Below are 72,089 nucleotides of genomic sequence, written 5' to 3' on the forward strand. Positions count from 1 at the left end.
ATCATACACAACCAGAGGAGTAACTAGGATCTTTGGCACCCAGTGCAAAATGAAAAAATGGCACCCCCCCTCCCTGCACGCGTAAAAGAATGGGCGTGGCCACTGGAAAATGGGGGCATGTCAACATGATACGCCACAGTTTCTCGTCACTCTGGGAACGTTCCTTTCCATTCCATATGCACATTACCTATATGGTGTTCACTATTCATTTAAGATATCATGGTCTGGAAGATGACTGTTTGCGTAGGAATATTACAAAGGTCATCATCACACAACAGAGGTCCAACCAGACTCATGCTCCCTGTATCTCTCAGCCACACCATCATCCTCCCCCTGCATTTCTCAGCCACACCAAATTCATCTTGGATTATTTTTTCCAGAATTTTTTTGCCTTAACTATCATTATTCCATATGTTTGCATGTGCCCCTCTATGTCTGTACGTTCTGACTTGTTCTTACCCCCCCACCCCAAATCTGTATGTTTTGCACTAAGCCCCTGATCCTCCTGTCCATAAGTTCTGTACCCCCATCTGTATGTTCTCTATTGTGCTGTCCCCTTCTCCTCATCTGTATGTACAGTAATGTACTCACTCCCCATCCTTGTCTGTATGTCCATTATTATTCTCCCCCATCTGAATAAACCAGTAAAATTCTCCAGGGGTGTATCTAGGGGTTCGAGCTCCCCTGGTAAAATAAGGGACTGGCGCCCCCCCATTAAATAGTCCCAACTCTTCCCCTCTCTACTCATTCCTCCTCCCACTTCAATTCCTGGCTTCTCCCATTTTCAGGCAGTGACTTTACATCATAGCATTGTGTATCTATTCCTGTCTCCATTTACCATTTATCTTTTTGCTTCTATCCTTTTTTTCCCTGTCATTTAAAATGTTTCTTCTCTTCTCCCTTGTCATTATGCTCAATCCTAAGCACTTTGTCCACCTTCCCCAGCAGCTTGTACTCTCACCTCCTCCCTTGTCTCCTGCGCTATTACCTATGTTGCTGGGTCACGCTCATCTCCACCTCTGGTGGTACTTTCTTACGGTACACCTCCCACCTGTGCCACGGCCCCTTTACTGGCCACCGGAATCAAACTCCCCAGCCAGGACTCTGGGGTCTGCGGTTCTTGACAGCTCCCTTCTGAGCGTGCTGATGCCGCCGAGTATTGCAAAACATTTGTTGACACCTCCATGCGTCAGTGGTATATTATGCATCAGTTGTATATTATACAGTTTATAATACTTAATTCCTTTTAAATAATTATACACCTGGCCCTAGCCACCACAGGATTACTTTATTCTAAGTCCCCCTCCACTCCCAGAACTGCTGCTGCTACTCCTCCCCCTTTCCTGTCTTTCTGGTACCTCCTATCAAAATCCTGATTCTTCCATCCATTCCACTGTTTTCCCCTATTGTGCTCAACTGGTCCCCTTCTAGAACATTTGCAGGCGGCGGCTACTTCCATCCCTCCTGCTATAGCCCATTCACTTAGGAGCCGCTACCAAATTCATATCAGTGCCGGGATTCGGTAGGAAGAGCTAGCCTGTGATACGGGTGTGCTGACAGTACCTGCTCTGCCTCTGGCTACGAGGGCTCCACTTGTGGCTGGCTGGCTGCTGACACAGCTCATGCTCACCTTCCTGCCCAGAGCAGTGCAGCTTCAGTATTCAGTAAAGAAAGACACATTCTGACACACTGTGGTGGCTGTATGGACAACGATCACCCTGATCGCCCCCTCCCCTGGATTCGCCCTCATCACTCCCCCCCTTGGCCGGTATAGGTCCCCCCTTCTCTATAGCAAAGCTTGTAATGTGCCTCCCCCTTTCCCCATAGCATAGTATGCAATGCCCGCCATAGAATAGAATGCAATGTGCCTCCCACTCCCCATAGTATAGAATGTAATGGGCCTTCCCCTCCCTAGTCTAGAATGTAATGTGCCTCCCCCTCCCCAGAGTATAAAATATGCCTCCTCCATAGTATAGAATCTTTTGTGCCTCCCTCCCATAGTATAGAGCACAATGTGCCTCCTCCTCCTCCCCATAGTATAAAATATCATTTCCCCTCCCACAAGTATGTACTGTGGCTTACCTGGCCTCTGCTTGTCCTGTTCCTTGGGCAGCAGCCTTTCTTCCTCACACATTCCAGCAACATTGTGCAGCAGCAGGTCTCACTCTCCTCCACTGCATTCAGTCAAGGCTCATGATAGGCATCACATGTTGCCGGGGTCATAGGGTGGCGCTGGGCACCGGCAGGCATCACGTTTATGACTTTGCTTGGTCATGGCTGCCGCAGATCACTGGCAATCAATATAGGTTGTCCGGCCACAACTGCAGTGTTCTGGACACCCCTTCAAGTTGCCAGGACCAATGGTGGCAAGGCAATGGCGGGCGGGCGGCCATGCAGGCGGACCTGCTTCTGGCTATAGCAGGGTGCTTGGAATGGCCAGGAACAAAAGTAGGGGTAATAAGGGTAGAAAGAGTAGGAGATAAATAGCCCTATTTATCATTCTTTTTTCATAAAAAAAAAATGCAAAAAAGACTGTTTTCACACCTCCCTTCACATTATTTTAGTTTCACTTAAATGTACTAAATGGCTTTTGGATCAGTTTTTTTAAAAAAACCACTCCAAGGCCTTCAATTCACTTATTTGTAGTAAGCAAATTGCATTTCCCATACTTGTAATGGCAAATGTGATCTGCTCAGATTTGCTAAAAATGAATTGTAAAAAAATTCCAGGGAAAGCCCAGTTAATAATAGTGCAATTTTCAGTTGGCATTATGCAGTCTTTTCCTGTTTCCCCGACTCCTGCTCTGCTCTCACAGGCAGAGCAGAGGCGGGAGATGGCCCTTGTGATCAGCTTTGTGTGTCTAAATAGACCACAAGCTGATCACTTTAAAATAAATTAGCTAAAAAAAAACCACTTACCTGCATCCAGGGACCTGTAATCTGTGCTCCGGTGAGGTCCTCTGACCAGCTGGTCTCCGGGCTCCTGCACTGTGAGCCCAGTCAACTGCTCTATGCCGGCACATCAGTTTACAGCATAGAGCAGCTGACCGTGGTCACAGTGCAGGAGCCCAGAGACCAGCTGACCAGAGCCCAGAAGACCTCACCGGAGCACCGATAATGGGGTGTGTAAGTTTAAGCTGAGTGGGTGGATCGTGGGGGAGAGGCATAGCCAACCAGATCTCACCGACACAGTTTTTTTGCGAAAAATACCCTAAAATGTATGCGGAGAGCAGGGCCGCAACTAGGGGGGGGCTGGAGGTGCACGTGCACCGGGTGAGCCACTGTACCTGGTGCCAGTGACCTCCAGCCCGGCGCTGCAGAGAGGCTCCAAGCCGGACGTCCGCTGGTAATATTTATAACCTGCGGGCGCCCGGCTCCTTCTCTGCAGCGACGTGGTGTAGCCGGAGGCTGGAGTTCTCTCCCGAACTCCAGCTTCCGGCTCTCCCCACGGGCACTATGGGGGAGACGTCATGACATCTCCCCCATAGTTCCAAGGAGCAGCCGGCGGACCGGACGCGACGCTGGATGCAGGAGCGGGGTTCAAGGTAAGTATTTTTTTTTGTTAATAAGCTGCACTACAGGGGCATTATTATGGGGGCAGGGGCATTACCACAGGGGCATTACTATGGGGGCATAGGCAATAAGGGGCATTACAAATGGGGCATGAGCACTACAGGGGCATTACTATTGGGGCATGGGCACTACAGGGGCATTACCACAGGGGTATTACTGTGGGAGCATGAGCACTACAGGGGCATTACTGTAAGGGCACTACAGGGATATTACTATGGGGCATGGGCAATACAGGGGCATTACTATGAGAGCATGGGCATTACAGGGGCATTACTATGAAAGCATGGGCACTACAGGGGCATCAATATGGGAGCATGGGCACTACAGGGGCATTACTGTATGGTGGGCACTACAGGGGCATTACTATGGGGGTATTAACATATGGGCATTACTATGGGGGCATTACAATATGGGCACTACTGCAGGGGGAATTACATGGGGGGCGCCAAATTACTGTCTTGCCCCTGGTGACAAAAATCCTAGTTTCGGCCCTGCGGAGAGGATTCGCAGGGACAGAGCTTTCTCACAAGCTCTATCCAGGCGAGAGAGAGAGAGGACGAGAGAGAGGGAGAGAGAGAGAGAGAGAGAGAGAGAGAGAGAGAGAGAGAGAGATAGTTTTCCATATAGGTTGAACTACACTGAGTTAAGCTGGGTACACACTGTCAGATACATTGGCCGATCAATTGGTCGGCCAATGTATCTGCTGCCCGTCGGGCAGTGTGTACCCGCGATATGTCGGTGAACGTCGGCGTTCGCCGATATATCGCTTTGGCTGTGCTGCACAGCCGGTGGACAGATATGTCTGCAGACATATCTGTCCATCGGTAGGCGTGTACGGGCGGTCGGCAGATCGCCCCATACACGCACAGTGGCAGCCACGAGGAGGGGGGCGGGAAATGCCCTGCCTGCTGGGACACGCCCCCGACATGCCCCCTGGCCGCCAGGACCTGCTGGCAGACACAGATGATGGTTGTTCAGTGTGTGTACGAACAACTATCATCTGCAGATATATCTGTATAGTGTGTACCCACCATTAAGGTTCAGAATCATGCAATGGGTGCAGGAATGTTGCAGTGTGATTTTTTGGGGGGAATCAGCTCACATTATGTAAATAAATGTTGTCGTTTTAGTAACAGATCAGTCAGGTTACTCATCTCTTAAAGGCACAGGTCACCATTATATAATGTATTATTCACTTCTACACGCTCAGAGAACTGAGTGTGCCTCTATAAGTCTCAGCTTGTAAAAGACATGCTGTTGTACATTACCCCTCGCTAACATGTGTCTCTTCCAGCCCTTCCTGCCTCCCTTCCTCTGGGATGTTGTGAAATGCCTTGAGCTAGGTTCCCACCCATAAGCATTTCCTATTTCAGCAATGGTGAAATCCAGTGTATGTGCACAAACCTAAAACACTTATCAGCGGGTAACACAACACATGATGTAAAGCCACCTTTAATATCTGCGTGACTTAATAAATTGCTGGAAACTGTACCCAGGAAAATAGTCACCCATCAATGCAGTCTTGTCTTTGCTTTGTGTATACCGTTTTTTTTTTTAACACAAAAATATGTAGTAAAATGTACTAATACAAGTTTTATTTGCCAATAAAAGACTTCTGGAAGTAATATAGAATTTTCATCACAGAATTCCAATTTGCCACGTTTGAGATTTTTAACAAAACAATGAACTATCTTTATTTACCAGGAAAACACTGCCCTCATGTGGACAGTCTGTGGAAGAGCCATTAACTAAGGACGACTACTAATCACTGTTCTACTCTTTGGGCCTGATTCAGAGCCGGACGCAATTAGCGCTCGCTCGTCCAGAAAATAGGGGTGGCTATTCAAATGAACCGTTCGCTCTTTGCGAACAAAACTTGCGGTCGTTTTTTGAAAAAGTACGCCCCCTGGCCGCTCACATCCTACGTCATGTCCGCTATTTATTAGATTAATCGAGTACATCGACCAGGGTATGAACTGCTCGCTATTCTTGTGGCTGATTTTTGCTACCACAATTTTGCGAGCAGTTCTGGCTATAAAATAACCCAGTGACGTGGTCAATGACGCTGCTGTTTTAATTATGCACACCCTTAAAACGCCTGTTTTGACCTTTAAGCACGCCTGCGTTCGGATCTCCACTCCCCGTTTTCAAGCACCTTCCCCCGTTACCACCCACATACGCCTCCTCCTGTCACTCAAATTATCAGGCATTCGCTATTTTGCGAGCACATGAATTTCGACCGCACTGACTGGTTTGCGCATGCGTATAACGATCCGTACGCATGCGCAGTTGGGCAAACATCGCTCGGAGCGAATGATCGGCCGCTTACGAGCGGCTCTGAATCAGGCCCTTTATTCACATGTATAGGCCAAGGGCAAGACCAAGAATGGCTTTGTTATGTTTCATTTACTGTCTGTGCCAAACTCCTATCTATCCAGTTAAAACTGTAGATTATTAGACAATGACGCATGACCAGGGGGGTAAACAGCTGTTACTGTAACTTAGAGAATATTAAATGAAGGTGAATTAAGGCAACACAAAGTAGAAATGCAGCCCTGCCTAAGGTAATTATAGAATTATGTATGGTGTTATAGTAATGTATTATACAATTTACACTTTTCATATTTATTCCAAATTGCAAAAAAGGTAACAATCTCAATAGCGCTTCAAATTGTTCAACAATGGATGGAAATATCATTTGTTCTTTGAACCAATGAAACCATCCATATATGTAAAGGTAAAGGTAGGGTTAGGGTTAGGCACCACCGGGGGGACGTTAGGGTTAGGCACTAAGGGGGGTGGGTTAGGTTTAGGTACTTACCGGGGTGTTAGGGTGCGGGGTAGGAAGGGTTAGTGTTAGGATGCAAGAAAGGAGGGTTAGGGGGTGAATAGGGCAGGGGAACAGTACTTACCATTCCCGTAGGGATTGTCAGCATCAGCATCGGGACAGTGTATTGACAGCCGGCATCCCGACTGTCGGGATATCATACCCAACCCAATCTAACATTAGAAAGTAATCAATGAAAAATAAATATATAAGTGGTGAGGGAAAGGTTTTACGAGCATAAAATATATACTGTATGTGGTGAGGTGAGGGGGTTATGGGCTTAAAATATATAGGGGTTGAAGCACGGGGTGATGTCCATAAAATATATAACTGGTGAGGGGAGGGGGTGGAGTCCATAAAATATATAACTGGTGAGGGGAGGGGGTGATGCCATAAAATATATAACTGGTGAGGGGAGGGGGTGATGTCCATAAAATATATAACTGGTGAGGGGAGGGGGTGATGTCCATAAAATATATAACTGGTGAGGGGAGGGGGTGATGTCCATAAAATATATAACTGGTGAGGGGAGGGGGTGATGTCCATAAAATATATAACTGGTGAGGGGAGGGGGTGATGGGCATAAAATATATAACTGGTGAGGGGAGGGGGTGATGGGCATAAAATATATAAGGGGTGAGGGGAGGGGTTGATGGGCATAAAATATATAAGGGGTGAGGGGAGGGGGTTATGAGTATAAAATATATAACTGGTGAGGGGAGAGGGTGATGGGCATAAAATATATAACTGGTGAGGGGAAGGGGTGATGGGCATAAAATATATAACTGGTGAGGGGAGGGGGTGATGGGCATAAAATATATAAGGGGTGAGGGGAGGGGTTGATGGGCATAAAATATATAAGGGGTGAGGGGAGGGGGTTATGAGTATAAAATATATAACTGGTGAGGGGAGGGGGTGATGGGCATAAAATATATAACTGGTGAGGGGAAGGGGTGATGGGCATAAAATATATAACTGGTGAGGGGAGGGGGTGATGGGCATAAAATATATAACTGGTGAGGGGAGGGGGTGATGAGCATAAAATATATAAGGGGTGAGGGGAGGGGGTGATGGGCATAAAATACATAAGGGGTGAGGGGAGGGGGTTATGAGTATAAAATATATAACTGGTGAGGGGAGGGGGTGATGGGCATAAAATATATAACTGGTGAGGGGACGGGGTGATGGGCATAAAATATATAACTGGTGAGGGGAAGGGGTGATGGGCATAAAATATATAACTGGTGAGGGGAGGGGGTGATGGGCATAAAATATATAACTGGTGAGGGGAGGGGGTGATGAGCATAAAATATATAAGGGGTGAGGGGAGGGGTTGATGGGCATAAAATATATAAGGGGTGAGGGGAGGGGGTTATGAGTATAAAATATATAACTGGTGAGGGGAGGGGGTGATGGGCATAAAATATATAACTGGTGAGGGGAAGGGGTGATGGGCATAAAATATATAACTGGTGAGGGGAGGGGGTGATGGGCATAAAATATATAAGGGGTGAGGGGAGGGGTTGATGGGCATAAAATATATAAGGGGTGAGGGGAGGGGGTTATGAGTATAAAATATATAACTGGTGAGGGGAGGGGGTGATGGGCATAAAATATATAACTGGTGAGGGGAAGGGGTGATGGGCATAAAATATATAACTGGTGAGGGGAGGGGGTGATGGGCATAAAATATATAACTGGTGAGGGGAGGGGGTGATGAGCATAAAATATATAAGGGGTGAGGGGAGGGGGTGATGGGCATAAAATACATAAGGGGTGAGGGGAGGGGGTGATGGGCATAAAATATATAACTGGTGAGGGGAGGAGGTGATGGGCATAAAATATATAAGGTGTGAAGTGAGGGGGTGATGGGCATAAAATATATAAGGGGTGAGGGGAGTGGGTGATGGGCATCAGAACCGTAACTAGACTTTTTGGTGCCCTGTGCCAGAAAGAGCATTGGCGCCCCCCTCATTTTTCAAAGGGACATAATGCACCCAAAAAGGGCCATGGCTTCATGGGGAAGGGCCAGGGAATAGAAAGGAGAGGCCAGGAGATGCTGGGGATGAAATAAGAGGAAGCTACAAGCAAGAATGATAATAAACAGAAATTTGACAGGCCCAAACATCGCCCCCTGACCTGTGGTGCCCTGTGCGATGGCACCGGCCGCACTACCCTAGCTACGGCCCTGATGGGCATAAAATATATAAGGGGTGAGGGGAGGGAGTTATGAGTATAAAATATATAAGTGTTAAGGGGAAGGGTTTAAGAGTATAAAATATATGTGGGTATAAAATATATAAGTGGTGAGGGGAGGGGTTTACGAGTATAAAATATATAAGGGGTGAAGGGAGCAGGAGATGGGCATAAAATATATAGCAAGGTGCCCAGCTGGTCCAGCCGCAAGTGAGGGAGGTGGTTCCCTGCAGATACCGACTGACAAAGTGTCGGTATTCTAACTCTGTCCGCCAAGATCCCGAACGGCGGCATATCGTGCCCATCCCCTGTAGAATATAAGAGGAAGGAGGGCATACATTGTAGAATATGGGGTGGGAGAACGTGGGTATACATATTATAACATATGGGAGGAGAAGGTGGGTATACAGTACTGTGCATATTAAAACAAATGGGAGAGAAGACTGTGACACAAACGTAGCATTTAGCATGCAGATACACCCACAGTCGCATACAGAATATATAGTAGGAATGCTGCATTTAAGAATCAGACACATTTGAAGGTAAAAAGACGCACGAAAAGACGCTCTGCGCTGCTGAGTCACGCCATGGCGCAACTAGAAGGGCTGTTTAATGTGCAAGTAAGTAAGCTGTACGTGGAGACATCTGAACGTCTGTGAACGAGGTCTGTAAGTGTGATTCTGCATGTGTGAGAGTCTGCTGTGCGGTGTGAGTGGTGGATCCAGAGCCGGTTTAAGAGGGAAGCAGATACAATGGAGGAAGGTGCCTCAACTGTGTGCGGCAACTAAATTGCTCTGGAGGGCATGGACATGAGCACTATGATGCAGTAACAACATACTGTACTTGGCAACTCTCCCTGATTGCACCTTATTATGAAGCAGTTATATAAAAAAACAGAAATATATACATTCAAATGGGATCATTAGAATCTTTTCCCTGCATTAGTTATAACTTAAGGCACATTGATCCCTATGGCTAAATGCATAGATCTCACTAACGGCTCTGGGGCTCGTTTATATTTGGATGTAAGTCAGTTTATGACACACCTCTCAGATGTAGCAGTACACATCTAATTTACAGCGGCACTCATAGGTGCTACTTCCACAATCTCCCTGAAATGCTTTTTCAAAAGCAACCAGACATGATGTAACCACGCCCCCTGTGGTGCCTATTTTTACCCTTTGCTCCCCCTCACTTCAAAACATGGCTACGCCATTGCTTAAATCACCCTCCCTGTCATTAACCTTCCCCTTCAAAGCACAGAGCAGCAGAGTGGGTCATGGGGTGGACTGACCATCAACCCACCTGCTGAGTGCAGAGATAACAGAATAGTGCTTCAGGTCCCCTTTTTGCACTCAGATTTAACATTACAGCTGGGCGCATACACTCCAGAATGCCATTCACATTGCACTCTGTGGTGCAAATTTGGACGTGATGTCTCCGGTCACATATCGCAACATCACTGCCGGTGGGGAGGAGAAGGAGAGGATCCATTCTGCACATGTGGGCACCATAATAAACTGATGCTCCATTTCTCTGAGTGTTTTATGACTAAAATATAAAACCATAATGCTAAAAAAAAGTTGTCCAGAGTTGTTGCTATATATATTCGCTACCTAAATGTAGACAACACTGATGTTATGTATATAAAAGCCACAAAGTGAAGGGGTGCGGTCTATTTATTTGAATGGGTAGCAGACGCAATCTCTTCATTTTAAAGATGGAACATGTGGCTTGAGTGTTTCCTTTGTGCAGTCTGTATATTGTAATTAGTGGGACTGTAGAAAATGTAGCCACAAATAGCTCCATACGGACGGAAAAACATAAATACACACAGAAAAACATACATACACACAGAAAAACATACATACACACAGAAAGACATACATACACACAGAAAAACATACATACACAAATGTACATACACACAGAAAAACATACACACACACACACACACACAGAAAAACATACATACAGAAACATACATACACACAGAAAAATATACATACACACACACAGAAAAACATACATACACACAGAAAAAACATACATACACACACAAAACAAAAAGAAATGTTCCCATGCGCTCCAAATGGGAATAACTTGCAAAATGTTCTCAATATTTCATGAATAAACAAATCCAAAGCAATGAAGCACTTATAATGCCACTGTGCCAACAATCCACTGGTATGCATAGATGGCAAAAATATCCAAATGTGAAAAAATGCAAATCCGAATCCTCAAACAATAATCAGTCACCGTAGGTCTTTTTACTCCAGTAATCCTCGTGTATATTCCTTAATGGTGGTTTCTCTTAAATGTGGTAGCATGCAAGATAAAAAAGAGAATTGCCACCATAGCATAAAATCTTTTTAAATTTTATTAGAATATACAAAGTAGACAAATGGAAGCGTACCTTTTGTGACCTTTTGAGAAAGGTACACGTTCAATACATATAGGGGTGCTTTTGTGCTCCCCCTATAGAGCGTTACCTTCCTGGTCAGCGTGCGCTTCCCAATGTGTGATCACCAACGCGTTTCAACCGGGTCTTTGTCAAGGTGTACTTTAGACTGGAGTGACTGAATATTTATAAGATAAGTAAGCCCGCCTTATGTGTTAAAGTACACCTTGACAAAGACCCATACTGCGGTTGAAACGCGTTGGTCACAAAAGGTACGCTTCCATTTGTCACATTTGGATATTTTTGCCATCTATGCATACCAGTGGATTGTTGGCACAGTGACATTATAAGTGCTTCATTGCTTTGGATTTGTTTATTCATGAAATATTGAGAACATTTTGCAAAAGTTATTCCCATTTGGAGCGCATGGGAACATTTATTTTTGTTTTGCCATTGTTGGGGTGATTTGTGATAATCACCAGAGTTCCATTGCTGCACCATTTAATTTGGATCGCATTTGTGTGAATCCCTCTTTTCTTGCATACATACACACACACACACAGAAAAACATACATACACGCACATACATACACACAGAAAAACATACAAACACACACACAGAAAAACATACATATACACACACATATATACACACAGAAAAACATACATACACACAGAAAAACATACATACACACACACAGAAAAACATACATATACACACACATATATACACACAGAAAAACATACATACACACCCACAGAAAAACATACATACACAAACATACATACACACAGAAAAACATACATACACAAACATACATACACACAGAAAAACATACATACATACACAAACATACATACACACAGAAAAACATACACACACACAGAAAAACATACATACACAAACATACATACACACAGAAAAAACATACATTACATAAACACAGAAAAACATACATACACACAGAAGGACTTCGCTGTGTGTATGTATGTTTAGATTATTGTGATACCGGCTATCACAATAATCTAAGCACACTTTTTTTTGTGCATAGGATTTGTGCCAAATCTAAAAGCAACAATGTGCTTACGTTGTTCAATTGCTCCACAATACATTATGAGTGAGGTTATGTTTTAACTTATTTAACTTAGGGGGCTATATATTAAACAGTCATAACCCCTTTTTCTGGCTTCTTTGCTGGAGAATGGGGTTATCACCAGCAGCTGCTCCTACCCTCTAGGATGAGGCAGGCTGCCACCGGTTTTACTGTAAAAATGACAAGAAAAATGTAAATAAAATATTATAAATATCTTCTTTGTATTATTCTAATAATTTTTATAGTCAAAACTCTGGAGTGAACCGTGTATGGTAGGAGAGGCACTGCCTCCCCTGTCTACCTTATCTGCACATTCCTGAGCAAGACTCACCAAATTTCCAGCACTATATACTGCTGCACCTATATATAATGCCCACATGTACCCTCGGGTCCATATATGTATCTGTAAATATGGCTCTGATACTAGCCAGTGCCTCCCCAACCATTTACCTCACCGCAAGTAACTCGCTGCCGCTGCCCAAAGATAGGAGGAGACAGTCCCGTGAGCCCAGCCGGCTGGGTCCCGGTGCCTGCGCAATGGATCTGGCACTTGCGTGCAAGAGGCAGTGGCACCTCACATGCGTAAAACATCTGCATCTAGAGACTGCAATGGTTGCAGCCCCTAGAAGTCAGCTAGGGCTGCACGAAAGGCAGAGGAATGGTTTCCCACTGGAAACTGCTAATCACAGCCCAGACTGGTAGGCCCTGTGGGAGAACACACCTTCCTCTGAGACTGCCTGTCCTGTGTGTGACTGGCAGGTAGCACTTCCAATGGGAAGCCACTGCCAGTCACAGTGTAGCCAGTGCAGTCACGGGCTGCAACTAGCTCACTGAGGTAGCTGATTTAACTGGAAAAAGCTGCAGCTCTGCAGCCTCTAGGTAAATCTGACACTGGTTATGAGTTACCGCAGATAAGTCACTGATTTCTGTTGTGTTCCCTGTATTTGAGCAGATTACTGCATCCCAATAGATGGCTATGTAAACTGTGGTGTCTTCACAAACTTTGCTTCTCGCTGCTAGGTAATGCCATATTCTGATGGCAAATAGGAACATTTGTGTAAGTTTGGATGTACTAAGCATTGGAGACAGAAAAAGTGGAGAAAGATAAAGGGGTCGATTCAGAGCCGGACGCTAAGCCGCAGACGCATGCCATGGGCAATTGTCGCCCGTCTGCATCGCAGTGCGCATGCGCGAACCAGTCATTGCGATCGGGAATCGTGCGCTCTTAGCACAAAGACCGAGCGCTACTTTGAGTGACGTAGTGCCGTTTGTGGGTGGTAACAGGGGAAGGTGCTTGTGAACAGGGGAGTGGTGCTGTCAACACAGGCGTGTCTGGGCATCTAAACAGAGTTTTATGGGTGTGCATAATTAGCATGGAGGCGTCAATGTAGACGTCACTCAGTTGTATTTCAGCCTGCAGTGATCGCAGTGCTTGCGGTGGGGTAGGGTCTACCTCAAGCACTGCGTGCAGCTCTGATGGTTCTCGATGGTTCTGATTAATCATACGCTTCCTGGAGATGACGTGTGCTAAGTAAGAAAAGTGGGCGTCTTTATACCGGCGTGCGCTCACTCTGCCGTCGATCTCTAATACAATAGATGTCAGAAACAAAATACCCAAGTAGGACAAAGTAGCTCCTTCCAAGAGTATTCGTGTACTGACTCCTAGTACCGCTCTTCTATAGAGGGGCGTTTCTAGAGAGGAGGGGGCCCGTGTTCAGTCTCCGACACGGGCCCCCTCCTCTCTAGAGTGCGCCCAGAGTCTATAGAGTATATGCATGTCACCGGAAAAATGGCCACAGCGGCCATTTTCCAGTCATTTTTACAGCGCCGGACCCGGGACTCCTGAGAGGTAAGTGATACTATGGGTGCAGGGTGTGCGGTGCGGGGCCCGTATGCCCCACACACCCTGCACCCATTATAGATACGCCCCTGCTTCTATACACTCCTGTGTCTGGATCATCAGAGATACTCTCTAGTGCAAGCCCTAGCTGGCATCATCAGTGTTCTCACATTTCAAGTTTCCTTCATTGTAGTAAAGTGTATGAACTCACAGTATTCTTTACATTCATTATCCTGCATATTCATTCCCGCTATCCTCCCGGTCTCCTCGTCACTCCCAGGTACCTGACCAGGGGACCGCGACCTGCTCACTTGGTGCGGCGAAACCCAAATCCCAATAGGAGGGTCACTGGTGAAGACCAGCAAGTGGGTTAGACTCTGCGCCTCTGGACAGGTCGAGCCAAAACCTGAGTTTGACCAATAAAGAGGACATTATTATTTGATACTCCATCAGTTGCCTCCTAGTCATCCTAACCCCCTGGCTCCCAGTCCTCCAAGTGAGGAATTCCTTGTAGCGGACCATAACAGGGGGAGCAGAAGGGACACACAGAGAGGCATTGAATGAAGTGGGAAGACACACAGAGGCATACATTAAAGGGGGGAGGGAAGACACACAGAGAGACATAGAATGAAGGGGGGGGGAAACACACAGAGTGACATAGAATAAAGAATGAGACGACGCAGGGGGGAGATGATGTTGCGTTGCCGAGAGACGACGCAGGGGGAGGTGATGGCGTGCTGAGAAACGATGCAGGGGGAAATGATGGCATGCTGAGAGCTGATGCAGGGGGAAGTGATGATGTGCTGAGAGATGATACAGGGGGAGATGGTGTAGATGAGAGACGCAGCGACAGGGGGAAAGACTGGTGTGCTGAGAGACGACATGGGGGGAGATGATGCTACATGTAAAAGCATCCAGTATTTACCTGACTGCTTGCAGAAAACAAAATAATGCATTTGCACACCTTGTATTGCAACATAGTTTGTTCCAGATACAAACTTACTTGCTTTATTTCTTGGCTCCAAACTCACAATCAACCCCACTCTGGGCACTTCGAATACACCCAGTTGTTACATAAATTTGGATACTGAATACAGGGCCTGATCCAGACCCGGTCACAAGGCTTCGTTTGCACGCAGCGAAAATATGCGAAAATATGCGAAAATATGCTCATGACCGCCTACACAAAGTAACCGCAGCACAATAAGTAGACACCCAACACTACATAATGCCGCCTACTTCCCTTCACTCATGTACTCGCAAGACAGCCAAAACATCGGTAACATCGGGAACCATCGGACCCACACGCACAAGTTGTGGTTGATCTGACCCTATCGCAGACATTGCTAATGTTTGTGTGTGTAACTAGATGGTAGGATACATATGCCGTCGCTGGGGGCTAATTATGCACGCCCCTGAAACTGCGTCTAGACACCCTGGCATGCCTGCATTTCTCAGAACACCCCCCGTCACCACCCTCAAACGGTCACTTCCTGTCAATCACTGTATGAAGCCTCTGCGTGCTCGCTGTGGTCGATTCCTGATTGCAGCGGCCGGTTCGTGCACTGCGATGCATACGCATGTACAGAATGCAAACATTGACAGGCTGCGTGCGAACGTAGCCTTGCAACCGGGTCTGAATCAAGCACACAGTGTATTATACTATAGGTGCTGCAGCAATTCAGGTTAGATAGTAAGAACTAAATATGATGCTGTTTGCTAGTTATTCGCTACTGAGAGTTATAAATAAGAATTTAGTGCATCTAAATATCATCCTATTTGTGTGGGACTACATGTCATTTGTATGTTGATAATTATATCTTGTATAATCTATCAATTACATAATTTCTTCATCTTATTACTTGGACATAGCGTCCTTAGGGGCCTATTCATCATTGCATAATTATCACTAGTGATAATTATGTTTTAAACTCGCTGCGAGTTTATAAAAAGTTCTGTAGACATTCATCATGCCTCCCTCACAAAAGTATCACTTACAAAATAAGCTGCACTTTTTGCAGTCAGCTTTTCGGAAAAGTGATAATTTTCCCATGCAGCTGAGATATCCATAAGGATTTCCTCACTGCTGCGTCTCTCCCCCCCCTCCCCCCCCAGGGCTGGTGCAACATTTCACCAACCACCCCTGCTCCCTCCAATTCATAATATGCCACGCATCAGCGTCATCGCGGCCCCGCCCCTGGCAACATAATGGCAACACAAAGCCTGTAATCTCGGCATCGCGTCATATGACCCCCCCACACCACCCACGCTGTAGGTATATTTTTTCTATTATATCCAGCAGGAGGGGTGGGGGAATTACCCGGATAAGTGCCTACATTTCCGGGATGTTGCAAGCGGCACCCGATTTTTGGGCGGCTCCCGGCCAAACCGGGAAAGTAGGCATGTATGATACAGACACACCCACCCCCTGCCAGGACTCCTTAATCCACCCACACACACACACACACACTCACCATGCCAGGACTCCTCAATCCACACACACACACTCACCATGCCAGGACTCCTCAATCCACACACTCACCATGCCAGGACTCCTCAATACACACACACACACACACACACACACACACACACACACACACACACACACTCACCATGCCAGGACTCCTCAATCCACACACACACACTCACCATGCCAGGACTCCATAATGCACACACACACACTCACCATGCCAGGACTCCTTAGTCCAAACACACATACTCACACACACCGTGCCAGGACTCCTTAATTCACACACAGACACACACACACACACACACACACTCACCCTGCCAGGACTCCTTAATCCACACACACACTCACCATGCCAGGACTCCTTAATCCAAACACACATACTCACACACACCGTGCCAGGACTCCTTAATCCACACACAGACACACACACACACACACACACACAGACACACACTCACCATGCCAGGACTCCTCAATCCACACACACACACTCACCATGCCAGGACTCCTCAATCCACACACACACATACACACACACACTCACCATGCCAGGACTCCTCAATACACACACACACACACACACACACACACACACACACACACACACACACACACACACACACACACACCATGCCAGGACTCCATAATCCACACACTCACCATGCCAGGACTCCTCAATCCACACACACACACTCACCATGCTAGGACTCCATACTGCACACACACACACACACACTCACCATGCCAGGACTCCTTAATCCAAACACACATACTCACGCACACCGTGCCAGGACTCCTTAATTCACACACAGACACACACACACTCACCCTGCCAGGACTCCTTAATCCACACACACACTCACCATGCCAGGACTCCTTAATCCAAACACACATACTCACACACACCGTACCAGGACTCCTTAATCCACACACAGACACACACACACACACACAGACACACACACACACACACACACACACACACACTCACCCTGCCAGGACTCCTTAATCCACACACACACTCACCCTGCCAGGACTCCTTAATACACACACACACTCACCATGCCAGGACTCCTTAATCCACACACACACATACCGTGCCAGGACTCCTTGATACACACACACACCATGCCAGGACTCCTTAATCCACACACACACATACCGTGCCAGGACTCCTTAATCCACACACACACTCACCCTGCCAGGACTCCTTAATCCACACACACACACACACTCACCATGCCAGGACTCCTTAATCCAGACACACACACTCACACACACTGTGCCAGGACTCCTTGATACACACACACACCGTGCCAGGACTCCTTGATACACACACACACCGTGCCAGGAATCCTTGATACACACACACACACACACACACACACACACACACCAGAGTGGCGTACGGCATTGCTCACAAGTTCAGGGGAAAAAAGCATTTTTGTAACTTGATGAATTTTCATAATTTCTGGAAATGATTGGGACACAATTGTAACCAGGAGATATCTGTGATATCTCCTGCATTACATGATTGATGAATGGGGCTGACACTTAAATTATACAAAATTAGGTGAAAAATTAATTTTTCACCTGCTTTTATATAAATTAAGTGATGATGAACAGACCCCTTAAAGTTATAACGACCTTTCACCTGAATCAGGAGATAAATCCACAACCTTTCCAGAAAAGAGAACAGCATAAAGGGCCTGGATTCAGAGATAGATGCAGGGTCGATGCTCCCGCAATTGGCCGATGTTTTTTTGTATTGCGCAGTCACACAAAAGTGATTGACAGATTGCCAGTGTTTGTATTAGGGTATCGTGGGGTGGTTAGAGAAATGCGGGCATGTAACGACCATTTTGTAGGTGGGTCACAGCCAGCAACTGTGTCCCTGTATGCAGGTTCACTGGCCCTGACTTTGATAATCGACTGATTTGCTTATGATGCTGCATCCTTGTGTGCAAGCGTTTGAATCTGTGAAGCCGCCGATGGGCGTCTCTATACAAATCCCGGCGGCTGAGACATCTGCATATTTTCACATAGCCACAAAGTACAAAGATGCAATTGAGACAGAACTTGCGTTCATCTCTGAAACATACCTTTACATCTCTGGAGATTTTGGGCCTATGTGGAAGTATCTACGTTTTGGTCTTTATAAAACAGATTGTTTATCATTAAGGTCAATAAAATAAAGGTTGCGCTGCAGCTGTGAGGAGTACAACAAATTGGATTATCACCAGGGCCGGTTCTATGGTTACGCATGGTACGCGGCTGCGTAAGGCGCCACGTAGTGAAGGGCGCTGCTGCCGCGACCATGCAGATTTTAGTGGCTTACAGTGGTGCAGACTGTGTCTCTGTGACAGTCTGCACCGTGCGTGTAGCGCTGACCTGACGGAGTTCGGTCAGCGCTACACAGTGCCAAACACACAGCCGCCGGAGCCGGCAACTGTGTGTTTGTTTCAGCAGCTGATGAGAGTCTGTCAGACTCTCATCGGCTGCTGTAGCTCCCACTGCGGGAGCCATCTTCCGGCTCCCGCAGTGGGTAATGGGAGAGACGTCGTCATGACGACGTCTCTCCCATAATGCAAAGCGGCCCTGGAGAATGGTCGGGAGTAGCTGATATCGGCGGCGGGAGCAGGAGCCGGGGTTTCAGGTAAGTGTTTTTTTTTTGTTTTGTTTTTTTATAACGTGGGTCTCTACTGGGGGGGCTACAAGGGGGGATTACTACTGGGGGCATTTGAAGGGGGGATTAGTACTGGGGGCACTTGAAGGGGGGGATTACTACTGGGGGCACTTGAAGGGGGGATTACTACTGGGGCACTTGAAGGGGGATTACTACTGGGGGTACTTGAAGGGGGGATTACTACTGGGGGAACTTGAAGGGGGATTACAGGGGGCACTAGAAGGGAGGATTACTACTGGGGCACTTGAAGGGGGGATTACTACTGGGGGCACTAGAAGGGGGGACTACTGGGGGCACTTGAAGGGGGGATTACTATTGGGGGCACTACTACTGGGGGCACTTGAAGGGGGGCTACTACTGGGGGCACTTGAAGGGAGGATTACTACTGGGGGGGACTACTACTGGGGGCACTACATGGGGGGGAAACCTCCACTGGGGGCACAACAATGGGGGGACTACTACAAGGTGGGACTACTAGGGGCACTACAAGAGGGGGGACTACTACTGGGGGCACTGTATAAGCTTACTAATGGGGGCACAAGGGGCACTGCACAGGGGGGACCACTACCGCGGGCACTGCATAGGGGGGGCGCCAAAAAACCTGCTCGCTTACCAAAAAATTTGGGCTAGGGCCGGCCCTGATTATCACAGTGAATAAAATGGCATCATTGGCACCTACAGTAAGTAAGCAGGAAGGGAATTAGGATTGGCAACAACATGGCATCTTTGGTAAACACTTCAACTTTCATTTGTTTCACTGGGCATGAACTAAGACCTATCTAATGTTGGCCATACACTAGTACGACCAGCATAAGATGCGATTCATTATACGTTTTCCCTTGAACTCCCCTGCGCTCCATGCCAGACCTGGACGTATGATTTGATGTTTTTTTGACACACGATGTACATACGATCTGCGTATCACTTGCCCCTATATGACTGGTCGTGATACGATCGATCGTGTGCCTCACCAAAAACATGCGATCATAATAGATTTAAATGACGGTGCTCGGACGGTCGGATGCATCGCATGCGCAAATACACGGCACGATCTGCAAACGATTACGATAGAGATATGGGCTGCACGTCTGATCATAAGATACGATAGAAGAGCACCTCAGATCGTATTCCTACCTAAATACTACACGATTTCCACACAATGCATCGTATGAGTCGTCTAAAATCGTGCAATCAGCCCGAAATTGCTCTAGTGTATGGCCAGCATAAGGAAGCAGCTATGTAGATGTACAGGCAGCAGCCATGTTTCTTGTGAAAAAGAAATTCTAAATTCTGTTACTTTGTTAAATTAAAAAAAGTCTGTGCAGCTATTTTGAATCCTTCCCTATTTATTTTATTATTACAGTAGTGAAGTCCAATTTATGCTGTCATAAATTAAAACACATGTAAACAAATAAAAATTATATACTTACCTTATTTTTCTTTCCATGATGTTAATTTATGAAAGAGATACCCACCCTTTTGAGGCAAGAACCATAGATTTAGGTCAGTAGGTCAAAGGGGGTGGAGAACCCACAATTTAACTAAAACCTATTCCCCTAAACTTACCATTTATCTTTCATAGCTCTACATCTGGGAACGATATACAGATGGTCAGAATCCCAATGGTAACATGGAATCCTGATGGTCAAAATCTTGATGCATGTTGGTAGGTATTCTAACCCTACCCCTAACCTTAACACACCCATCCAGCCTAACTCTAATCCTCCACTTTTGCAGCCTAACCTGTCCCATTCGGCTGCCTAACTCTAACCCTATGTCAAGTTCCAGACACTAAAAACCACCTTTTTACCTCTACGGTGCCTGTCCAGGCTAGTGCTGAGGTCCACTCTTGCTGTGCATCAATCCCGAATAGCACAGAGGTCTGCTCACGCTGCATTCTCACCTATTACAGGAAGAACGTAGATGGCGACAGTCTGAGAAGCTCTGTCTATACTGTGCTGCTCCTTCTCATCAGCTCAACAATTGTCCCAAGCGTCCGAGAAACTTTCACTCCTAACTTGGCAAGGAGAGGCTAAGTTAGGAGTAGTTAATTCCTCTCCAAAGAAAACTGATTGCATTCTCTCAATTTCTCTTCAAGTGACCAAGATCTTCAAGTAAGTCTCTGCTCTGTTGAATTCAGATGCAGCTGGCAACTTCCTCAAATTCGAATTGGTCCAGCAGTGGGCATTACCAACCGAGAGTCTACTTCACCGTATCGATTGATAGAAGCCACATCCTAGGGGATACATTTACCCTTCAGACTCGACCTCGACCTCGAGTCAAGATTGGTGTTCTGCCCTCTGAAATTTGAAGTTTTCTTGTCATACCCAGGGTCTTGCATTCCATAGTCATAGTTCAGGGCTTGCCCTAGCTCCATCTACATAATCCTCAAATTGATTGGAGAACCTCACAAATCACTTCTTGAGGATCTTCCTGCTTCGGTTCTTGCCTCCAAAAAGTTCTTCCAGTATGCTCTGCAGTACCATCTCATCCAGATACTCCTCCTTATCAAGAATTCACTGATGTTTTCAATAAAGCTGGTGCTGATATTCTTCCTCTTCACTGTGAATGGGATTGTTCAATTGAATTAATCCCTGAGAAAAAGGCCATGACTAACTATATCCAACAAAATTTGGAAAAAGGGTTCTTCCGCCCTTCCACCTCTCCCGCTGGTGCGGGCTTTGTTTTTGTTAAAAAAAAAAGGATGGAAGTCTGCGCCCCTGCATCGACTACAAAGAAAATCCGCCATCCTCTCCCTCTGATCAAAGAGCTTTTTAACAGAGCCACCATCTTCATCAAGTTGGATTTGCGAGCATATAATCTCATATGAATTCAGAAAAGAGATGAGTTGAAGACAGCATTTAACACCTGTGATGGTCACTACGAGTACCTCGTTTTGCCCTTCAGTCTCAGCAATAATCCCACAGTTTTCCAGTACTATGTCAATGAGAGCTTCCACGATCTGTTGTACAAACATGTTGTTGTCTATCTTGACGATATTCTCATATTCGCCAATGATTTGGAAGAAAATCACCAGCAAGTAAAGGAGGTTCTGACACATCTCCATTCCAATCATCTCTACTGCAAATTGGAGAAGTGTATCTTCAAGGTCAAGTCTATTCCCTTCCTGGGATATATAATTTCAGGTTCTGGTCTCAAAATGGACCCAGAACAACTCCAAGCAGCTCCCTGGGGTGGCAACTCCCAGAAAACGGGGGGGGGGGACGACGACACTGTCCCGTTTCTAGGAATACCAGCCGCCCCCGCACCGCCCCGTAAATGCCTCTGCCTGTCAATCAGGGGCTTGCGTGCACACTCACAGAATGGGTCCTGCGCAAGCGCAGATTCCCGATACTCGGCAATCTGCATTCAGCAGTGCACGCTGAATCAGGCCCTCTGTGCGCTACCGTTGATCTTCTCCACCACTGTGGATTTTTCTTCAGAAAATTCACTCCAGTGGAGTGAAAACGATTGTATTGGGGATCAACAACTTCTCACTATTAAGTTAGCCTTGGAGCAGTGGCGCTATCTTTTGGAAGGAGCTGTGCATCCCATTTCCATTCTCACAGACCACAAAAATCTCCTATATCTTAAAACAGCCCATTGTCTAATTCCGAGGCAAGCCAGATGGGCTCTCTTCTTCTCACAATTTAATTTCAAATTGTCTTTTCGCCCAGGGGTCCAGAACCGAAAGGCTGATGCCCTTTCTTGCTCCATTTAGCAAGAAAATGAGATTACATCCACTGAGAAGCATCTCATCATTGATCCAGTAGATTTCTCTGCAGTCAGAGTAGAATCCTCACCACCTGTTGGGAAAGTCCGCATTATGCAAGAAACTGCTACATTGAGCTCATGCTTCCCACTTCGCAGGTCATGCAGGCATATAAAGTACCTTCGAGTTCATTTCCAGGTCTTACTGGTGGCCCTCTCTCAGAAAAGACGTCCAAGAATGTATTGCCTCGTGTAACAAGTGCACCAAGCATAAAGTGTCTAGACAGCCTCCATCTTGGCAGTTACTTCCTCTCTCTGTTCCACATCAACCGTGGTCAGATCTGTTGATGGACTTCATTACGACCTCCTGGTTTCAAACAAGTTCAACACTATCTGGGTGGTAGTTGACTGGTTCACCCAGACGGCTCACTTCATAATTCTCACCAGTTTTCCGTCACCTCCTAAATTGGCTCAATTATTCACACAAGAAACATTCAGACACCACGGACTACCTCTGGAAATTATCTCTGCCTGGAGAGTGCAGTTTGTTGGCAAGTTTTGGCGTTCCTTGTGTTCTTCACTTCAAGTCAAGCTCAATTTCTCCACTTACTACCACCTCCAGTCTAATGGCCAGACGGAAAGAGTCAACCAAGATCTGGAGTTTTTTCTTCATTTATACATATCCTACTCTCAAGACAACTGGGCTGAACAGCTTGGGTGGAATGTTGTCACAACAATCAGTACCATTCTTTATCTAGTTCCACAACCTTTTATGCCTCTAATGGCCTCTACCCTCGAGTTCCTGAGTTTCAGCCGCATCCTGCCGCACAGGTTCCAGCTGCTGACCGCACCTTGCAGCACTTCTCCAAGATTTGGAAAGAGATCCGCTCCTCCCTTGTGAAGGCTTCTGAGCAGTACAAGAAATTTGCTGACAGGAAGAGGAGAGCAGTTTCCAGTCTCAAAGAAGGAGATCGAGTTTGGCTCTCTACATGAAATCTATGGTCAAGAGTGACATCCATGAAATTTGCAACCTGCTACATTGGGCCATTCGCCATTGAGTGTGTGATCAAACCAGTTTCATTTAAACTCAAGCTATCTTCCTTCCTGAGGATACAATATTTCTTCCATATTTCTTTATTGAAACCACTCATTTTCAACTAGATTCATTCTACACTTCAAAGGCACCCAAAGTCCAGACTCATCATGGAGTTAAATATGAAGTGGCAAAGCTTCTGGACACTAGAATCCGTTATGGACATCTTCAATACTTAAATCGACTGGAAGGGCTACGGCCCAGAAGAACATTCCTGGACTTTTGCCTCTGTCGTCCCCGCTCCTCAGTTGATCCGAACGTTCCAAGCCAAGCTTCCACGATAGCCTAAGAGGTGTTCAGGGGCCACCCATCAATGGGGGGGGGGTGCTGTCACACTCCAGACACTTAAAGCCACCCTTTTACCTCTCCAGTCCAGGCTAATGCTGAGGTCCGCTCGTGCTGTGCATCACTCCCAGATAGCACAGAGGTCCACTCAAGAACGTCGCTCCCGGCTGGTGCTGAGGTTTACTCCTGCCCCGTCTGCTCAGTGTCTTGTCACTGAGCATGGAGATGGCTCTCCGCAGTAACTTGCTCACAAATCCATCAAGATCTTCAAATCATCATGATCAGTCTCAGGGACTGAGGCAGACGCTAATGCGAATGCAACTGCGTTTTCGCACGCAACGCAGCTGCAAAAATATGCTAATGTTAGCAAAGATCACCCGAGCTAAAGACGCCCACTGCTGCCTTCTTACCTGCATGCGACGACGCATACCGACGTAAACATCAGTAACATCAAAGCACATCAGCAGCCATCTTAACCTTGTGACAGGTCCGACCTGCCACAGCCTTGGGTGCTATTCTGACACACAGAGCTGCATATGCAATCGCAGTGGCTAAATTATGCACACCCATGTAACGTGCTTAAACGAACAGGCACGCTTGCTTTTTTGTGACCACTCCCCATTACCATACAAAATTTTCTCAGCGCTAATTAAACACCAAAGTTAAAATACTACACCTGTTGCAGAATAATAAAGAGGTATCTCCCACCTCACATAAACACCAGAGAAAATAAATTGCAATTCTGCACTGGTGCATGTATATAACCATAGAAACAATTATTTAGCAATACATATCTTATAAGATCAGGTAAAAGACCAACTTGTATAAAAGGTTGCTAATTGCAGCAATATAAAATGACATAGACACAATTATAAAAGTAACATGCAAAGTTACAACAATAAAAAATTTCAAAATTCAAGCTCTCTATGCCAATTATGTATCAACTGATTTAGCTTGTAGGTAAATTCAAATGCACTTGTTGTGCTAAAGATTATAAATGTCGTATTTAGGGCTATTTCATGGTATGATACAAAAGAGAGTTAACAGCGCTCTAGAGGGGGAAATGTCTAGGTATCTCAGTGGTGGCGGCTCGGCAAGTGGGCAGTCCTACCCACGTATAATAATCTAAAGCAATCAAGTTCTATGTCAAGTGCTAACCTCTGAGGGTCAGTATTCGTGCATGCAGTGAATTGACAACCAATTACCAAAAATGGTGCGGGATAAACCCATTCGTTGTGAGGGTTTGTGATGGAATGCAACTATGGGATGAAGGTGTATGCCTGGTGATATGAAGTGATGGTATTCTAGCAATCCTATTGATCCTAAGGACTTGAAAAGACGTACTTATAGTTTCAATATATTTATTAATAAAATGTCACAGGGTATGTGTGCACATCTGTAAAATCAACTGTACGTGGTGGCCGGATGTAAGGATCAAGTTATAAGTTATGTCCAAATGAGTCACTTAAGCACACTTGGTATGCCTTGTGTGGTGGTGAATTATAGTCTATAGAGATGCGGCGTCCCGCGATCTCTATGGGCTGATTGTCTGGTATTAAATGAAAAAATGGAGTGAGGATGGTCGGTGGTGTAGCGTTGCCCGGGATGTCTTCGGGCTAGGGGGGGGACGCACACGGGTCTGACCGGTGTGTCCCGAATCGTACTGTCCACAGCGTGAATCTGTTCAGCCGTGCACTACTGTGAAAGTGCCAGTCGCTCAGTCCAAACTCGTGGGTAAGCAGAGTCTGGGAGGAGGCAGACCGGCTCAGGTGTGTGAACCTGGCGTTGGAAGCCCCCTCCGCTGAGTGGGATCTTACCTGGTCTGACCGCTCGTGAAACGTCCTCACCCCTCCGCGGAAGCCCTCTCCGTTCCATCCTCTGTTGTGATGATCCACTTGCTTTCCGTGGGCACCCTGTAGCGTTGTTATTTGTTCAGCACGGTCTGGTCTCCGTCCCTGTGCGCATGGATGTGTTGGGTCACGCGACCGTGATCCCAATGATTGGTGACTGGGGGAACAATGATGCCACTGGTGGCTGGGTGAGTTGCTGTCTCCAGGAATGTATCCGGAATGTATCCAACGCGTTTCGGCCTATGGTGGGCCTTTGTCAAGGATCATGGTATGAGGCAGACAGTTTAACGGGATCAGTATGATTTACCGCCGGTTCAAATCCCGAAGCTGGAAGACTGGCAGTAAAGATCCTGACAAGGTAAGTAAATTAACTATTTCTAACCCTCTCCCCCCCCCTAATCCTAGCCCTCCTTTCGGGGTGCCTAACCCTAACCTCCCCCCCTAGTGCCTAACCTAACCTCCCCCCTAGTGCCTAGCCCTAACCTCCCCCATGTAAGTGCCTAAACCTAACCCCCCCTCCCCGCAGCCTAAACCTAACCCTCCCGGGGGAGTGCCTAACCCTAACCTGCCCCGGAGGTGCCTAACCCTAACCCCCCCTTCCCCTAGCCTAACCCTCCCCGGGGGTACCTAACCCTAAGTTCCCCCCCGGGAACCCCTAACCTATCCCCCCCCCCACGGCTGTCCACGCCTGCCGCCCGGCTTACCTTTGTTCGGTGTGCCGGGGGTCGGGCTCCCGGCATAAGGATAATGATAGGTGTCGGGATTTCAACGCCTATCATTAGACCCCTGTCGGGATTTAACAGTCGGGAAGCCGGCGGTCGGCATTTTCGACCATCACCTTCCTAACTACATCCCAGTTTAACAATGGTAATTACCCCCAGTACAGTTTGCTGGTGTTAGGTCCTTTTATGCTGAAGGCACCTGCCTTAATGTATGGGACCTCCGTGAGCTTTTAATATCCTTACTAGTACAGAGAGCACTTGTCCTCAGCGTGCACAATCAGCCGCGGCTGCAGCGTGTAGCTCTGTATGAGCCACTTTTGATGCTTAGCGGGTGGGTATGTGAGACATCTGTCAACGCCCGGTATAGTCGCCTGCAGAACGCACGCTGACCTTCAATATATCTGGTCAGCTGTGCCCAGGTATGTCCCTCTATACTTGCCGGCTTTGATGTCTGGCAAGCAGGTATTTCCAAAGACTCACCGCCACCGCTGCCGCTGGTCTCAAAGTATCAGGGTCCACAAGTACCAGGGGAATTGCCACCCAAACGCTGGCAATCTGAAACTCGATTAGAGATGGATTCCTCTGTGCATGCGTAATCGCAATGCGATCGCAGCACACGCATTATTGTGCACACACATGCGCAATGGCAAACATTTGCTCGATCTGCGTAAAAATTGCATTAGCGTCCATCTCTGAATCAGATCCTCAAACCGATCCAGCTCTCAATCCAGCATCATCGGTCCCAATCCGATTCTGCTCATTCATTCAGTATAATCACCTCCAGTTCTCATCCCAACCTGGGAAACATTTTATTTCTGTCCTCGCCTTCTTGGCCCATCATCCACTGCCGTATCTTTATCTCCTCAAATCATTACATGAGGAGGTCCAGGCTCATGTCACCCAAGTTCCTTAACGCATATCTGATCTCCCCTTCAGCCTCCTACGCCTGTTCCTACTCAGACATGACACCCTAGTGTCTAACCCTAAACCTAATACTCACTTTCGGGATTCTGGAACCGGTATTGTGACCATCGGGATTCTCACCGCCGGGGTCCTGACTACATCCCCTACATTCAATGCTCTGGAAAGCACTTATTGTTCTGTTTTAGAACGCACTTAGGGGCACTTAGGGGCATATTTATTAAATTAACTTTATAGCCAATCCGTGCTGCATTTTTTTACTCAGGGTGGCCGCTTATTATGAGGTTCCTCTTCTATCATTCGTAAAAGCAGTACACAATTCACAATATTGTCATTCACAACCGGAAGGCTGGAGCATCACATGTCCGTGCTGGAGGTGACTGTTGCGTGGTAACCGGGACGCGGAAGAACACGCTGGAGCCGCCGCTGCTGCCAGGAGAAGGTAAGTGACCACGCGGCTACCTGGGCCGGTTTGACGACAATTCATTATGTCGACATATCATCTGTGTAGACACTATGACTATTGACATGATAACTGTTAACAAATTATACCACACCCCTCAGATCAGTTATAGAATATTAGGATTATATTATTAACTTTACGTTATTGGGGCAGATGTACTAAGCTCTGGAAAGTGATAAATTAGAGAGTGATAGACTACCAACCAATCAGCTGCTAACTGTCATTTTTCAAACACAGCCTGTAACATGACAGTTAGGAGCTGAGTGGCTGGTAGTTTATCACTTTCCAGTTTATCACTTTCCAGAGCTTAGTACATCTGCCCCTAAGTGATACCATAACAAAGCAAAATAATATACTATATTGTATCCGATATAATATCGATACATCACCTGCGATTAATAGCATCCAAATTTGTACACATGAAAGCAAGACATGTTGTACTTCATTCTTATACAAGCTTAATATAATACAGTGATGTCAGAAATAACCTGAAAAGTAATTGCAACATTGCAAGTAACCATAAGCTAACATAAATGAATAACAGGTACAAAGGGCCTAAGTCAGAGATGTACATTAATGCCACCGCTGTTGCCAATTTGTAGACTTGCTAACAATCTGCCTGCTTCCTCCAGTAGAAGGCAGCCAGAACGGCACAGCAGGGGGGCGTGACGCACTGGGCAGCCGGAGGAGGGGCCAGGATGATGCAATTCAGCACGAATCGTGTCATCTGCTCACCCCCGGACCGCCCACTTACAAGGGGGAGCAGACGCTGGTGGGGGGGAGAGGAAGCCAGTGGGGGGAGTGCGGGGGCGTGGCGTACACCAGGAGACGTGCCCACTCTTCCGGAGGGTTGGGAGCACCACCTGATTTTCGAGAGGCTCCCGGATATCCTGGGAGAATAGACAAGTATGCGCAGCAGCTGTGCAAAAATATGCAACTGTCGCAGCCGCCAGGATTTGAATTGAGACTCCATCAGCGGCTTAGCAAATCCATGCGACTGAGTACATCATCGCAGAATCAGTAGCAAATCACTCATTTATCAGACATCTGAGTCACCCTATGGTCACGCAGAATGGCCACCAGAACGGAGTATGAGATCGAAGTCGCAAGCTGAGACATGCACTGAAAATGGTTGCGACACGCCAGCGTTTAAGTTAAAATCCATGCACAATAGCAATTGGAAATGATAATAATAACAGTAACAGATTCTACAGAGATTCACCATCATTGTAAACATATGACAAATGTGACAATTCCAACTGCACACAATAGAGGGCAGTATAACAATATAAACAGCCTGGTTTGCTGGCTTGTGTGTTGACACTGCTAAATTCCTATTTTGCAGTTTGCTGCTTCATTTTCATAGTATAGTGTGGATTGCTTCGTATATCTTTTGCACAGTAATTATCATTTTATTTTGGGAATATTTCTCGAAATTTTGTACATTTTCTATATATTTTACAAACACTATAGATAAGAATGTATATTTGCTTTGCTAAATGCATTCTGTATGTGGGGAATAATCGTAGCATTAGCAGCCCATTTGTAGTGTAGAGATAGGAAGGGGGCGTAATGACATTAAGCCCTAACCCATGACATGACTTTATCAGACATTGCTGTGACAGTCAGTCGGTTGTCAAAGTAAAAATCATTTACAGTGCAGGTGCAGAAGCACAACTGTACCCATATTACAGGAATACACATGGATGCACAGGCTATAGACGGTGCTGTTTTTCAGGAAGACATTATTTAATGAGACCCAAGGGGACAATGTTGGTTACTTAGGGGGGCATTCCTTGTACATAACTGGTACTGAACATGTTCTCCTTTTAGAGGTAGACATCTGGTGCTGGTATTGTACCTTGCAGGCGCATTTGTGCCAGAAAGGACATATCTCTGGGTACTATTTATTTAGAGATGTGCACCGGACCATTTTTGCTGGTTTTGGTTTTGGTTCTAAATCAGCGTTTTGCTAAAACGCTGTGACTGGTTTTGGTTTTGGCTTTTTTCCAAAAATTTACAAAAAAGCTAAAATCACATAATTTTGTCCTTTTTTTTGTTCGTAGAGTAATATTAACCTCAATAACATTAATTTCCAGACATTTCCACACACTTTTGATCACCTCACAGCTCAAAATATTGTTGACCAACGTAGGCCAAAGGATGTTTGTCTAAACTAAGCAACAGAGCAGTGGCACAAATATACGTCAGTTATTTCTGTTTAAAAATGTTTTGCAAATTAGTAATGTGTTAGCAATAACCAATCAAACCAACTCACAAGTACTTTCAGTAGAAAATAATTCAACACAGAAATTTACTAGTATTGTGTGTGGAATATCATTGCTCTAGTAGTTTCCAAACAGCAAAGAAAAAAAAACCCTTAACCATGTGTAAAGTAGCAACCGCAGACATGAATGCCCCCTACACAAATGCTCATGCCCCCAGCACATGCCTATTCAAGTGCCCAATTTGTACCTCCTTCCTAGGGACCCTGGGCCACTGATGACTGGCACACTGTGCCCATGGAAAGCTCAGATCAATCAGCCTTTTGTTGAGCAGTTCCCCATAATCTCCCCAACCATATAAACAGCGTTCCGTACCTGAGGGACGGATACAGTGCAGGTTAGATACAGTGTGGGTCGGATATAGTGCTGGTCGCATACAGTGCGGGATACAGTGTGGGTTGGATACAGTGTTGGTTGGATACAGTGTAGGTCGTATACAGTGTAGGTCGGACATAGGGCCTAATTCAGCAGTGCACTAGTGCACTGCCGCAGATTCCCAATGTTCGGGATCTGCGCAGGTGCCAGACCCGTTCTGCGCATGTGCAGATCGGGTCTGCGAGCCCACACGGAGACTGTCAGCAGACTGTCAGTGATTGACAGTCTGCTGCCATTTGTGGGCGGGGAGGGGGTGGCATTGTCCTCCGTTCAACGAAATGGAGGCGCGTCGCCCCTGCTGGGGGGCAGGGAAGAAGCCAGGATCTTCGTCGGCTGACGGAGATTTCCTGGCTTCATCTCAATTGCAGCGGACGGCTGCGTGACCCCATGGGTCACCTTAGCTGGCCGATGCAGAGCAGCTTTGCAATTCCGTCTGAACCTGAATCAAGCGCGGGTCGTATACAGTGCAGGTTGTATACATCAATGGTGCACTTACTGTGACAGAGGGTGCCAGCGCTGACCTCAGTGCAGGGGTGGTGGTGGTGCCCTCAGTGCAGGAGTGCTGGTGGTGTCTTCAATGCGGGAGTGATGGCGGTGTACTTAGTGCGGGAGTGTTGGCAGTGTTGGCAATGCAGGAGTTCCGGTAGTGTTCTCAGGAGCTCATTCAGACCTGCTCGCTAGATGCGTTCGCTCGCACCCTGCGTATGCAAATCCAGCACACGCCCAGCAAGGCAGGCAATCGCACGGCAAGGCATTAGCATGCACACTATGTCTTGGCGTGCGATCACTTAGTGTATGCAGACGCCCACCAGCCATTCTTAAGACGCCCACTTGTGCACGTCATCTCCTGGAAGTGCATGAAAACATTGGTACCTCGAGCACCATCGGATACGATCGCAGCGCTTGAGGTTGACTATACCCTGCCGCTAGCACTGCGATCACTTCAGAGTGAAATCCCACCAAGTGACGTGTACTATGACGCTGCCTTTTAATTATGCACTCCTCTGAAATGGCGTTGAGACACTCAGGCACGCCTGTGTTCGCACCTCCACTCCCCTGTTTCCAGTGGCCAGCCCGTCACCACCCACAAATGGCTTCTCCTGTCACTCACTCTGCTGGGCAGTCCATGCACAGCGAGCGAACGCATCCAGATCTCTCGCACTGGTTCGCGCACGCACATTGCGATGCATACACATGCGCAGACTGAAAATATCAGCCAGCTATTAGTGTTAGCGAGCGGGTCTGAATCAGCTTCTCAGTGCGGGGGTGCCAGCAGTGCAGAAGTGCCAGCTGTGTCCTCAGTGCAGGACTATTGGCGGTGTCAACAGTGCAAGAGTGCCGGTAGTGTTTTCATTGTGGCGATGCTAGCAGTGTTGGCTGTGCAGGAGTGCTGTCGGTGTCCTCAGTGCATGGTACTGGTGGTGTCAGCAGTGCAGGGGCTGGCGGTGGTATTGTCAGTGTGGGAGGGCTGGTGGTGTCGGCAGTTAGGGGTGCCGGCAGGGTCCTCAGTGACATGCGGCTCTCTCAGCCAATCAGCAGTCAGCCCATTGATTTCAATAGGACTTTTGAAATTGGTGCCCTGATCTAAACCGTAAGATCTGACAGTGGGATCTCGAGGTTTTGATTCACGACGGAAACAAGGTAGACAGGAGATCCGAACTGCCTCTTGGATCACCTCGGATCCAGCAGTGTCACTGATCTTTGTGATATCTTGTGCGGCTGCACGGTAATCCTCTTGTGCAAGGGGGCGTGACCTCATCCCGTGAAGCCATGCCCCCTTACATATGCCAATCTTGGGGGCGTGGCCGCATCTCATGCCCCCCGTTCTCAGTACAGGGCTTACCCAGCGCTCCCGTGGCTTGTGGGGGCAGCCCACAGCCTCTTCCCGGCCTTTCCCTGCAGTCAAAAAGCAGGATATGGACAGGCACCTATGAATGCATGGGACAATTAGTCCTGGGGTGGAGACAGGGAGGTGGGGAGCTGCCAGCATGGGAGTCTTGGGAGGGGAAAGAGGGTGGGGGCCTGCAAGTCTGGGAGTCTCGGGAAGGGGACAGGGAGGTGGGAGCTCCCAGCCTTGGAGACCCAGGGAGAGAGGTGGGGGGCTTCTAGTCTGGTAGACCCCTGAAGGGGACAGGGAGGTTGAGGGGGGCTTCCAGTTTGGGAGTCTTGGGGAGTGGACAGGGAGAAAGAGAAAAGGGTGGCGGGGGCCTGCAAGTCTGGGGAAGGGGACAGGGAGGTGGGGGGCTCCCATCCTGAGAGGAGACAATGGAGCAGGGAGCTGCCAATCTGGAAATCTTGGGGAAGGAACAGGGAGGTTTGGGGCTTCCAGGCTGAGAATACTTGAAGAGAGCGGAAGTTAGGTATGACGGGTCACTCCTTCCTCAAGGGCAGCTCTTTTTTGCCGTACTGTCAGCAGCTATGTAACCGGGCGGGTGGATGTGTGTGTGTTACTGAGGGCCATTCTGCTTGCTATGACAAGTGCTGTTGGGCTGCCTGTCATGCAACAAGTGGGGACGGGGCCATGTTAAAAACAAAGAGAAACCTCATCCTTTTGACAGGCGGCCCTACAGGCTTGTCTGCCCACCTGGAAAATTCTATGGCCAATCCACCAGTCTCCATATGATAAATAGAGCCCTCAATCTTTAAGTAAGAGAGAGAGACAGAATGTGTATAGGGCAGTGGAGTAGCCAGCAAGAACTCCGCAAGATTTGTAGTGTGCTGTGCTTTCCCATCCCCCATAGGTGTCCGTTTCTGCTTGTTTCAATATGCACTGGGGCATTCACTAACTGAAAGTCCAATTAGGGCATCAGAGGACATGCTCAGAATGGAATGTAGTTAGGATACCGGCGGGTGGGAACCGCCCGCCGATATCCTGACAGCCACATCCCCTCATTGGACTAAAGATAGGCATCAAAATCACGACGCCTATCATTAGCCCCACTGCTAAATCCTGACACCTGGCTTACCAAAGCCGAGTGTCTTAGCGTGTAGCTGCAGGGGAGGAGGGTTAGCGTTAGGGACCCCTGGGGGGACTTAGGGTTAGGCACCCCCCCTGGGAGGGTTAGGGTATGGAAAGGGGGGGTTAGGGTTAAGCACTACTAGGTGGGGTTTGCGTCATGCACCCCCCCGGGAGTGTTAGGTTTAGGGTGCAGGGTGGGGGGTTAGGTTTAGGCACTAACTAGGGGAGGTTAGGGTTAGGCACTTTGGGGGGAGGTTGGGGTTAGGCACCCCTAAGGGAGGGTTAGAGGGGGAGAGGGGAGGGTTAGAACACTTACCTGATGCTGTTGGGATTGTAGCCCAGTCCCCGCTTTACAGAGCCACAATTCCTAGCATTGTAAAGTGGGAGGCAGGGCACCAATTAAGCCGCCTGGAAAGCCCACTACTTGGGAAGTGGGCAGCAGCAGACACAAGCTACCTACTTTGTGGAGACTTAACTACCCGTCCTGGAGTACAGGAGGGCCATCCGATAGTGTCCCAGATGTTTGAACAAAGGTAAGTATGTAAGTTGGTGTAGTGGATGAAGATACAATCTGAACAGTCCTTCATGCTGCACTGTAACTAATGATTCATCTCTGACCCCAGGAACAGTATTTCCCTTGTGCATACTGTGGGCCCATTCCTATACACAGTTGGCCACATATACTGTAGGTATATTTGCAGGGGCAGATCAAAAGTGGAGGGGCCCCAAATCTATAACTTGAGTTGTCTAGGATCCCTGGCGTCAGAACCTATTAGCAGGGTGCTGGGGATCTTGGATGGATGCACAATATGTGCAAGAGATAAGTATCTTAACCAGGTGGAAGGTTTATTAACCAAGTAGATACAGGTGGCATTAGACACAAGGTTTTATCACAGGTACAGGTTGCAGATATGATGCTAGATACAGTCTAGAGTGTATAAGGTATGCTGGGCATTGAAGTGTGCTGGCTAGTATTAGCATGTATGCCCTAGTGGTGTGTAGCTGAATCCTCCCTATAGTACATGGTTGTGGCACAGGGTATTGGGGCACACTGTAGGATCTTCCATGGTTCTGTGAAGTGGAGAGTTTCAGGGGCACATCCATACAGTATGGACCCCTCCATAAAGGAGCTCAGGGGCAGTAGCAAATGTTGGAGGTCATACCTCTGGTAAAGAGCCGTGGCGGGTCCTAGTGCCTGCCGGCTCTTGGTCATGAAGCACTGAGTGTTCCTCATCTAAAAATTAGAACATTATCTGCTCAGCATCAGAGCAAGAAGGAGACAGTGAGGGAAGCCACAGAGAGGCCAACTAGAAGGAGCTACAGAGTTCACTGGTTGAGACTGGAATGAAGCTCCAGTCTCCCATACTAAGAGATCTGCACACAAATGGCCTATACAAGAGGATGGCTAGAAAGAAGAAATTATTAAAGAAAAATCACATGAAAGCATGTCTGGGGTATGACCCAGCTAAAATGTGAGATAAGGTTTTGAGGTCAGATGGGACAACAATTCAGCTTTTTGTCCCAAATTCAAAATGCTATGACATATGCAAACGTAACACTGGCAGCATGAGGTGGTGGGGATGCTTTTCTTCATCAAAGTCTGGCCGTCTTGTTAAAATTGATTGATGGATGGTGCAAAATAAAGGGAGATATTGCAAAACAACCTGCTTCAGTATGGTAGAAAACTAAAGCTTGAGAAAAATGTTACCTTTCAGCAGGGCAATGATACCAACACAAAGCCAAATCAACACTGGCATTATTGAACAACAAAAAGGTGAATGTGCTATAATGGCCCATTCAAATTGCAGATCTCAATCCAATTGAGAATCTGTGGCACTATTTGAAAATTGCAGTCCACAAGTGTCATCCAAAAACCTGAATAACGGCAACAAATAATTGGCAAAAATCACTCAAAAACTGTGCAAATCTGATAGAAACGTATCCCAACAGATGCGAGTTGAAAATCTACTTTAAGAACCCACTGGTTAGCAGTAAAAATACTGTCTGAAATAGACGGTCAGTCTCATTTGTAATACAGACAAATCTACATAAGAAGTTGAATACTTTAGCAAGTCACTGTACTGTATGTATAAATTAGCAAACTTGGGAATCCATATTGTAGCATGTGATCAATCGATCCAGCCCAAGCCATACGCACTGGATCTTTGCAAAGTTTTTAGTGTGCATTTCATATGACATATATGCTGGTATAGAGGACATTCAGGAAACCAAGTGACATAAATAGTCATCCTCCATTATGAGGAAATATAATACACTGTAGGCCAAAGTGTTATAAAAACATTTAATTAGTGTGGACAGAATCATGTTACTTAATAAGTAAGGATTACCTCACATATTCCAAGTGTCCATGGAAATCCCATTCTGCCTAGCAGCTGTATGATGAATATTGAAAATCTGACAACTTGTAATCCTAACTAAATCATCTTCTATTGTACCTTTCTCTGTAGATGCCTGTAACATGACAACCCAGCCGGTTCTTCAGCCCTGCCTCCAGGTGTCATATTTGACTGTTCACTTTGTTAGTTCGCTTTCCTAATACTACCAGTAATCCTTTCTTCATAGCAGTAATGAAATATATCTGTATTAATGCATGATGCATACATAGGATACGCATACAATCCCTGTCCACCTTCTTGGGTATATTTCCAGAGGCGGCAAGTAGAGAGTGTTAGAAATATGTGTGTACAGGTGTATTAGAGTTCCAGTACACACCAGTGGATGACCTGAGACAATTAACAGCCCATTTGCTTAACCAGTGGAGTGTTTTTTTTAGTGTTATATGAGATACAGCCGTACTCACTGTTATACACCGCTTTTATGGAGCAGAGCTTTAGCGGAGCAGGTAATATACAACTTACCAGCTGGTGACCAGGTAGTGGTACAGAGTTGCTGTAAGGCATTGTGGGTGGCAGTAATACCAGGGTCTCTTTGGGGACCCAGACTTACTGTCTCCCACTATGAGACTCAACACATTGACAAGATGATGCAGTAGCTAAGTTAGGTAGACATCTTGGAATAGGGAATGAAACATCCCTGGAGGAAGAAAATGGAGTGTGCGCAGTAGCGCTCTCCACTTTCAACACCCCCTTCGCTACAAGCTTCTACATGTTATACAAACATTCAATCAAAGCTTTTCTGTAGCAACCTGTAAAAGAAAGTGGGTTCAATACATAAGAAAATATCACAATATTATATGACTCTGATCCAATCATCTTGGTAGATACATCAGCAAGAGCCTCCTCACTGACAGCATAGGCCATATCAGTAGTCTCTTGATCCACAAACCTAGAACTCTTATAAATTTCTCGAATCTTTATGTCTTCATCACTTGTGACCTTTAAATCTTGCAGTTTCCTTGCCTATTTGGATTTCCATTCACACCAATCAGACTTTAAGTTTGGCTTCTCGATGTCTTGAGGCTTAGTGAATGCAATATTTGTGAATTCCATACCGATTAGGTGGCTTGCCAAATTTGATCTTACAGAAGATATTTTCTGTGGTTGCAACCTCACACTGGTAGCCTCTGGGTCAGGTACATCTCCAGCAGCTGGCATGGCCAGTGACACATACTTGTTCTGTATCTCAATGTCCAACTTTTCTATAATGTGCTGTTTCTTTGAATATGGCATAGCTAGATTTTAACATTTCTGGTATTTGGATTCCATAGTCTGTAGCTTTTACTCTCATGGCAGTAGCCAAGCATGATGCACTTTAATGAATTTTAATCCAGCTTGCGTCTTCTATCTTTTGGTATGTGTATGTGTAGGCTGTACTTCCAAAAGTTATGAAATGTTTTACACTTGGTTTTCTCTTTGACCAAGCTTCAATAGGTGTTATGTCCTTTAGGGATACTGTAGGAGACTGTTTTTTTTAGATAAACTGCTGTGGATACGGCTTCTGCCCAAAACTGCTTGCCTAGACCTGCGTGCTTTAACATGCATCTTGCTTTCTCCACTACTGTATGGTTTGCTCATTCACTTACACCATTTGCTCAGGATTATAGGCAATGGAATTGATGCTCTATTCCATATTTTCTCAAGAATAATTCCACCTCTCTTTTTAGATATTCTCCACCTTTATCAGATCTCAGGGTCTTAAATCTGTGATCAGTTTTACATGTCATTTGTAGACTGTAATTTTCTTTGCTACTTCAGCTTTCTCTCTGATGAAATACACAAGTGTCATTCTTATGAAATCATCTATGAATATCACAAAGTATCTATGTCCACTTACTGACTTCACTTGGACCACACACATCTGTATGTATGTACTATCTCAAGTGGTGGTGTAGTTCTGCTAGTTGACTTAGGAAATAGCTAATACTTTGTTTTCCTAATATACAGTTCTCACATACTGACATTCCTGTGATCATCCATTTTGAAGTTCCTGAACACTATCGTATATAAGGTATTCAAATCTTATGTGCCATTGTTCCAGTGACTGTGACTCAGTTGTCATCGTGTAACAGTGCTGTGTATCAAGGACGTACAATTACTAACATCTTGCTATTATGTTTCACACAATGTACTTTCTTGTAGAAAAGTAAGCTCTGTGACCTCTCTATTCTAGATCACTGATGGCTATAAGATTTGTTCCCAATTCTAGTACATAAAGCACATCTTGGATTTCTGTGACTTTTATTCTAGTCCCAACTTTAAGGCAGGCGTTAATTGTTCCTACTTTTGTAGCTGTAAGAATTTGATTGCCAATCCCTTTAATGGTGATAGGGTCACATTTGGTTAACTTGGTGAACCATTCCTCGTTGCAGCTGGAATGCCTTGTTGCACCTGAATCAATATACCAACAATCTTTTCTGTGGTTGTCTGTAACACTCAGGGATGATTCATCTCTGCTGTTGCATGTCTTGCTTTGCTTAGGATTCACACTTTCTTGCACTGAAATGATTTGTGACTTATCTTGTGACAATTGTAACACTTGAACTTGAATTTTTTAAATTTTTCACTTTTTGTGTGTAATGCTGTGCTCTCAACACTTGATTAACATGGCATTCATTCTTGGAACTGTAATAAAACTTTGCTCTAACTGTGTCTGTGGTCAACTATTTTGTGTTTGCCTCCAAAGTCACAAGTAAGAAGTCAAACTCAGGAGATAAGTTCTGTCGCCATAGAAATCTCTTCATCATCTACTTTCACTCCAACAGACAATAGTTACTGAGAAACTGACATAATTTTGTCAATAGTAATTACTCATACTGCTGCATTCACATAACTTGGTATTGTATAATACACATTTTAAATTAATTCTTTTCATAAGGCTGAAAACCAAAAAAGCTTCCATCTCTGAAACATGCCCAGAGATCTGGTGATTGCGCCGTTCTCTGACATTGAGCACTTCCTCCATTCACTTCTATGACAGTGACTGGCAGTGACCTTCCACTGTACTGTGCTGTCTGTGGGGCTTGGGTTTGCAGTTTGTTGTTTTTTTTCTGAAGACCATTGGACTACTACATGGACAGAAGAGAAGCTGATCCAGGGGTTTGGGGTTTGCTGAGTATGAATTTAAAAAAATGTATTTCAACCTTCAGTGTGCGAGTACTGTCTTTATTTTAATATTTTCTTTACAGATGGACTACAGGTCCCAAGGGGCCCTTATTGTCCCGGCATGCTGGTACTTGTTATTTTACACAGTGCAGGCATGCCAGGGCTGAATTGCTGGTAACTGTAGTTTGCCTGTAAAAAACACTATTATGATCTATTTTTTTCACATTAACCCCGCACCCACTGCCATCAGGGGTGCGATGAATAGCTCTGGGCTGCTGGTAGTTCTTCTGGAAGGGTGACCCCATTTTATTTTTGTGGTCCCCATTTTCTGAGGAATTCCAGCCTGGGGCTGACCAGTTTAGTGTTGGTTAATGTGATGGCAGGGGGACCCCACGCTTTGTGTCCCCTTGCTATGGCATTAGCCCCACAGCTGGTTCAGCCCAGTGCTGGTTATTGAAAAATAGGGGGAATGCGTCAAGGTTTTTTCCATCCTATTTTCCAGTACCAGCCCAGGCTGAGAGGTCAAGGGTATAGTTACTGATTTTGGAAGGGGGGTTCACCACACATTTTTTTAAAAATTTTAATGCTTTCTTTTCTTTTCAACCTCCTGAAGCCTGTACAGATCATACTTATCTGTGCAGTGCTTCTCCCAAACTCACCTGCAGAGGTAGTAAATCTGTAGATCCTAGTCTTCTGAATGTAAAAGTCTGGTTTTTGGTCAGTTTTCCATTGGTTTTGACTTTAATAAATGGTCGGTTTGCAAAATTGACTGAAAATTGACCAAAAACACCAATCCGACATTTAGTAAACTTACTCCCAAGAGTAGGTTCACTGCTGCTATGCTATGAAAAGTTGCAGTGAGCTACGGGAATGTGAATTGGACAAGGGGTTAAGCCATAGCACGGTAGGGGCGTGCAGTGTCAGGCTGCTGGATACCTTCCTCCAAACACCTGTTCATTGCCACCGTCATCAATGGTAGGTGCATGGGGCACCCATTCACCACTGCTCTGTAGCGCAGAGAAGAAATGAGTGGCAGATACTGCCCAACTCTCTGGACTAATCAGTACAAAGCTGTTGGCAACAAAGTTGGTTGGCAGTGGTACAGAACCTTCAAATCAGAACTGTCCTATTGAAATCAGGTCAGTTTGAAGTTTTGTTTTTACAAGAACATGCAACTATTTTTTCAACGATCAGTCAACAGCCGTTATCTATTTCTAAAATGGGTGAGTGTGATGATTGAGCCACCACGAAACTTCCTGTTCCACCATCCCTGTGTGTATTTTGACATGGCATGCTGTATACCTTTGTGCATTATCACACAACATTCTGACTGAAAGAATGTGACCTCTCACATGTTCAACAGGTAGGGCCTGCTATACAATTAGTATGGTTACCTTTACAAGCTGTATAGCCTTGGAGAAATTATTACTTTGAACTGTACGAGTTTACATAGTATTAACAGAGCTAAATTATATATTGAAACCAAGACTATAAATTTCGACATAATAATATAACAGACACAGAAGGAAGAATTTCTAAAAGTCGAGGAACCTGAAAATTTTCTTTGATTGAAAAGCCATACAATATTACCCCAAAATCTTTCATAGTCTTTACCTAGAATACAAACTTGTTTTGTCCTTTTGCTACCATAAAAAGTAGCTTTTCTGTGCTACTGTTCTATTTGCACAGGATATCTTTACTCATTTTTGTTTGTTACTAATAATAAAACATCAGATGTAACTTGGCCGGATCTGTGTTTCCATGAAAGTGGGCGTTTTGGGGAGAACACTAGGCAGCAACAATGTGATCACACCAGGGGCATTTTAAAAGAGGAGGGGGCCCCTGTGCAGCCTTCGTTTGGGCTTCTCCTCTCTGTCAGCTCACTAAGCGCAGTAGATTCTGGCTTCATGCCAGAATCTACTGCGCATGTGCAGGTCACCGGGAAAATGGCCATTACCATTTTCTCAGTGATTTTTTGCTGCTCTGCAGCGCCGGTTCGGTGCTGCGGAGCAGCACACCGGAATCAGCGAAAAGGTGAGTATTATTAACTATGGGTGCAGGGTGTGCGGTGTGGGCCCCCCCTGGACCCAGGGGCCAGTGTGTACCACACACCTTGCACCCATTATAAAGACGCCTATGGACTTGTGGTAGTACCACAGAGAGTCCTGGGGGTGTCGTTAACGCTTTCTGTGATTCGTGCATACAGGGAAGGGAAGGCTTTTTCTGACAGATCTCGTGCATCTTGCATGGGGCAGGTGCAAGTGCCGACACGCATTATGACAGTTGAGGTGGCTGGCTGCCGGGCCGCTGCTTGGCGTGGCCACGCTAAGATATTTTTTTCTGGGTGTTCCCTTAATTCAAGCTTGCGGCCGAAGTTATAGAGAGGTATCCAGGCAGTGTAAAGTAGCAGTCGCTGCTGTAAGCGTGTAGCAGCTGGAGTGATCTCTATTCAGCTGCTTCCCATATAGCCTCCAGTCCAAGGTGTTTCCAGCCACTATTCCAGTTCCTGCTACCACTAACCAAAAAATCGCTTTGGGGAGCACCCAGAGCACTTGCATCGTAGCCGCTACATGCTGGGACTAGCAGCGGCTATACGGGGGGAAGGGTTAGGTTTAGGCATCCCCGGGGAAGGGTTAGGGGGGGGAGAAGGGTAGGGTTAGGAGACTTACATGCTCTGTCGGGATTCTCCTCTGTCGAGCTTCCAGCGTCGGCATTTCATCCCCATAGAGGGGTGTTCTCCACAGAATAAATATCCTTGATGTAAATGTGGAGACCCTCAATTTTGCACGGTGTTAGTACCAAGTCCAGTCTGAGTAGGCAATGGAGTTGAAGAAACAGCTGTAGGTGGACTTTATAAGCTGAGTAAATGGGAGGCGGGTTGAGGGAGAGTGTGTCTGGGTTTTGCTGCAGTGTTGGCAATGAATGCAGGAGGAGTGTTTGGGTACTTCTAGGGTGTTGTCAGTGAATGCAGGAGGGAAGAAAGTGTGTGTCTGTGTGATACTTAGGTATTAGTAGTGAATGCAGGGAGAGAGAGTGTGTCTGGGTACTGCTGTAGTGTTGGCAGTGAATGCAGGAGGAGAGTGTGTTTAGGTGCTGCTGGGGTGTTAGTAGTGAAAGCAGGAGGTAGAGTGTGTGTCTGGGTGCTTTTAGGGTGTTAGTAGCAAATACACATGGAAAGGGTGTGTATCTGGGTGCTGATGGGGTGTTGGCAGTGAATGCAGTGGGGAGAGAGTGGGTTTTGCTGGGGTGTTGGCACAGGGAGAGAGACAGTGTCTGGGTAATGTTGCAGTGTTGGAAGTGAATGCAGGTGGGGAGTGTGTGTGTCTGGGTGCTTTTAGGGTGTTAGTAGCAAATGCACAGGGAAAGAGTGTGTGTCTGGGTGCTGCTGGGGTGTTGGCAGTGAATACAGTGGGGAGAGAGTGGGTTTTGCTGGGGTGCTGGCACAGGGAGAGAGAGACAGTGTGTGGGTAATGTTGCAGTGTTGGCAGTGAATGCAGGTGGGGAAGAGTGTGTGCCTGTGTGCTTCTATAGTGTTTGTAGTGAATGCAGTGGGTAGGATGTCTGGGTGCTGCTGGTGTGTTAACAGTGAAAGCAGGGGATAGTGTGTGTCTGGGTGCTGCTAAGGTATTAGTATTGAATGCAGGGGGTAGTTTGTATGTGTCCGGGTGCTACTGGGGTGTTGGCAGAGAATGCCGTGGGGAGAGTGAGTGGATTCTGCTGGGGTATTGGCAGTGAATGCAGGGAGAGTGTGCTTGGGTGATACTGTAGTACTGGCAGTGAATGCAGGTGGGGAGAGTGTGTGTCTGGGTGCTTTTAGGGTGTTAGTAGCAAATGCACAGGGAAAGAGTGTGTGTCTGGGTGCTGCTAAGGTATTAGTATTGAATGCAGGGGGTAGTTTGTGTGTGTCTGGGTGCTGCTGGAGTGTTGGCAGTGAACGAAGAAGGTAAAGTGAGTGGGTGCTGCTGTGGTGTTGGCAGTGAATGCAGAGGAGAGAGTGTCTGTCTGGGTGTTGAAAGGTTGTATGTAGCAAATGCACAGGGAGAGAGAGTGTGTCTGGGTTATGCTGTGGTGTTGGCAGTGAATGCAGGGGGAGAATGTGTGTCTTTGTGCTTCTAGGATTTTAGTAGTGAATGCATGGGATGAGAGTGTGTGTCTGGGTGCTTTAAGGTTGTTAGTAGTGAATGCAGGGGGAGGAGAGTGTGTGTCTGGGTGCTGCTGTAGGGTTGGTAGTGAATGTAGGGGGGAGAGTGTGTCTCTGGGTGCTTCTAGGTTGTTAGCAGTAAATGCATGGGGGAGAGGGTGTGTCTGTATGCTACTGGGGTGTTAGTAGTGAATGCAGTGGGTAGAGAGAGTGTGTGTCTGGGTACTGCTAGGGTGTTTGTAGTGAATGCAGTGGGTAGAGAGAGTGTGTGTCTGGGGGCTGCTAGGGTGTTAGTATTGAATGCAGGGGCTAGGGTGATTGTCTGGGTGCTGCTGGGGAGTTAGCAGTGAAAGCAGGGGAGAGTGTGTCTGGGTGCTGCTAAGGTGTTAGTAGTGAATGCAGTGGGTAGAGAGAGTGTGTGTTTGGCTGCTGCTAGGGTGTTAGTATTGAATGCTGGGGGGAGTTCGTGTGTGTCCGGGTGCTGCTGACAGTGAATGGCTTCAGCTGGGGTGTTGGCAATGAATGCAGGGAAATAGAGTGTGCTTGGGTGATGCTGTTGTGTTGGCAGTGAATCCAGGGAGGAGAGTGTGTGTTTGGGTGGTTCTAGAGTGTTTGTAGTGAATGCAGGGAGAGGGTGGGTTTCTGGGTGCTACTGGGATGTTGGCAGAGAATTTAGGGGGGTTTATGTGTGTGTCTGTGTGCTGCTGGAGTGTTGGCAGTGTGTGTCTGGGTGCTTCTAGGGTGTTTGTAGTGAATGCTGGGGCTAGGGTGATTGTCTGGGTGCTGCTAAGGTGTTAGTAGTGAATGCGGTGGGTAGAGAGAGTGTTTGTCTGGCTGCTGCTAAGGTGTTAGTATTGAATGCTGGGGGGAGTTCGTGTGTGTCCGGGTGCTGCTGACAGTTTGTGGCTTCAGCTGGGGTGTTGGCAATGAATGCAGGGAAATAGAGTGTGTTTGGGTGATGCTGTTGTGTTGGCAGTGAATCCAGGCAGGAGAGTATGTGTTTGGGTGCTTCTAGAGTGTTTGTAGTGAATGCAGGGGAAGGGTGGGTGTCTGGGTGCTACTGGGATGTTGGCAGAGAATTCAGGGGGGTTTGTGTTTGTGTCTGTGTGCTGCTGGAGTGTTGGCAGTGAACACAGAAGGTAAAGTGAGTGGGTGCTGTTGTGGTGTTAGCAGTGAATGCAGAGGAGAGAGTGTCTGTCTGGGTGCTGATAGGCTGTTATTAGCAAATGCACAGGAAGAGAGAGTGTGTCTGGGTGATGCTGTGGTGTTGGCAACAGTGGCGTAACTAGGGTCTGCGGAGCCCAGGGTAAGTTTTAGATTGGTGTCCCCCCCACACAGATTATAATTATATCTTTTGCGCCAAATTTATGGGTGTGGTCACCTACCAGAAGGGGCATGGCTACTGAATATGGGACATGCCAACATGACACGACACCCATATTTTGGCACATTCCTATACATTCCATATGCACCTTACCTCTGCGGTGGTTTCTCACAATGTGGAACCTCTGAAGAAATGTATCCTCCCTGGGACGATGGAGTCTTCAGTCGGTATTCACTATACATGTAGGTCACATCGTCCGGAAGATGCCTGTTCGTGTGGGAATAATAACAAAGTCATCATCATACAATAGCGGTTCAACCAGCCTCGTGCCTCCTGTGTAACTTCTTTTCCCCTGCGTCTCTCAGCCACACCATCATCCCACTGCATCATCCGTCAGCCACACCATAGCCTCCCCCTGTGTCATCTCACAGCCACACCATCACCGCCACCCTATGTCAACTCTCAGCACACCATCATCTCCCCCCTGCCTCATCTCTCAACATACCGTCACCTCCCCCCCCTGCGTCATCTCTCAGTCAGGCGATCAGCTCCCCCCTGCGTCGTCTCTCAGTCGGGCGATCAGCTTCCCCCTGCGTCGTCTCTCAGTCACACCATCATCTTCCCCCCGCGTTCTCTCTCAGCACAGACACACTGACACAGATACACACACACTGACACATATATACTGTATATATATACACACACACACACTGACACATGTATACACACACTTATATATATATATATATATATATATATATATATACACACACACACACTGACATATACACACTGACATATATTCACAATGACACATATACACACACACACACTGACATACACACACTGACATATACACATACATACACACTGACATATACACATACAGTACATACTGACACATAAACACACACTCAGGGCCGTAGGTAGGGTGGTGCGGCCGGTGCCTCCGCACAGGGCGGAATCCTCTAGCGCCACAAACTGCCCGACTCTGGAGAGGTCTCAGAAAGTAACCTGCAGTGCTGCGCGGCGCACACCAGCGATGCCGGTGAAGATCCCCGCCCTCCACCCTCCTCCGAGAGGAAAAGGTAAGCGCTCAGGGGGAGGAGGGGGGTGGGGGTGAGCGAGAGGGGCGGAAGTGCAGCACAGGGCACACTGCCATCCTGCTATGGCGCTGCACACACTGACATATACACATACACACACTGACATATATTCACACTGACACATATACACACACACTGACATATACACATACAGTACATACTGACACATATACACACACTGACATATACACATACACACACTGACACAGACACACACAGACAGACACAGACACACACTTACACAGATACGCACACACACGCTGACACAGACGCATACAGACACACACAGACACATACACACACTGACACAGATACACACTGACACAGATACACACCCACGGTGACACAAAGGAATTATACAGACCCAAGTACAGTATACATACGCAGCGCTTCCGGACCAGACGTTAGGCATCAGCAAGAAACCCCTCGTCTATCAGCATTCAGCAACATCCTAACAGTTGTTCATATTATATACATTTTGTTGCTTGAAGTCTCTGTGGTCCATAAGTCGAGAATGCATGATGCGATCTCCCCACCGATAATACCGGAATACTGTGGAAAAAGTATGCATCAGTACAAAACCAAACACGGCTTACTTAGCATGTATAAAACCTTAGTTACCAAATAATCTTTATTTCACAGCATTTATACTAACTGAGCAAACTTAAATCTTATACCTTAAAGCTTATTAAACCTTTTATGTGAATATGTAATGTGTAAGTATGTGGGGTGTGATACAAAGACACTAGTTAACTGGGGACAGATGCGTGCGCATTTAGCTACTAAACAGCGTTTTCATATAGGATCTTATGCATTCGCTAATATGCGACTAGTTAACAGCACAATTGTGCGTATTAATGTGTATATGAGAAATGGTGAAAGATGCAATCACATGATGCTATTAGTAATATCGCCATATGTACTGAAATGTGAGTTTATCTAAAATAGCGCTTGGGCGGCCATTCGCAAAATGGCGTCTTGCGATCTCATTTCCAAGATGGCGTCTTGCGGCCAGTCGCAAGATGGCGTCGCCGCGATTCAATTTTAAACTGATCTTGTCTCAGCCAATTATCCAGCTTCGACAGCAGATACATACATGCTGACACAGATACACACACACTGACACAGATACATACATGCTGACACAGACACACACATGCTGAGACAGATAGATACATACATGCTGACACAGATACATACATGCTGACACATATATACACACATGCTGACACAGATACACACATGCTGACACAGATACACACACTGACACATATATACACACATGCTTACATATACATACATGCTGACAGTAACACAGATACACACATGCTGACACAGATACATACATGCTGACAGTAACACAGATACACACATGCTGACACAGATACACACACTGACACATATATACACACATGCTTACATATACATACATGCTGACAGTAACACAGATACACACATGCTGACACAGATACACACATGCTGACACATATATACACACGCTGACACAGATACATACATGCTGACACAGATACACACATGCTGACAGTAACACAGATACACACATGCTGACACAGATACATACATGCTGACACAGATACACACATGCTGACACATATATACACACGCTGATGCATATACACACACGCTGACACAGATACATACATGCTGACAGTAACACAGATACATACATGCTGACACAGATACATACATGCTGACACAGATACACACATGCTGACACATGCACACACATGCTGACACAGATACATACATGCTGACACAGATACACACATGCTGACACATATACACACATGCACATGCTGAAACAGATACACACGCTGACACATATATACACACATGCTGACATGCTGCCCCCCCCCCTAATACTTACCAGTGGTGAAGCTGCAGAGCGCTGGGGAAGGAGAACTTTCACTATCCGTGTCACCCGGCGCCGGGAGCAGCTCTCAGCCTCTCAGGATCAGCATGCTGCAGAATACCAGGAGGACTGCCTTGGAGGGGCTGCGTGTCTCGGCTGCAGCTCCCCCAACAGTCAGCACCAGCAGCTTGCTGCTGTAGTCATTCACTACACTGTACTGTGTACAGAAGTAGATTTCGTCGGGGGAAGCGGGGGAAGGGGGGGGGAGCGGAGAGCGGGCGGTGCGGGTAACAATGCCCTGGCTGGCGCCCCCCTCTGCTGGGCCTGCCATGTCGCCCAGGGCACAAGCCCCGCTCGACCCCCCCTAGTTACGCCACTGGTTGGCAGTGAATGCAGGGGGAGAATGTGTGTCTGGTACTTCTAGGATTTTAGTAGTGAATGCATGGGGTGAGAGTGTGTGTCTGGGTGCTTCTAGGTTGTTAGTAGTAAATGCAGGGGGGAGAGTGTGTGTCTGTATGCTACAGGGGTGTTGACAATCAATGCAAGGGATGGGTGAGTGCCTGGGTGCTGCTGGGGTGTTGGCAGTGAGTGCAGGAGAGATAATGTGTGTCCATTGTTGCTATGATGTTAGTAGAGAATGCAGGGGAGTGTGTGACTAAGTGCTGCTGGGGTGTTGGAAGTGAATGTGGATTAGGGGGAGTGTATATGAGTGCTGCTGAGACTGGAGTGTTGGTAGTGAATGCGAGGGGAGGGGGCACCAACAACTATCTTGCCTGCAAGCTCCTGGTTTGAACTTACGCCCCTGGAGGGAGATGTCTACTTCTCCACTCTTTACACTGCTTGATACACATTCCCCAGTGTAATAAAAGTCACAAAATCTACCTGTAAAGTGGCAATTCTTATTGCAGCAAATTTCTTAGAATAAATTAATATAGTGCAGGTTTAAGAGCACTTGCAAGAAGTGGCTGTCCCAGGGAAGACCTCGTTCACACTTGCCTTATTGCAGTTTTATGTCTCATGCTAGTGGGTAAATTGTTGTTTGAAAGTACTGGGAATAGCTTAGCAGGGAAGAGAGGCACTTAATGAAGAAGGGAGGGAAGTACAAACTGACATATGTATGTAATTAATGCAGAAAAATAAACAGTAATAGAGTATACATTCCATTACTTACATGTTTGGATAGATATGGTCCACAAGCCAGGTAAATTGGGTAAATAAATAATAAAATACTCTGGTTACCTTTATTACTGTATACACTGTGTATCTCTCTATGGTGCCTATTTATCAAACACCGCTTTTGGGGGGTGCCCACAAATATTTAATTTTTCCTAATGATAGAGATATCAGTTTGACTTGCAAAAGCAGCCCTGATAGCTTTATTGCAGAACTTACTGTAGGATACCTTCCAGAAAATGACCATGTGCACATGCGTGGTCAGCAGACCGCACAGCCGCTCCGTCGGATCCAGAAGAAGAAGGGATGTAATCACTTTCCGCAGGGATGGGTTCCTTTTGGAGTACTTGTCCCTGTGGGTCGTATTTAATACATTTTACGATCCTTAATTTCATATTGCTGCGTGCTTTGTATGAAACTTCAATTTCTAACACCAATCTGAAAATGGAGATAGTAAGCACCAGAAAAAGAAATGTTTTTCGGACTTTGATATCTATTTAAAACACCCCATTACCATAGGGTTATACTCTGTGTTTTGTTGTGGTGGTACTCAGAGGTACGCAGTACACACCGTTATTTTAGCCTGTTTCATTCTTTGAACTATTGGAAATGATGGACCTCATTCAGAGTCTCTCGCTAGATGTGATCACTCGACCCCAGCGTATTCAAATTTGTCAAAGTGATGCCACGGGAAGCGATCGCTTGCCAAGGCATAAGCATGCCCACCATATCTTAGCGAGCGGCCAGCATATGCCCAATCGCACAGGTAGGGCCGCCCACCAGCACACGTCATTTTCCAGGAAGTGTATTAAAACATTGGTACATTGAGGACAATCGGAAGCGATTGCAGCGCTTGTGGTTGCCTTACCCTACCGCAAGCACTGCGAGGACTTCAGTGTATAAAACAGCATGTGACGTGTACTATGATGCTGTGTGTTACTTATGCACGCCTCTAAAACGGCGTTGAAACACTCAGGCACGCCTGCGTTCGCACCTCCACTCTCCCGTTCAGTGTCCTGCCCCTGTTACCACCACAAACGGCCTCTCCTGTCACTCATTTCACTGGGCTGTCTTTGCTGGGTGAGCGTGCGGCCTGCGATCACACAGAGTAGTTCGCGCACACACAGAAAGAAGCATGAGCATGCGCGTACACAAACCATCGGGCCGCTTGCGAGCGCACAGTGCTAACGAGAGACTCTGCATGAGGTCCGATGTGTATACAGGTGTTGATGTTGCAGTTATGTAGGAATAAAGCACTGGGTATATGGTTCTGGAAAGGTTAATGATATATTCTCTAGATAATTGTGACATCTCCTCCATTAAACTTTTCATATATCTACGTGATTCTTACATGTCATGAAAAACATTTTTTCACCAAAATGAGCTTTATACATTGGCCCCTTTATACTAATACACATATTACTTTACAATATTGTCATGTTTGCCCACTTGGTCTGCTATATGGTGGATCCTGGTAACTGGAATAGCCAATCTGAGGAAGGTACACATCAGATGTAAAAGTCACAACCCATTGGTTATTATGTGTTAGCTAATGCTTTAAAAGTACGGCGAGACTAACACAGAACTTACAGCAAACCTCACTTAGCTGAAGAGGTTAAATAAAAGTTTATCATCTGGCTAGCTAGAGTTTCTTCCTTATTCAGTATAATCATAATATGGGCACATGTGACAGAGCATGGGACATGAGTGCCTTTCTTCAATTTACGGGAGATCCCTTCTGTCACTTTGGCACCTTGGACATGGCTCTCACCACTACATCATCTGACAGCGTGTGCCTGTCTCCTGCACATCTGACTAAGAAATGTGCCCTCCTCGCCTCCTTCATCATCTGACACATAAGCTGTCACTATGGTAAATCCGCACCATGCTCTCTAATGCTTCAGCTGCACTGGTATCCATGCTCCCCAGTAACACTCAGCATCAGGTGGGGAGGGATCAAATGAAGGGAGACAGTCCAAAGCCACAAGACCCCGTGCTAATAGAGGAAGGGGGGGTGTGTGTGCTGGTGACTGCTTATTGCAGCTCAGATGTCCTGTGCATGTTCCAAAATTACTTTGTGTCTGGACATTTATGGTATGGGTTACTTGTGCTTTCTTTTTACAGTCAAGGGCATTGCTATATCCAGACCAAAGAAATTATTCCTGTACTGTGTTCTTGCCAAACAGAAAATCCTAGCATAGACCCAGTTTTAAGAGGGGTCATCTGATGAGATTCTTTTATGACCTGCTTTCATTGCCTATTAAGAAGGGCTTTCCCTTTTTACTATGGCACAAATAAGCAAGTCATACGTGCCTACTTTTGAAAAAGCATTTCAGGGAGATTGTGAAAGTATCACCTATAAGCGCGGGAGTAAAGTGGACGTAGTGATACATCTGAGAGGTGTGCCATAAAATTGATTTACATCCAAATAGAAATGAGCCGTAAAGCAGTTAGTAAGATCTACTTGGTGAAAACACATTGATACTATTAGAAAATACATGTAGCCATCGTGATCACTGTGCTTTTTAACAAATGCAGGGAAATGATACAAATTATCTCATTTGAATGTATATATCTCTGTTTTTTATATATATATATATATATATATATATATATAAAAGATACATATTGGGGGTAAGGTGCAATCAGGGAGATTACTAGGGGTAAATTTACAAAAGTGAGTTTTTAGAAGTGTAAATGTTGCCCATAGCAACCAATCAGATTCTACTTAACATTTAACTAGCACCTTCTAGAAGATAATAACTAGAATCTGATTGGTTTTCTATGGGCAACATCTCCACTTCTAAAAACTCTCACTTTAGTAAATGTACCCCCTAGACTCTTCAGGGAATCAGGGAGATTGCTGCTATTAAAGGGAGTTCCCCAGACAATCAGTGAGAGTTGGCAAGTATGGGCTAAGTAGGGATGCAGAGGTGTTAAACTGGGTACACACTGACAGATATATTGATCGGCCAATATATCTGTTGCCCGACGGCCAGTATGTACCCGCGATATATCGGTGAACATCATCGTTCACCGACATATCACATTGGCTGTGCTGCACAGCCGATGGACAGATATGTCTGCAGACCACCCATAAACACACAGAGGCAGCTGCGGGGAGGGGGGCAGGACACGCCCCCGACACGATCCCCAGCCGCCGGGACCCCCAGCCAGACACAGATGATGGCTGTTCAGTGTGTATGAACGAACATCATCTGCAGAGATATCTGCAGATCACTCGATCTTCAGATATATCTGTATGGTGTGTACCCACAATAAATCTCCTCACAAGTTCAGTAAAAACTGTGTAAAATGATTTGCTGAAACACACATAGGGCCTGATTCAGAGCCGCTCATAAGCGGCCGCTCGTTCGCTCCGAGCGATACACACATAGGGCCTGATTCAGGGCCGCTCGTAAGCGGCCGCTCGTTCGCTCCGAGCGATGTTTGCCCAACTGCGCATGCGTACGGATCGTAATACGCATGCGTGAACCAGTCAGTGCGGCCGAAAATCATTTATTCGCTAAATAGCGAATGCCTGCTATTTTGAGTGACAGAATGAGGCGTATGTGGGTGGTAACAGGGGAAGGTGCTTGAAAACGGGGAGTGGAGATCCGAACGCAGGCGTGCTTAAAGGTCAATACGGGCATTTTAAGGGTGTGCATAATTAATACAGCAGCGTCATTGACCAGAACACTGGGTTATTTTATAGCCAGAACTGCTCGCAAGATTGTGGTAGCAAAAACCAACCACAAGAATAGCGAGCAGTTCATATGCTGGTCGATGTACTCGATTAATCTAATAAATAGCGGACATGACGTAGGATGTGAGCGGCCAGGGGGCGTATTTTTTAAAAAAACTACCGCAAGTTTTGTTTGCTCGTTCAGACATAGAGGCGTGAACAGACCGCAAAGAGCGAACGGTTCATTTGAATAGCCACCCCTATTTTCTGGACGAACGACCGCAAATAGCGTCCGGCTCTGAATCAGGCCCATAATTTGAAGTGGTCTGTCAAATTAGAGAAGCAATATCATTAATAGGGATTATGCAACTGTCATGTGTACATATCATTTCATTAAAAAATGTGAAGCCATGGATTTAGGTGGAGTAAAAGCTAAAACACACATTTGAGGGTATGAAGGTGGAATAATTCCAGCTCATGGGTCATCTGTTGGATACGGGAGGATTGCAATAGATCAAAATCAAACCGTCTCACTTCTACAATCAAGCCTTATACTCAGCAGATTATTTGCATTCTAACTAGGCACACTGTGTAGCAATGATCTCCTGGGGTTTTATTTACTAAGCATTGGGTTCTAAAACCAGTGCTTCATCATTGCTCCAGCACAGAGACAGCTGATCCGAAAATTAACTGTCTCCCCAGAGTGTTTCACTGCTCCTTTCGGAATAGTGACACTAGTGCGCATGCGTGACCTACAGGTCACGCATGCGCACAAAAGCCCCGACATCTGGCGGAAGGAGCCGGAGAGGGGCGGAGGGATCTGTAAGGATCCCTCTTCGCATCCCGGGATTCCTTCACATAGGGGAGGAACGGGTCATGAGCCCCAGAGCGTGAGCACTCTCCATCTGAAGAGGGCAAATGCTCTCGCACTCCAGCTCCGAAAATATTGTATTTTCGGAGCATGATGAATTTTGCCCCCATACTAGTGTATGGGGACAGCGGGCCATTCCACCAGAGGAAGGTAAGCTGCTTTACCTTCTTGATGAATGGCCCGAACACTTAATTTTTACAATTGCAGGTGAAAATGTTAATTTTCACCTGCTTTTGTAGAAATTCAGTGATGATGAATAGGCCCCTTAGAACCCAACACTCAATAAACAAAGCCCCTGGTATCTATCCTGGCTGGAAAGGGATAGATACCAGGGTACATAACACTTCTTTTAAACCATACAGATATTTATTTACAAGCTACAAGACTATTAGATGCCAGGACAGAGGCAGACTATTGTGGATCAATAAGTTTAACAATTTTCTGCATACTCTGAAAGTTTCCTGATGGATTTCAAGTTCTTTCATTGTTTGCGATTCAAAAATCAACAGGATGACAATTTCTATACTGTATATTGTACAGTAATCTGAATGTATATACATCTTTGTACAGTAATCTGAATGTATATACATCTTTGTACAGTAATCTGAATGTATATACAGTACATCATTGCATGAGGCTATCACCTCTATAAAGCCCATTAATGACATTGGCAATTCTCCTACAGTTGGAGGTGCCCAATTTTCAACTGATGCTTACTTTCCATGAACTGAACTGGAAAAAGAGGTCACAGCTTTATAGTCATAAGCACGCTGACAAATGCACTGTCAAGTAATCAGCCCTAGCCTAAATACATCAATAAATAACTGGAGGCAGATGTACGTCCCCAAAGTTGTTAGATTAAAGAGATCCCATCCCCTCTTACTTGGCTCAAATAAACAGACCCAACCTAAGGGTGTGAACCCCAAAAGACCTCCTGCAAAGAGTGGTAACTCCAACAGCGGTCATTTATTAAAGAGAGCACCCTGGCCATCTCTTGTGCAATCTAATGGCCACTGGTCCATGCCGTCCCACCACAGCATGGCATATCTAAATAAGCCACAACCCCACCACCACCACCACAAAGACTTCAAAATAAACCAAAATAGCTGCCAAACTACAGGACGCTCAAATCCAGTGCCTCAAAATCCAGAACTCTGAGGGCATAATGACACCACCTTTAACAAAAGAGGAGTGGATATCCTACTTGTCACTACACAGCAACTAATCATAGAAGGTAAGAAAAATACACAACATCACACCACCAGAAACACGCAATAACTGCAAGAAAACAAAAAAATATATAATAAACTTGGCTAGTAAAGCAGTCCCTAGGAACCCAATGGCAAGAGGCAGAGCCCAATGTAAACCCAGACAGGGAGTCAAAAACTAAATATTTGTGGGGCTTGTATACTTTGTATAACACCTGTGCTTTAACTGCTCAGGGGACAGGATACTGGTAAGAAAGCTATCTGTGATCTCCACGAAGATTGCAGCCCTGATGCGGAAGGAAAGGGTTCCACAGTCGGTCGCACAGAGGCCTAAGGTCTTGATGAAAAGTTTTAAAACCACCCTAAACTTATTCTTAATTAACGGAGAGTAATTCACATGTGCCCCAGAGAGATTATGGGGCGTGGGCAAGGAGAGTAACCCAACAGATCTTTTTCAGGTGATCCATTTTAGACTAGTAAAGTTAGCACAAAGTCCAGGCCCTCTACAATGTCCTGGAAGAGCCAAAAGGTTTTTAATGAGGTCAGCCTTTGCCAAAAAACAGTGCCATGGGGCATCTTACCTATACCCATTCAGGTATGCACAAAGCCCTTAGACCCAGCCACAGCAATTCAAAGCTGCAACTGCATGCTAGACAAAGGGGACGGGGGCAAAAACAACCACCATTAAATGACTATAAAAAATGTTCAATTCAATAAGTCACACTTAGGGGTAAATTTACTAAGAATCGAGTCTGGGAGAGTTTCCTTTTTTTTCAACTTGATTAGCTTCACCGAAACTCGGGTGATTTGAGGCTCCTGAGTCTCTCAAATTTACCAAGAAGGGAGTTTAGCTGAGAGTGAGATGTCCAATGGTGAAGCACAATGAGATTTCTCTCCCGAGTAGCAGGTTTTGCAGGAGATTTCTCCCCCGAGTTTCTTCTCTCTGCAAAACTCTCCCGAGCAAGCAATCTGCACATATCAGTGAGATATGTGTAAGCTGCTTGTGTTCTAGGCTGTAAAAAATGTGTTAAAAGTTAAGATTACAGGGAACAAAATGTGTAGGGTACCACAGTAATTTAAGAACCAGCACCAGGCAGCAGGGCCAGACCTGGTTTTAAATATAGGGAGAAACAATTTGCATGAGGTTCCCCTTATATTTAAAATCAGCTCTGGACCGTTTCTAGTACCTGAAAAAAAAAACAATACTCACCTTTTGTCCCACGATGTTCTGCGCAGAATCCAATAGGGGCCCCGGACACACTGTAAAAACATGCTTCAGCATATTGTTACAGTACGCTAATGACAGCTCAGGGAGAATGAGCTATCATTAGTACCGGGCGGCAAGCCAATCAGCGGCAGCTTAACATTAGCGGCCACTTATTGGCTGGCACCCATGTGGACTTAGCCAATTAGTGGCTCCTCCACGTGGCTCCCAGCTAATGAGCGGCTGCTAATGTTAAGCCGCCGCTGATTGGCTCGCGGCCCAGCATTAATGATAGCTCATTCTCCCTGAACTGTCATTAGCGTACTGTTTCAACATGCTGTAGCATGTTGATACAGTGTATCCGGGCCTTGTTTGGATTTCTGCGGAGAACATCGTGGGACAAAAGGTGAGTATTGTTTTTTTTTTTTCAGGTACTTCCATTGGATACTTTACGTTGAGAAGGGGACGTGAACATCTGGCTGCAGGTGAGTATGTGTGAGTGTGTATGGATGTAATAAATCTTTATTTTCATGGTGTGTCTTTTTTTTACACATTTCTTTACAGGTGAACTACACGTACAAGAAGGCCCTTAATGCCCTGCATGCTGGTACTTCTGGTTCTCCAAGTAATAGCATGCGGGGGGAGGCTTGCTGGGACCTGCAGTTCTACTGTAAATACAATGTTGTTAATTCTATTTTTAACACTACACCTACACTATCAACCAGCCACACACCGCCCAGGGGTGGCAGGGATAGCCCAGGGCTATCAGCCTAGGACAGAGGTGCCCTGGAGAGGGGGACCCCTTTATTGGGGAGTCCCCAACTCCCCAGGGATCCCTGGCCTGGGCTGACTAGCGGTCAGCGCTGATGCTGAGGCTGGGGTGCCCGGTGAAAGGGTACCCCTGGCTGTGGCTTCAGTCCCCCGCTAGAAAGGGTCCAGAGCTCATTTTAAATATAAGGGGAACCTCACGCTAATTTTTTTTCCTTATTTTTAAAACCAGGTCTGGTCCTGCTGCCTTGTTCTGGTTCTTAAATTACTGTGGAACCCTACACATTTTGTTCCCTGTAATTTTAAGAACCAGGACTGGCTGGCAAGTACGGGGCTGGTTAGTCTTTTGGGGGAAGGCCCTATGTAATTTTTTTTTTTAATTTGAAACTTTTTCTTCTGTTTACAGGCAGAAAAATACATGGATCACAGTGATCTGTGTGTGAGGTTCTGAATTTGTTGTGGACCCGGGGTGGTGATAGGAGCAGACACAGAAGCAGACTTAAATGAAAAAGTGGAGTTTTTAATAAGTGAATTAGAAGACATGGGAATGGCAAAATAAAAAGTCCAGGTATAGCACTAAAGTGCACTTGATAACTGTAGTGAGGGTTAATGGTAAAATGTCCAGATAGTGACAGGCAGGAAGAGTCCAGTATACAAGTATGGTGAGCTGAAACAGAATGCAGGTATGATGAGCTGTAACTGAATACAGGTATGATGAGCTGTAATGAATGCAGGTATGGTGAGCTGTAACAAATGCAGGATGAGGTAATGAAGTCCAGCTGGGAGTGAAGGGAGGCAAGGTGCAGGGAACAGCAGGTTCAGGTACTCAGGCAGGCGAAAGGTATGTGAAGGGTGCAGGGTAAATCCAGCAGGTTGGAGCAGGCAAAGTTCAGGCTAGTAGCGTAAGAGACAGGCAGGCAGGTAAGGCACAGGTACTCTCTCTCAGCCGCAACTGAGAAACACATTGCACTGGCAAAGGAAGGAAGGCTCTGGACCTTCCTAAATACTCAGTGCCGCGCTGTGACTGGCTGGAATGAGCACATGACCCACCAGGATTGGACAGCCGGGATCACATGGCTGCAGGCAAGATGGCGGCGGCCATGCCAACGGAACGGAAACACCGCCAGACCTCACCAGGCCTAGTGACAATGTGCCCGCACAGAACCATGTGCAGCCAATGCCCCTCACCAAACACCAGCACCACTACCAGAGACCCCCGCCATAACAACCTCACAGGTAATACCTGGTGACTACCATGCCGAGAAACCCTGGCCCTAACACTGTGTATGTTTCTGCCAAACTCGCAGATCACAGGCAGGTGTATTTATTTCACGAGTTTTTACAGGAGAGATTTCCCATCTCATGAGAGTTTAGAAACTCTTTGCTTGGTAAATTCCAGAATCCTATTTTCACTAGTGAAAAGGTTCTAGAGTTTTGCCGATGGTGAATTGAAGAGAGTTTGCTAACTCTCCAGTATTTTCCCGTAGCAAAGGAGATCTCTATCCCGAGTTTGACATTAGTAAATTTGAGAGTGGGAAAAAGTGCTCAAACTCTCCAGAGTTTGCAAACTCTCCCAAACTCTCCGTTTAGTAAATTTACCCCTTAAGGTCCAAAGAAAGACAAATAACATAATACAGACTCTGGACAGCAGCAGTAGCCCACTCCAACTTCCAACAGAACACCCTGTCCATGGAAATAATATGGCAGACAAAGTTAAACAGTCCCAGCATGAATTACATTTGCTTAAGTGTAACCTACTGGGAACTCAGGAAAAAAGAAATGATATCCCACAACTTTATCATCCTATCCTCCACTCAACAGAATCTATCTTAATCCCCAAAAACTACAAAATGGAATATTCCATCTTGTCAGCTGCAACTGGAGAGGAAAAGGACTTGAACAGAAAATAACAAATTGACATAACTGGACAAACCACCAGTGCCGTTGACTAAAGGGGCCTATCCATTAGCAGATAAATTTGAACGATGAACGATATATTGTTCAGTCGTTCATTTTATCTGTCATGGATAGGCCCTGAACAATGACATATGCGCACTCCCGCGGCCGACAAATTGTGTCTTTGGTCTCTCCAACATGTTGGTCAATTATCGCTTATCGCTGACAGATATTACAAAGATCTGTCAGTTTATAAGCGGTAAATGACAAATGACGAACAATATTTTTAATGAAAATTAATAGAAACAAAAAAAAACCCCACTCCCTGAATGATGTCATGCAATATCATTTGTCGTTCGTCATTTGCAAAAATCTGTCATGTACATGACAGATATCTGTCACCGCAGCCCCAGGAATTCTCAAGGGATAAATCTTTTCCCTTTCATCGTAGAGAAAGATCTGCTAATGGATAGGCCCCTTAAGAAGTCATCTAGACAATGTGCAATTCTTAATTCACCAGAGCCAGCAATCACACACCAGTGTAAGAAAGAATAAAAATACCCATAATTTTAAATGAAAACCATAAAATGAAAAATATTAGGGTGCAGAGGGAGAAGTCGGAAAGCCGATTCAATATGGTTACACTTAAGGGTCCCTGTACCCTGTGCTGGGGGCCTTTAGGAAGCTCCTGCTCATCTGGGCCTTGCCCAAAAGGGTGGCACGGCTTCTGTGGATGCTGGAGGCCAGAGATATGAAACTCAGCACTGGAGCCTGAACCAGAGAACTCAGGCCTGGAATCTGTAGCAACAAACTCAAAACTCGAACCAGTCATGGGACACTCAGAACTGAGATGTGAGAATAGGCGCACAGAACTAGAAGCTGCTACAGAGAACTCAGAGCTGGAAAAAGCCACAGGACACTCAGAACTGTCACCAGCTGCAGAACACTCAGAACTGGAATTCGCCACAGGACCGTTAGTGCCGGATTCCATACACAGCAGTCTCTGCGTACACTCAGTAGTACACATGCACCGTAGGGGGTTCCTGGACTTTTTGCACATGCAGAATGTGGAATCAGGGGAATGAATGAGGTTCTCAGCACCAGAGAGGTCCTCAACACCCCTATTTTGCAGCACTCTTTGGCCAGTTGGCCACCTGCTGATGTAACATGTCATTTTAGAAGCCAACAAGTGTTGCAGAATATGCTACTTTGATCAGTCATCAAATATACAAGGAAGATTTATGTGAAATGACTTTAGTATGAATCGTATGATAAGTGCAGGCATTTTACTGCACAGACATAACTTAGTTGCACATAACATGGAGGATAAAGGGAAGATTAAACATAGATAGACTATGTAATAACAACAACAACACCTGCCTTCCCCTCCAGTGTAACTACTAAGCTATATTAAACCTTAGGCTACTGCTGTACTCCAACACCCCTTCTCAACAGTCTCAGGTTTAGGGTCCTATTTATCACAATGTGCATCTCAGATGCAGATGAGATAATATTGCTAGGATTCGCAATGCGATACTTGAATACATCTCAAGGATTTATGAAATATCGCATGAAGGGATAGAACTTGCGCGAAAGCTCTGTCCCTGGTGAAGGGTCGCGTAGGGCGTAATATTGAGTAGTTATACTGGATGTGACTGCAGAACCCAGACCATGCTTACCAACTTTCTGGCAGCCAGGTTGGTGCAGCAGGGAGCATGGCGACTGCATAAGTGGGCAGTGCATGGGGCGTGGCCCGGAGTAGCTAGAAGAAGGAAGCTGTTTGCCAGCTCTCCTGCATATATCCTTCAAATATCCTGTTTTTCCTGGTTGTTTCTCACCCAGACTGGATATTCCAGTGTGCTACCTTTACCAGACTACCTGGGGCTTTGAGGTGGGAGTTTGCACGCAGTGCCTCTCAGTTTATTTCCTGGAATCTGCAACGGCCAGGTCCTCTCTCACTTGGGCTTGTTTCCATGTCTCCGGCTCCCGAGGCTGACTCCTGTTATTATACTTGTGGACTCTATCCTGGTGCCTGACTGCATCCTGTGGGATCCGGTGTGTGACTCCTGCCGGCTCTTATATGTAGCGGTTGGGGAGTATTGGATGCGGACGTCGGCCATCTTGTCTTCTTGGGCGGTGGCTGTGAGTCTCCCTGCGCGCCAACATCTCTGCTGCTGCGGCTGATCTGCTCTGTTGTTCCCAGTTTCAGCGGTCATCTGAATATTTCTCCTGCTGGTAAGCTCTGGAGTTTGTCACTGATTTCCCTCCTGGCTGCTACTCAGGTTTATCTGCCTTGCTGAGACTATTATACCAGTGGCTAAGTACCTCAAAGATGGCTAGCTCTATACAGCAAATTATCCAGGCTATTAATGCCTTTACTTTAGGGCTGCTTACCAAGCTTGAAGATGTGATGATTATGTCTATGAGTTCTGCAGCTGCTGTAAGCATGTCTCCTGGAACAGTGTAATATTTGGATGTATCCTGTCCAAGGTCTGTGTTTACCTCTGATTCTGATGCCCTCTCAGTTTATGGATGTCTCAATTTTGCTGAGGTTCTTACAGAGATCCGTTCTTCACTTCCACCAGAAGTTCCATGACTTATCTTTAAAGTACTCCATGACCCTGTTTGTTTACTTTCAGATGGCAGAAAGTTTACAGAATTTATTGCTTCCATACTCTATAGTGTGTCCTTGGGGAGATGGAGACGGGTCTATTTATATCATTTTACAAGCGCGGGAGGCCTGGACAGATTAAGATTAATATTTTGAAACCTAATATTGTGTTCAAAAGTCTTTTGGATATTTTCTTTTTGTTTATTTTTATTATCCAGTTGTCTGCAATACTTAATTATTTAGTTTATTCAGTTTTTATATATATAAGTATAATGTTAAGTATTTTATATGGAAGAAACACCATTTCTTTATAATGTGGGAGAGCAGGGAAGAACCTAGTTTAGGGTCATTAGTCTATTGCTCTCATTAGATACATGGGTTTCTGTTATCCTATATTAGCCTAGCTATGGTCAACAATATATTGCAATTGTCAAATATGTGTTTTACTATCCTTTGTCTGTGTGGGTGGAGGGTTTATAGGTTAGGATACTGTAGTTTGGTAAGGGGGAACAGGGATCCAAGTATGCCTGGGTTGGGGTTAGGCCATACAGGGTGGTGGGTTATAGGGTGGGTTGTTTTGGAGGGTTTTGATTTGTTTTTATTTATTGGCAGATTATTAGAATTTGTTAGTTTTATTTATTACTATTTTGCAATTATTTTGTATCAGGCTTAAGATGTGATGTACTTTTGTACTTTTATATGCCTCTAGCACTGGCTATTAATATTTCATATTTGGCATCTAAGCTCATATGGTGCCTGTGGGCTCGTACTGTTTATTGATATATTATGAGGTGCTCTTTTTATCCTGCTATATTGGTTATTTGTCTTTATCTACGTTTATTGCCTGATTGTATTTATTTTTGTATATTGTATGCTTTACTATGTCTTGCAGTATTATTTGTTGTTGGGTGTTTCATTTTAAGTTCTCTATTGGGAATTATGCTATTTAAGGTAGTATTGAATATTATTCTCTGAGTCTGTCCTGTACCTGAACAACAGTATGCTTAATCTGTTTCGTGATTTTGTTCTCTAATGATTTTGTATCAGGCATAATTTGTGATGGAGACAATATATGTGCAAATGTTTTGTCTATGTTACTATAAAAACCATTAAAATTATTGAATAAAAGTAAGTGGGCAGTGCATCAATGCGCCCCCCCCCCCCCCCCGCACATTACAATGCCAATATAACCAGCATTGTGTAAAGCAGGGGCTACATTGAAGTGCTTCAACACGAATTGCATCATCAGCCACCCCAGAAATGTCCACTTTTGCTCGATTAGTTGGTGCGACCGGGTGCGGGCACGGGGGGTGTTGCAGGGGGGCAGCGGCCAATCCAGGAGAGTTGCCTTCTCTTGCGGGTGGGCCGGGAGCACCACCCAATTTTCGGGAGGCTCCCAGACATTATGGGAGTGTAGGCAACCATGACCCATACCCATGCATCCCAGTCAGAGTGTAATAGTATAGTGACAGGCTAATCAACCGAGGCACATTGCAGGTAGGTGCAAACTCAGTCACAGGTGCAATAATTTAATGAAACTAAACAGCAAACAGCAACTTGCATGAGATACATCCCTCCACTTATTGAATGCATATTGGCATTTTTTAAAGCCATATGTATTAATAAATGTGATTAAAAGTGCAGAGGACATCTCTTCTGATAGAGCTGTCATTTACATTGTTAGGACTTCTGGGTTTATGACCTGGGAGTCCTACTGCACATGCAGGGGAACTCTGCGTCTAGAAGCCCATAGGCTTCTATAGGCAATGCCATCTATAGATGGCGCTGCCTATCGGGAATAAGCTTGATGAATAAAGGCACATTGCAGCTCCATAGCATTCTGTGGGGACTGCAGTACCGTTAGGCTGCAGCGAATATCTCCGATATCCGCCGCGGAACACTTATATGTATATGGAGTTTGCAGCAAACCTCACGAGATGACAAACACTCATTGTCCCTATACACAGGACTGATAATAACAGTCATTATCTCCATACAAGGAACTGATCATAACCCTCATTATCCCCATACACAGGACTGATCATAATCTTCATTATCCCTATACATAGGACTGATAATAACTGTGATTATTCCCATACACAGGACTGCAAGGGATTGATTAGATCTGCTTAGAGGGGAGCTTTGGTGCTATGTACCTCTGAGAGGAAGAGGGGGGAGATGTCCTTCTTGTAAAGGTAAGTGAGGGAAACCCTTAAAGCCACTACAAGATTTTGTTATGGGACCCTAACGTTCTAATTATGTTCTGGGATCCATGGAAAAAGATATAGCAAATTATTTAAGAAAGACTGCATGAGGGTAATACCAACTTACAAATTAAAGTCATGGGAAGGGGGTGCTGGAGGTGAGCACTCTGCACTGTCTCCTGTGAGCAACCAAGACCCCGTACCACTGGTCACAGAGCGATCTCAGCCTGAGGGCACTACTGCGCATACACAGCATGTCCGAGCATCTTCCAGCTCTGTCCCCATTGTGGAAGAACATGCTCCTGTGTGTCCCTTGTGCGTAGAGTGCGAGCAATGCCAGAGACCCTGCAGGTGCCCATGTGTCAACACCGCTAGTTACACTATATACTCCACTGCCAGGCACTGTGTATTACACAGGTGTGTGCCTTAGTATTCAGCACACCACCTGTATTAATCCCCGCATGTTCCTGGCTGGGCTTGACTGACTCTGTTGCACCTGAATTATTATTAGTGTCTGCATGGTTAATAAACCACATTCCGGTTAAGTTATTCATCATGTGGACTGACTTCCATCACACACCACTGACACCTATGTCAACATCTGCCAATAGGGGGAGACTCCCTTTAACAAAAAAAACAGCGACTGCTATTACCTGTAACTTTCGGGGGGATCTGCTCTGCTAATTGCAGTCCGGGCTGGCAGTCACAATGGGAGAAAACACCTCCCCCTGTGACTGGTTGGCTGTGATTAGCAGGGAGCACTTCCAATGGGAAGTCACTGCTAGGCAGTCCCTGCAGGCGGTGGATTTTACTGGGGAGGGCAGCAGTCCTGCAGCCCCTATTATTATTATTATTATTATTATTATCATTTATTTATATGGTGCCACAAGTGTTCCGCAGCGCCTTACAATGTATGAAAACAAATAGGTGACAAAAGAATTACAGTACAATACAATACAATACAGGACAAGGACATCGATAATATACATTATTGCCACATTAGCGACCATAACACCCACATAAGCAGCAGAGCTTAAGCAACCAAGTGCTAGGTGCCCTAGTGGGGAGTAAGAAGTAGATGAAAGTAAAGAAGGGAGAAGCACAAGAGGGTAGAGGGCCCTGCTCGCAAGAGCTTACATTCTAAAAGGGTAAGGCAGCCAAACAGGTGTGACACAGATGGGGTAGATGGGGAGGATATACTCACCCCCTAGGTAGACTCTGCCACTACAAAAGACAATTAAATGAGCATGGAATTTCTGTCACCAAATATACATAATTTTTTATACAATTCCAGACTAATAACTATATCATCATTATCAGGAACACAATGTTTATTTTGCTTTTTTAAAACCCTTTTTGAGACATTGCAGCACTAAATATTGCGGCTGGGGGAAGCCTCTTACAATGCTAGATGGATATTGTTTTGTTACAGCTTAGACTAAGTGTCCTTCTCAAGGCTGCATTCATCTGACACAAGTTCAGCCCATCAGAGGCTGTGACATATCCGCAAGGTCACTCCTAATGTAAGATATGGGGCTGAATGAGATCACTCGGAGGGGGAGTGGGCAGTTGCTGATGTTAGTGCTGGGTTGTATAAAGGTGGGAGAGATGGGTGCTTGTATTAAGTTGTTATCACTTTGTAATAGAGGCTAAACAACAGATGTTATAGAGCGTTAGGGTCACTTATAATTACAAACCACACCATTTATGGATCTGGAAAGCTTATTTGTCATTCATTGCATTGTAAGTTCAAGGTTCATGCACACTTCTTGTATCTGTGACTAGTTATTATGCGGCAGGAAGGTGCTCCAGTATGGGTGAAACTTCCATAGGTGCCACGGGTGCAGCTGCTATGGGGCACAGAGCTTAGGGGGGCCCATCGCCCTTGTCAAAGTTACATGTAATATATACATTTTTTACCATTGGTGTGGGGCCTTCAAATGCCTAGTTACACCCCTGTGCTCCAGAAAATATAAATGGTTTTCCTCTAATATGCTGCTTGGTTTTGACACCCTATGACTTAAGGTGGGTACACGCTGTACAGATATATCTGCAGATCGAGTTATCTGCAGACATATCTGTAGATGATGGTCGTTCATACACGCTTAACGGCCATCATCTTCCAGGTTGTCGCCACCGCCCGCTGGCTGGGGGTGGGTCGGGGCATGTCCACCCCCCTCCCCGTGGCTGCCACTGCTTGTATACGGGCAAACGGCTGTACTCATTTGCTGATGGACAGATAAATCTGCAGACATATCTGTCCATGTGCCGTGCAGCACAGCCAACGCGATATGTCTGTGAACGACGTCTTTCACAGACATATTGCGGGTGCACACTGGCCGATTGGCATCAGATATATTGGCCGATCAATTGATTGGCCAATATATCGGCCAGTGTGTACCCAGCTTTAGGGTTTGATTCAGAAATGAACAATATTGTACAGCTGCTGCATAAGCAACGGCCATGCTAAAATATGTAAAAGAAGAAGGAGGCACCTGTAGTAGAAAGATGCCCACTGTCGGCTTCTGTGATCCGCTGCTGCATCCAAAGACTCAGCATCAGATCATCTGTATGAACATCGGTCATCTGAGTAACACACAGGTTACTCAGGATGGCCGGTGTGTTCATGTTGCCCGGGCCAGTGAAGCTGCATTGAAAGACTCAGACCCTGGCCTCTACACACCTACAAGTCAGGGCTGACACGTCCCCTGTTTTGTAAAACGTTCCCGTCGCCGCCCCCAAAAGGCTGCAGACTATCATTTACCTGACCTCTGCAGCCGCACTGCATCGGACGACGCAGGACCGGATCTGCACATGCGCAGCAATGGTCCTGTGCATGCGCAGTTCAACAAAACATTGGAGATGTGCGTACACCATCAGGTTTACATACATCTCTGAATTTGGCCCTTCATCAGTAAAGTGAATTAATGTCTCACTTTTATGTATATGAATGAAGCTTTTTTTTTATCAAAAGAAGGGTACAAAATGCTTTGTAGCACAGTTGTGACCAAAATTTTTATTTCCCTTACACTTTTATCATTTCCACTCAATGTAAGTTGACAGTAATTATTAACGACCTGTAGACAGAGACAAGCCATTTGCGGCGAGACTGCTAGCCACGCACTGCAGCAGGGTTTGTGGTAGAAGACGGAGGTGCACGCTCCATTCCCCGCTATACAAGGGTAACTGGGACTTGCAGTTGGTCCTGTGAGTGGTAACATATATACTACCGGACTCTGTAAGTGAATGGGGAATTATGTGATGTGACTCTGTTACACTGATAAATACGTTTAAACAATAGCCCATATCTACGGGCATTATAATCAAGGCACATCCAGTCCTAACAATAATGGATTTGAGTGAATAGTGACTGTGTATTTGCCATTTTATTATTGCTGGACACGAGGGAGCAGTAACCTGCATTTGTGGATTATATGGGTGAACAACTAAACACTAAGGGCCAGATTCAGACCCGCTCGCTAGATGCGGCCGCTCGCTCCCAGTGTATGGAAATATGGAAATTCAGCTAAGTGACGTCAAGGCAGGCGCTCGCATGGCAAGGTATAAACACGCCCACTATGTCTTGGCATGCAATCACTTTGTGTTTACAGACGCCCACCAGCCTGTCTTTAGCCGCCCACTAGTGAATGTCATCTCCAGGAAGTATATACAACCATCGGTCCATCAGAACTGACCGCAGCACTTGCGGTTGACTGTACCCTACCGCAAGCACTGCGAGCACTTTAGTGTATAAATCAACCAGGTGATGTGTGCTATGACACTGCCTGTTAATTATGCATGCCTCTGAAACGGCGTTAAAACACTCAGGAACGCCTGCGTCCGCAACTCCACTCCCCCGTTACTACTGCCCTGCCCCTGTTACCACCCACAAATGGCCTCTCCTTTCATTCATTCCACTGGGCTGCCTTTGCCAGGCATGCAAGCTCATCCCGATCACTCGTACTAGTTTGCGCACGCACACCGTGAAGTATACGCATGCACACATTAGCAAACATCGCCTGCAACGAGCGATCAATTGCTAGCAAGCAGGTCTGAATCAGGTCCTAAGTTATACAATCTTTACAAGCTTGCAGTCATCGAGTGGAAACTTATAGGATTGTATCTACCTTAAAGTGACCTTTTTTCTATTTTTTAGTAATTGTTGATTTTATTATTCAATTGTGTATACTAATATGAGAAATATTTATCTGTTCCTTATATGATGATACATTTTGAATATATTATGCTGTTCGTATGTTGTTCTTTAATATTATTTTATTGAAATAAATAAGTGATACTGAGGAAGCCTTTTGTAGCCTATTGCTAATTCTATCAATCAAACATAAGTATACATTTATGTTGTCGATCCTCAACGCAGTCCATTTGTGGGTTTTGTGGTATAGATATTTCTAGAACAGATGAGCTACTGGTCGATGGACTAGCAGCAGTGGATAAGATATTTTATTTATATTTACTTAGAGCGCCAGGACTCACAGCCTTTCTGACCGATTGAGCCCAAGCCTCTAATTTTTTCCTAGTAAGCTGGCAGTTGTTGTTCCACAAGTGCCAGCATGCCTGGGCAGGCATGCCGGGACCTGTATTCTCACTGTAAAGAACAATATTAATTATATTTTTTACACCATTTACCCTGCACCCACCATCTCCAGGGGTGCAGAGCATAGCCCTGGGCTTTCAGATCCTTGGCAGGGGGAATCCCATTTTATATTTGGGGTCCTGACTTTCTGAGGATTTCCATCCCTGGGCTGACCAATTTGGGCTGGTTTTACATTATGGCAGGGGGATCCCATGTTGTATGTCCTCCTGCTATGGGTAAGCTCCCCATCTAGTTCTGCCTGGTTCTTGTTAAATGAAATTCGGAGGAATCCCACGTAGTGGTTTCCCCCGATTTTCCATGACCAGAACAATGTGAAAGGTGCAAGGTCTAGTTATGGATTTAGTGGGGACCCTACGCCATTTATTTTAAAATTTGTAACTATTTTGTTTTTTAGCATAAAACGCCTGCACAGATCACAATGATCTGTGCAGTGCTTCTTTTTGGGCGTATTTGCCATCATGTTTTATTTTTTAACTAAAAGATTAAAACTGACGGCATTTAGAACTGCAAAATCCGACTGACATCCTCGAGTTTCAACTGAAGTTGAAATCAGAGGAATGATAAATATGCAGATTTTGCAGTCGGAAATACCATCAATGTCGGTCGAAAAAGATTGATTTTAGTAAATTTACCCCTTTGTTTTTATTAATAATTTAATACTGTATAGTGATTATCCTTTTAAATTAGAAAATGAAATTAGATGGTGTTGACAAAATATTGACACTCTAGATTTAGGGCCTGATTCAGAGGAGGACGCAGTGCTGATGCTGCCTGCAGCTGGCCAGTGTTGTAAATCAATGCGCGCATCTTATTTGTACTGCACATGCGTCCCGCTGAGAGATGCAGAACAATTTTGGATGCAAGAGCTGGGGATTTCAGTGGGAGTTCCTGGGAGGTGGCTAGCCAGACGTAGTAGTACTGACACAGGTGCCAGTTTTGATGATGTTTTGGAGGGGTGTGGCCTACTTACAGGAGGTGTGGCCATGCTCCCTTAGAAAAAAAAAGAAATAACCTATTTGCAGCGCAGCAATCAAAGTGAGCAGTCTCCTTGCTCCCACTGCAGCCCAGCACACATTGCTGCTGACAGGTAAGAGGGAGGGGTGGTGGTGTCTGACCCGGGCCCCCGCAGGGCCCCTCCAACAAGCCCGGGTAAATAGTACCTGCCCCCCCCCTCTCAGCTCCCCTGTGTGCGTGCGGCATTCGCACATGTGCTATAGCAAACAATCTCTTAGTCTGTGAGAATATATCGGCATTGAGTCTGTCTCTAAATCAGGCCCACTTTCCTGCTGGAAGGCCCATGATCTTCAAGAGATACCAAACTTTCTGGATTTCTAACTGCTATTTACTATAGCTGCCACCTTTGCTTAATTTATTAATTTGGTGAGTATTTTGATACATATTATTTTCAAATACAAATACACAGACAAGAGAGAGGTGCTTTTAAACATAAAAAAAATAAAAGTAGATGGAATACATCACGTGATGTCCAAGATATAATAAAAACATTGTAGAAACAGTCAAACTAGCATAATGGTCAAGACAGAACTATCTTAGTTTTATGCATTGATTCTTTTGAAATCTTCATGTTATAATGTTCTGTATGAAGGCCCTCATCGTGATTAAAATGGCTCATGGGTATGACCCATAAGACCACACCCCTTGTTGTGAGGTCACTGCCACTTGTCTGCACTTCATGAAAGTTGATAGGTATGCACATGCACATAAAAAAATAATTCAGAGTGGAGGTGCCTATGGGGGAGGGATCAGAAGATTTCTCTGACCTTAAAGTAGGGATGACCATCGGTGGTTTTCCATCGATGGTCACCATTGATGGCGCCATCCGTGATAACTGTTGATGGTACAATAGCAATCTATGGTGAACCATCGGTGGTTTCCACTACTCGATGGCCACCACTGCCGGGTACCTGGCTAATCTCGGGAGCACAAAAAAAAAATTATTATGGGCAACATCTCCACTTCTATAAACCTGCCTTTTAGTAAATATACCCCTTACCTTTGCCTCCAACATGCGAAAACCATTTGATAAATACAGGCTACTGAATCTCTTACCATGGGTTATTACTATAACTGATCTTAGTCATTGTATTCCATCTTTCTGCAGATCTACCTTATAATCTGCATTATACAGCTCTTTCTTGACGTGTATAGCATAGATCGACTTATCACAGTTACACATTGGCACGTTTCCTTTCCTGTATCCATCACAGCAAACACATTCTCTTGTGCAGCAAATTAAATCACATACCTATTTTTTCTGTAATTTACAGTTCAGTGGAATAACAGCATAAACGTAATGTGTGGGTGTGTGTTTACGTGGAACATTGTATATCTGCCTGCCAAGTGCAGTATCTTGTGTCTTTGTGGGACAGATTAAAACATTTTTTTTCACCTCCTATGGACTCATTTGGTCACTAGGGGCAGTGTTGTGCCTTCAGAGAATTGTTATTTCATGCCAGCTGGTACAATTTATCACAGTCACTGGGTACTACTGACAAGTATTGCTACCACTAGTGTTTTAACTCTTAAGGTGCATACACACACAACGATTTTTTGAGCGATTATCGTTAAACGATATCGTTTAACGATAATCGTTTGAAAAAATCATTCACTTTCTGAGTGAAACGATGAACGATTATTGTTCATGCGCGTTCACGTTTGTAGTTTGTAGTTTGTAGTTTGTAGTTCAGTCAGACTTGTCAACTCAACGATTTTCATTAAGTTAATATGCAAAAATTGTTTGTAGTTCATAAAAATCGTTCATTACATTTAAATGAACATAGTAAATGAACAACTTTAGTAAACGATTTTAGTTCATTTTTTCAAGGTAGAAAATCGTTTACTAAAATGGTTCATTAACTCAATCGTTGTGTGTGTATGCAGCTTTAGGAGTCAGGTTGCTGAGAGAACTATGTTTTCCCCCAAAATTACAGTGGTATTATAGTATCTGTACGTGTACAGTGGTTTTTATTCAAATTTATCATCAAGGTACTGGAATGACAAACTATAGTTCAGAGACATATTTACAGTCTGTCCTGTTCTAGGCACCAGTGAATATGTATAGTTATTAGGGGTGAGCGGGTTCGGATTTCTGAAATCCGAACCCCCCCGAGCCCCCCCGATCCGAGTCCGATCCGAGTCAGGCTCGACTTTTCCCGCCTGACTCGGATCTGAAATCGAGGCAAAACGTCATCATCCCGCCTTCCGAGTCTCGCGGGTTTTGGATCCTATATAAGGTACCCGCGTCGGCGCCATTTTCTCACTCGGCTGTGGACAGTGAAGAGGGAGGGTGGGAGTTAGGGCTGTGTAGTGTAGTGTAGTGTAGTGTAGTGCTGCTGTTGTCCACTACTTCAAAGTCCATAGGGGCTGGCTGTGTTGTGCTGTGCTGCTGTTGTTAATAGGGGCTGTGTCCACTACTTCAAAGTCCATAGGGGCTGGCTGGACTGTGTTGTGCAGTCAGTTCTCCATAGGGGCTGTGTCCACTCCAAAGTCCTGTGCAGTGTCCCAGTCCTAAAGGAGTGCTGTAGTGTTGTCCAGGGGGTGCTCTGTCCATCAGGGGTGCTCCCCCCAAGTGCTAAAAAAATAATATATTTTCTGTGTTTGTGAATTGTGTGCGCAGTAGCCGCACGTGCATCAACAAAGTAGTGCCAAGCGTGCGCCTGTGTCATAAGTAAAGGGCCGGTTGGCTTGACCGTTAAAGGGTGCTGTAACCCCCGAAAGTACACTCCAGTCCAAACCAAAAAAAAATTATTTTCTGTGTTTGTGAATTGTGTGCGCAGTAGCCGCACGTGCATCAACAAAGTAGTGCCAAGCGTGCGCCTGTGTCATAAGTAAAGGGCCGGCTGGCTTGACCGTTAAGGGTGCTGTAACCCCCGAAAGTACACTCCAGTCCAAACCAAAAAAAAAATTATTTTCTGTGTTTGTGAATTGTGTGCGCAGTAGCCGCACGTGCATCAACAAAGTAGTGCCAAGTGTGCGCCTGTGTCATAAGTAAAGGGCCGGCTGGCTTGACCGTTGAGGGTGCTGTAACCCCCGAAAGTACACTCCAGTCCAAACCAAAAAAAAAATTATTTTCTGTGTTTGTGAATTGTGTGCGCAGTAGCCGCACGTGCAT

The sequence above is a fragment of the Taudactylus pleione genome, unplaced genomic scaffold, assembly GCF_031769625.1.
Source record: "Taudactylus pleione unplaced genomic scaffold, aTauple2 ptg000005l, whole genome shotgun sequence".
Taxonomy (NCBI): domain Eukaryota; kingdom Metazoa; phylum Chordata; class Amphibia; order Anura; family Myobatrachidae; genus Taudactylus; species Taudactylus pleione.